The sequence below is a fragment of the Conger conger genome, chromosome 9 (genome assembly GCF_963514075.1).
Source record: "Conger conger chromosome 9, fConCon1.1, whole genome shotgun sequence".
Lineage (NCBI taxonomy): Eukaryota > Metazoa > Chordata > Actinopteri > Anguilliformes > Congridae > Conger > Conger conger.
In genome coordinates, this window is record NC_083768.1 from 4136598 (window position 1) to 4207808 (window position 71211).

The 71211-nt window shown below is 45.6% G+C and overlaps 5 protein-coding genes across 8 annotated transcripts in view; 2 read left to right on the forward strand and 3 right to left on the reverse strand.

Moving 5' to 3' along the window:
* Positions 1–685, reverse strand: part of LOC133136805 (uncharacterized) — a 15234-nt gene extending 14549 nt beyond the window's left edge. For all 4 annotated transcript variants that reach the window (XM_061254555.1, XM_061254553.1, XM_061254554.1 and 1 more), the window contains exon 1: positions 1–685. This exon is cut by the window's left edge. In XM_061254555.1, the coding sequence (XP_061110539.1) occupies positions 1–685 (685 nt within the window).
* Positions 686–763: 78 nt separating this feature from the next.
* LOC133136804 (uncharacterized) lies at positions 764–6219 on the reverse strand. The gene is made up of 2 exons (XM_061254550.1): positions 5058–6219; positions 764–3982 (listed from the first exon to the last, which is right to left on the reverse strand). The coding sequence occupies exons 1-2, from the start codon at positions 6217–6219 to the stop codon at positions 3963–3965; spliced, it is 1182 nt and encodes a 393-aa protein (XP_061110534.1). The 3' UTR covers positions 764–3962.
* A 2291-nt stretch (positions 6220–8510) lies between these two features.
* Positions 8511–11675, reverse strand: LOC133136806 (uncharacterized). Its single transcript, XM_061254556.1, has 2 exons — positions 10637–11675; positions 8511–9525 (listed from the first exon to the last, which is right to left on the reverse strand). Exons 1-2 carry the CDS (start codon positions 11598–11600, stop codon positions 9506–9508), a joined length of 984 nt encoding a protein of 327 aa, XP_061110540.1. The 5' UTR covers positions 11601–11675; the 3' UTR covers positions 8511–9505.
* Positions 11676–19980: 8305 nt separating this feature from the next.
* On the forward strand, positions 19981–21818 carry LOC133136808 (beta-galactoside-binding lectin-like). Its single transcript, XM_061254563.1, has 4 exons — positions 19981–20135; positions 20722–20795; positions 20907–21075; positions 21451–21818. Exons 1-4 carry the CDS (start codon positions 20130–20132, stop codon positions 21595–21597), a joined length of 396 nt encoding a protein of 131 aa, XP_061110547.1. The 5' UTR covers positions 19981–20129; the 3' UTR covers positions 21598–21818.
* Positions 21819–34065: 12247 nt separating this feature from the next.
* LOC133136712 (beta-galactoside-binding lectin-like) lies at positions 34066–43816 on the forward strand. The gene is made up of 4 exons (XM_061254373.1): positions 34066–34176; positions 42882–42961; positions 43080–43251; positions 43670–43816. Exons 1-4 carry the CDS (start codon positions 34066–34068, stop codon positions 43814–43816), a joined length of 510 nt encoding a protein of 169 aa, XP_061110357.1.
* Positions 43817–71211: the final 27395 nt, after the last annotated feature.

Sequence of the window (71211 nt, forward strand, 5' to 3'; positions counted from 1 at the left end):
CCGCCAGCAGTGGAACGAGTCTGCATGCCCACTCGCTCTCCGGCCATTTCCACATTTTGGCAATGCGCTCGAAACGTAATAAATAGTTTTCAATGTCCTCGCCCCTCTGATATTGTGGCATTTTTGGTTGGTTATAATGCCTCCACTCTGACCTTGGCTGGTCTGGGCTGTTGTCCAGGTCTGAAAAGTGGTGATCGGATGCCTCTGCTGGTGTCTCCTGGCGCCCACGCGGGGGTGCTGGTGTTGGCAGGTTAAGTCTGGGACTGCTTGCCGTCAGTGTGCTTGGGGTGGCTGCGATGTGCAGGTTCGGAGCAGGCTGTACTTGGTCACCATCTCGATGGGGCTGGGTGGCACGCCGAGGCAACTGGTCAGTCCGTGGTTTAGCAACCCTTAGGCCTCGGATCTCTGCCAACAGGTTCTCCTCTCTCCGCTGCTGTCCTGCCATGAAGTCCCTCATCAATGCCAGTAGCTCTCCATCTGGTCCACCTGTCGACCTTGCGGCTGTCGGAGCTGCTGGGTGCATCCAGCCCTTGGCCCCCTTCTCAGACTCCTCGGATGAGGAAGCCGCAGTCTCCCACTCCACGTCTGGCTTGGCGGTTGCCCCCCCCTCATAGTTCTCTTGCCCCTGAGAACGAAGTCCTGTGCGCTGTCCTGGACGGCGGGTTAGCTTCCTCCGAGTAGCCATCCCTCTTCTGACACCATCTGTGGCGGGGTTCTCTTGGGAACTCCCCAAAAATCGAAAAACTCAGGCGTACTCGGAAAATCTCGGTTTAGTGAGATTTAATTATGCCGGCCTCCAAGACAACACAGTGTGAATATTTACAAAGAAAAAGTTCAAAAAAATGGAAAAACACAGAAAACAAAACACTCTATATACAAAAGGGTTTCCAAAGGAAAAAGGGCATTTACCCACTTGAGTTCTTCAGTAACTCACACTTATATCCAACAATTTAAACGATGTTACCTTCTCAGTAACTGAGTCAAGACTGCCCTTATAGGGGAACAGCAGCCCCTTTTAAACATATAGCCCCTCCCACTAGGCTTAATTATTCCATAGAAAACAATTTCCTAATTTCCCCACAGAATAAAGCTTCTACCATTTATCAAATCAAGGATCAACTATATCCCCCTAAACAGTTCCCTTAAATCAAAATACATTATTTACTGTGCAAATTAACCTTACACAAAAATAAACATAAGTGTACAGATCATGTGATCATGAGAGCGTGCGTAAAGAGACTATTTAAACAATTAGAAAAGTTACGCCTCTGTTTCGCCAACCAAGCTCATGGAGAGGGAGCCGGTTGACGCATATGCCTTCAACAAACAGTAAGTCGCTTGTATTTGTGTGAATGTATGCGTAACTGAACATAGCACTGCCAAGTGTGCACCCTTGGTCGCGCTACTGAAACGGTGGAGAAAAGAGGGAATGATATTGAGGTTTAATTAACTACTTTGTGAGACCGGGAGGGAACGGGGAATGTGTGGTGTGTGTGTGTGTGCGCGTGCTGCCGGCATTCAGTAACAGCGCGGCTCCGTCACATTGCGGTTTAATTAAATATTTTGTGAGACCGGGAAGGAACGGGGAATGTGTGGTGTGTGTGTGTGTGTGTGTGCGCGTGCTCCCCGCATTCAGTGACACCGTGGCTCCGTCACATTATCCCCCTCCTCCTGGAGGTTGACGATGTGCGGCAACCTGGAAAGGTAATCTGCTACCACATTGGTTTTGCCTGATTGGTGTCGGATGGTGAACCTGAAAGGCTGGAGTGAGAGGTACCATCGTGTAAGGCGGCTGTTGTGGTCCTTCATGGAGTTGATCCAGGTGAGAGCTCGGTGGTCAGTTTCCAGATCAAACTCCTTTCCCAGTAAATAGTATCGCAGGCTCTCCAGCGCCCACTTAATGGCCAGGCCTTCCTTTTCCACCGTGGAATACCTGGTCTCACGTGGTTGCAGCTTGCGGCTCAGGTACAGGATGGGGTGTTCTTCTCCAGGGTCTCCTTGGGCCAGGACCGCTCCAAGGCCAACTGCCGATGCGTCCACCTGTACCAGGAATCTTCTTTTGAAGTCTGGACTCTTGAGGACAGGGGAAGAACATAAGTTGGCTTTCAAGGTGCTGAAGGCTGTTTCACAGTCGTCTGACCAGGTCACCGGGTTCCTCTGGTCCTTGCAGGTCAGTGCTGTGAGTGGAGCTGCTATCGTTGCGAATTGGGGTACGAACCGTCTGTACCAGCCGGCCAATCCCAAGAAGGACCGTACCTCCTTCTTGGTGCGAGGTCGAGGGCAGTTTTGGATAGCTTCCACCTTATCCACTTGTGGACGAACCTCTCCTCGTCCCAGTTGATAACCCAGGTATCGTGTCTCCTCCTGTGCCCACTCACACTTGGAGGGGTTGGGTGTCAACCCAGCCTTCTGGATCCTTCTCAGGACCAGTGATAGGTGTTGGACATGCTCCTCCCATGTGTTGCTGAAGATTACCACATCATCAAGGTATGCTGCGCTGCAGTTGTCACAACCCTGGAGGACCCCATCCATCAGTCTCTGGAAGGTGGCTGGCGCTCCATGCAGTCCAAATGGCATCACAGTAAACTGGAAAAGTCCAGCTGGTGTTCGAAATGCCGTGTATGGCCGGCAAGACTTCTCCAGTGGCACCTGCCAGTAGCCTTTACATAGATCAAGGGTGGTGATGTACTTGGCCGCTCCGATCTTCTCCAATAAGTCATCGATTCTTGGCATGGGGTAGGCATCAAACTCTGAGATGGCATTAAGCTTCCTGAAGTCAATGCATATCCGGAGAGAACCATCTTTCTTGAAGACGATGACCACTGGACTGCACCACTCTGAGTTGGAAGGCTCAATCACTCCGAGCTTCAACATCTCCTCCACCTCCTGCCGCAGCTTGTCCACCAGCTGTTGTGGGATACGGTAGGGACGTTGGCGGATTGGTCGTTCATCCTTTAGACGAACCACATGCTCAACAAGGGTGGTTTGTCCTGGGCTGGTAGCAAAGAGGGAACGAGCCTCCTGAGGAGCTGTGCAGCTTGCTCTGGTGCAAGATGTGCCAGCACAGGAGTAGCAGTCTTAGATAGGGTTTCCAGTTCGGTCTCCTCTTCCTCTTCCATGTCCACCTCCCTCACCATCAGTGCTTGGATCGGACGCTCCTTCCACTCTTTTAGTAGGTTCACATGGTAGGTCTGTACTGGTTTCTTCTTTTCAGGTTGATGGACCTCGTAAGTGACTGGGCCCATCTTGCGGGTCATGATGTAGGGTCCTTGCCATTTCGCCAAGAGCTTGCTGTTGGAAGAAGGGAGAAGTAGCAAGACTTTTTGGCCAGGCTGGAACTCACGGTGCCGAGCCTGTTTGTCATACCAGGTCTTCTGGCTTTTCTGGGCCTCACGCAGGTTGACCTCTGCCTCGTCCTGGTATCTTGCCAGCCGATCCCTCATCTCCAACACAAACTGTACTACGCCTCTGTCACTTGGAGTGGTGTCACTTGGAGCCCTTTTGGAGCAGATCCAATGGCCCCTGTACATCCCAGCCATATAGCAGCTCAAATGGGGAGAAACCTGTTGAGGCCTGGGGAAGTTCTCGGTAGGCGAAGAGTAGAAATGGCAACCAGCGGTCCCAGTCCTTGCCAGTGTCATCCACAAACTTTTGTAGCATCTTCTTCAGTGTCTGGTTGAATCTTTCAACCAGACCGTCAGTCTGTGGGTGGTATGGGGTGGTCTTGATTGCTGAGATGCCCAGTTGTTTATGGAAGAGCTGCATCAACCTGGAGGTGAAGTTGGTCCCTTGGTCCGTGAGGATTTCGTCTGGTATCCCCACTCTGGAGAACAGTTGAACCAAAGCACGCAGAACAGTGGGAGCGGTGATGGTGCGCAGGGGAAAGGCCTCTGGGAAACGGGTGGCATAGTCACACACGACCAGAATGTACTGATGACCACCGCTGCTCTTCACTAGAGGGCCTACAATGTCCATGGCAATCCTGCGGAATGGAGTAGAGATAACAGGCAGTGGATGCAGAAGAGCTCGGTCAGACTTGCGGGCAGTGCATGTTTTCTGACATGTGGGGCATGTGGTGCAATATTTCTGAATGTCTGTATACATGGAGGGCCAATATAGGCGTGAACTAATGCGAAGATAGGTTTTGTGGCGGCCAAGATGTCCGGCCCATGGAAGTGTGTGTGCCAGGTGCATGACAAGTGGTCTACAGCTAGCAGGGATTACAAGGCGTCTGTGGTCATCCTCCACTGTATACAATACATCATTATCAACAATAAACCTTGCCTTTCCTATCCTCTTCCCATTTGTCTTTTCTACCACCTTAGCAAACAAAGGTTTCAAAGTATCGTCTCCCCTCTGCAGTACAGACATATTCTCAGGTACTTCCCACATTTTATTGGACAGCAAACTCTTTCCTTCAGGTTCTGTTGGCCATAGCTGTTTCTCAAAGCGGCGTTGGCGGCGGGATTTTCTTGGCCCCTTAATGCCACCCTCACACAGACTACTGTCAAGGTCTGGGAGTGGTTGGACACCAGCTTTCGCCTGGGCTCGAGTAATTACAGGACAAGAAACATTCACATTTTCCTCCCCATCCTCCCCAGAGTCAGTTTCCACTGGCAGTTCTTTTTCCTGCAGTAAGTGCATGAGCACCGGTAAGTCCCATCCCAGGATGGCATCCACAGGCAGGTTTTCTACCACCCCAACAGTCAACAGGTAAGATTGTTCATCCACAGTAACCGTTAAGTCGGCTTTTGGATAAGGATGCTTATCCCCATGAACACACAAAATGTCCGCTTGTCTGCTATAATCAACACTGCTCACTGGCACCAGACTAGATTTAACCAAAGACATGAAGCTACCAGTGTCCAACAGAGCAGTAGCCTGCTGTCCATTAACCACCACAGTTTTATAGCGCTGAACTCGTACACCCTTATCCCCAGAGGGCCCCCCCTCTGGCCGGGGTGCATAGCAAGCACCTGTGACCTTAGCTTTACGTATGGGACACACCGAAGCTTTGTGGCCTGGCTGCTGACAGTAAAAACAGACAAAGTCCTTACCAGATGTTTGTTGGTTTGGGGCAGTACTGATGTTACCTGGACACTCCTCTCTCCTTGCAGGCCTGGGCTGGGGTGTTGGTCGGCGTGCTGCCCTGGTGAAATGTGTAGCTGGTCCTCCTCTCCGAGCGTTGAGGTACTGCAGAACCAGCTTGGCAGCTGTAAGTCCCTCTGCTGGCTCATGCTCCTTCACCCAGGTCCTCACCTCAAAAGGAAGTACCCGGAGTAACTGCTCCAAGATGATGGCCTCTCCAACCTCCTCCTTGGTGTGCTGCCCTGGCCGAATCCAGCGTCGGTAGAGGCCCTTCAGGCGGTGGTAGGTCTCGGTGGGGCTCTCGCCCGGTGGTACATTCGTTGATCTGAACTGCAGCCGGTAGGTCTCTGGAGAGATGTCAAATTTCGCCAACAGCGCTGCCTTCAGGTCAGTATAGTGGTGTGCTCTGTCCTCATCCATTGCAGTGTAGGCCTCCAATGCCTTCCCCGCCAGCAGTGGAACGAGTCTGCATGCCCACTCGCTCTCCGGCCATTTCCACATTTTGGCAATGCGCTCGAAACGTAATAAATAGTTTTCAATGTCCTCGCCCCTCTGATATTGTGGCATTTTTGGTTCGTTATAATGCCTCCACTCTGACCTTGGCTGGTCTGGGCTGTTGTCCAGGTCTGAAAAGTGGTGATCGGATGCCTCTGCTGGTGTCTCCTGGCGCCCATGCGGGGGTGCTGGTGTTGGCAGGTTAAGTCTGGGACTGCTTGCCGTCAGTGTGCTTGGGGTGGCTGCGATGTGCAGGTTCGGAGCAGGCTGTACTTGGTCACCATCTCGATGGGGCTGGGTGGCACGCCGAGGCAACTGGTCAGTCCGTGGTTTAGCAACCCTTAGGCCTCGGATCTCTGCCAACAGGTTCTCCTCTCTCCGCTGTTGTCCTGCCATGAAGTCCCTCATCAATGCCAGTAGCTCTCCATCTGGTCCACCTGTCGACCTTGCGGCTGTCGGAGCTGCTGGGTGCATCCAGCCCTTGGCCCCCTTCTCAGACTCCTCGGATGAGGAAGCCGCAGTCTCCCACTCCACGTCTGGCTTGGCGGTTGCCCCCCGCTCATAGTTCTCTTGCCCCTGAGAACGAAGTCCTGTGCGCTGTCCTGGACGGCGGGTTAGCTTCCTCCGAGTAGCCATCCCTCTTCTGACACCATCTGTGGCGGGGTTCTCTTGGGAACTCCCCAAAAATCGAAAAACTCAGGCGTACTCGGAAAATCTCGGTTTAGTGAGATTTAATTATGCCGGCCTCCAAGACAACACAGTGTGAATATTTACAAAGAAAAAGTTCAAAAAAATGGAAAAACACAGAAAACAAAACACTCTATATACAAAAGGGTTTCCAAAGGAAAAAGGGCATTTACCCACTTGAGTTCTTCAGTAACTCACACTTATATCCAACAATTTAAACGATGTTACCTTCTCAGTAACTGAGTCAAGACTGCCCTTATAGGGGAACAGCAGCCCCTTTTAAACATATAGCCCCTCCCACTAGGCTTAATTATTCCATAGAAAACAATTTCCTAATTTCCCCACAGAATAAAGCTTCTACCATTTATCAAATCAAGGATCAACTATATCCCCCTAAACAGTTCCCTTAAATCAAAATACATTATTTACTGTGCAAATTAACCTTACACAAAAATAAACATAAGTGTACAGATCATGTGATCATGAGAGCGCGCGTAAAGAGACTATTTAAACAATTAGAGAAGTTACGCCTCTGTTTCGCCAACCAAGCTCATGGAGAGGGAGCCGGTTGACGCATATGCCTTCAACAAACAGTAAGTCGCTTGTATTTGTGTGAATGTATGCGTAACTGAACATAGCACTGCCAAGTGTGCACCCTTGGTCGCGCTACTGAAACGGTGGAGAAAAGAGGGAATGATATTGAGGTTTAATTAACTACTTTGTGAGACCGGGAGGGAACGGGGAATGTGTGGTGTGTGTGTGTGTGTGCGCGTGCTGCCGGCATTCAGTAACAGCGCGGCTCCGTCACATTGCGGTTTAATTAAATATTTTGTGAGACCGGGAAGGAACGGGGAATGTGTGGTGTGTGTGTGTGTGTGTGCGCGCGTGCTCCCCGCATTCAGTGACACCGTGGCTCCGTCACATTATCCCCCTCCTCCTGGAGGTTGACGATGTGCGGCAACCTGGAAAGGTAGTCTGCTACCACATTGGTTTTGCCTGATTGGTGTCGGATGGTGAACCTGAAAGGCTGGAGTGAGAGGTACCATCGTGTAAGGCGGCTGTTGTGGTCCTTCATGGAGTTGATCCAGGTGAGAGCTCGGTGGTCAGTTTCCAGATCAAACTCCTTTCCCAGTAAATAGTATCGCAGGCTCTCCAGCGCCCACTTAATGGCCAGGCCTTCCTTTTCCACCGTGGAATACCTGGTCTCACGTGGTTGCAGCTTGCGGCTCAGGTACAGGATGGGGTGTTCTTCTCCAGGGTCTCCTTGGGCCAGGACCGCTCCAAGGCCAACTGCCGATGCGTCCACCTGTACCAGGAATCTTCTTTTGAAGTCTGGACTCTTGAGGACAGGGGAAGAACATAAGTTGGCTTTCAAGGTGCTGAAGGCTGTTTCACAGTTGTCAGACCAGGTCACCGGGTTCCTCTGGTCCTTGCAGGTCAGTGCTGTGAGTGGAGCTGCTATCGTTGCGAATTGGGGTACGAACCGTCTGTACCAGCCGGCCAATCCCAAGAAGGACCATACCTCCTTCTTGGTGCGAGATCGAGGGCAGTTTTGGATAGCTTCCACCTTATCCACTTGTGGACGAACCTCTCCTCGTCCCAGTTGATAACCCAGGTATCGTGTCTCCTCCTGTGCCCACTCACACATGGAGGGGTTGAGTGTCAACCCAGCCTTCTGGATCCTTCCCAGGACCAGTGATAGGTGTTGGACATGCTCCTCCCCTGTGTTGCTGAAGATTACCACATCATTAAGGTATGCTGCGCTGCAGTTGTCACAACCCTGGAGGACCCCATCCATCAGTCTCTGGAAGGTGGCTGGCGCTCCATGCAGTCCAAATGGCATCACAGTAAACTGGAAAAGTCCAGCTGGTGTTCGAAATGCCGTGTATGGCCGGCAAGACTTCTCCAGTGGCACCTGCCAGTAGCCTTTACATAGATCAAGGGTGGTGATGTACTTGGCCGCTCCGATCTTCTCCAATAAGTCATCGATTCTTGGCATGGGGTAGGCATCAAACTCTGAGATGGCATTAAGCTTCCTGAAGTCAATGCATATCCGGAGAGAACCATCTTTCTTAAAGACGATGACCACTGGACTGCACCACTCTGAGTTGGAAGGCTCAATCACTCTGAGCTTCAACATCTCCTCCACCTCCTGCCACAGCTTGTCCACCAGCTGTTGTGGGATACGGTAGGGACGTTGGCGGATTGGTCGTTAGACGAACCACATGCTCAACGAGGGTGGTTTGTCCTGGGCTGGTAGCAAAGAGGGAACGAGCCTCCTGAAAAACCTGGAGGAGCTGTGCAGCTTGCTCTGGTGCAAGATGTGCCAGCACAGGAGTAGCAGTCTTAGATAGGGTTTCCAGTTCGGTCTCCTCTTCCTCTTCCATGTCCACCTCCCTCACCATCAGTGCTTGGATCGGACGCTCCTTCCACTCTTTTAGTAGGTTCACATGGTAGGTCTGTACTGGTTTCTTCTTTTCAGGTTGATGGACCTCGTAAGTGACTGGGCCCATCTTGCGGGTGATGATGTAGGGTCCTTGCCATTTCGCCAAGAGCTTGCTGTTGGAAGAAGGGAGAAGTAGCAAGACTTTTTGGCCAGGCTGGAACTCACGGTGCCGAGCCTGTTTGTCATACCAGGTCTTCTGGCTTTTCTGGGCCTCACGCAGGTTGACCTCTGCCTCGTCCTGGTATCTTGCCAGCCGATCCCTCATCTCCAACACAAACTGCACCACGCCTCTGTCACTTGGAGTGGTGGAAGGACTCTCCCAGCCCTTTTGGACCAGATCCAATGGCCCCTGTACATCCCAGCCATATAGCAGCTCAAATGGGGAGAAACCTGTTGAGGCCTGGGGAACTTCTCAGTAGGCGAAGAGTAGAAATGGCAACCAGCGGTCCCAGTCCTTGCCAGTGTCATCCACAAACTTTTGTAGCATCTTCTTCAGTGTCTGGTTGAATCTTTCAACCAGACCGTCAGTCTGTGGGTGGTATGGGGTGGTCTTGATTGCTGAGATGCCCAGTTGTTTATGGAAGAGCTGCATCAACCTGGAGGTGAAGTTGGTCCCTTGGTCCGTGAGGATTTCGTCTGGTATCCCCACTCTGGAGAACAGTTGAACCAAAGCACGCAGAACAGTGGGAGCGGTGATGGTGCGCAGGGGAAAGGCCTCTGGGAAACGGGTGGCATAGTCACACACGACCAGAATGTACTGATGACCACCGCTGCTCTTCACTAGAGGGCCTACAACGTCCATGGCAATCCTGCGGAAAGGAGTAGAGATAACAGGCAGTGGATGCAGAAGAGCTCGGTCAGACTTGCGGGCAGTGCATGTTTTCTGACATGTGGGGCATGTGGTGCAATATTTCTGAATGTCTGTATACATGGAGGGCCAATATAGGCGTGAACTAATGCGAAGATAGGTTTTGTGGCGGCCAAGATGTCCGGCCCATGGAAGTGTGTGTGCCAGGTGCATGACAAGTGGTCTACAGCTAGCAGGGATTACAAGGCGTCTGTGGTCATCCTCCACTGTATACAATACATCATTATCAACAATAAACCTTGCCTTTCCTATCCTCTTCCCATTTGTCTTTTCTACCACCTTAGCAAACAAAGGTTTCAAAGTATCGTCTCCCCTCTGCAGTACAGACATATTCTCAGGTACTTCCCACATTTTATTGGACAGCAAACTCTTTCCTTCAGGTTCTGTTGGCCATAGCTGTTTCTCAAAGCGGCGTTGGCGGCGGGATTTTCTTGGCCCCTTAATGCCACCCTCACACAGACTACTGTCAAGGTCTGGGAGTGGTTGGACACCAGCTTTCGCCTGGGCTCGAGTAATTACAGGACAAGAAACATTCACATTTTCCTCCCCATCCTCCCCAGAGTCAGTTTCCACTGGCAGTTCTTTTTCCTGCAGTAAGTGCATGAGCACCGGTAAGTCCCATCCCAGGATGGCATCCACAGGCAGGTTTTCTACCACCCCAACAGTCAACAGGTAAGATTGTTCATCCACAGTAACCGTTAAGTCGGCTTTTGGATAAGGATGCTTATCCCCATGAACACACAAAATGTCCGCTTGTCTGCTATAATCAACACTGCTCACTGGCACCAGACTAGATTTAACCAAAGACATGAAGCTACCAGTGTCCAACAGAGCAGTAGCCTGCTGTCCATTAACCACCACAGTTTTATAGCGCTGAACTCGTACACCCTTATCCCCAGAGGGCCCCCCCTCTGGCCGGGGTGCATAGCAAGCACCTGTGACCTTAGCTTTACGTATGGGACACACCGAAGCTTTGTGGCCTGGCTGCTGACAGTAAAAACAGACAAAGTCCTTACCAGATGTTTGTTGGTTTGGGGCAGTACTGATGTTACCTGGACACTCCTCTCTCCTTGCAGGCCTGGGCTGGGGTGTTGGGCGGCGTGCTGCACTGGTGAAATGTGTAGCTGGTCCTCCTCTCCGAGCGTTGAGGTACTGCAGAACCAGCTTGGCAGCTGTAAGTCCCTCTGCTGGCTCATGCTCCTTCACCCAGGTCCTCACCTCAAAAGGAAGTACCCGGAGTAACTGCTCCAAGATGATGGCCTCTCCAACCTCCTCCTTGGTGTGCTGCCCTGGCCGAATCCAGCGTCGGTAGAGGCCCTTCAGGCGGTGGTAGGTCTCGGTGGGGCTCTCGCCCGGTGGTACATTCGTTGATCTGAACTGCAGCCGGTAGGTCTCTGGAGAGATGTCAAATTTCGCCAACAGCGCTGCCTTCAGGTCAGTATAGTGGTGTGCTCTGTCCTCATCCATTGCAGTGTAGGCCTCCAATGCCTTCCCCGCCAGCAGTGGAACGAGTCTGCATGCCCACTCGCTCTCCGGCCATTTCCACATTTTGGCAATGCGCTCGAAACGTAATAAATAGTTTTCAATGTCCTCGCCCCTCTGATATTGTGGCATTTTTGGTTCGTTATAATGCCTCCACTCTGACCTTGGCTGGTCTGGGCTGTTGTCCAGGTCTGAAAAGTGGTGATCGGATGCCTCTGCTGGTGTCTCCTGGCGCCCACGCGGGGGTGCTGGTGTTGGCAGGTTAAGTCTGGGACTGCTTGCCGTCAGTGTGCTTGGGGTGGCTGCGATGTGCAGGTTCGGAGCAGGCTGTACTTGGTCACCATCTCGATGGGGCTGGGTGGCACGCCGAGGCAACAGGTCAGTCCGTGGTTTAGCAACCCTTAGGCCTCGGATCTCTGCCAACAGGTTCTCCTCTCTCCGCTGCTGTCCTGCCATGAAGTCCCTCATCAATGCCAGTAGCTCTCCATCTGGTCCACCTGTCGACCTTGCGGCTGTCGGAGCTGCTGGGTGCATCCAGCCCTTGGCCCCCTTCTCAGACTCCTCGGATGAGGAAGCCGCAGTCTCCCACTCCACGTCTGGCTTGGCGGTTGCCCCCCCCCCTCATAGTTCTCTTGCCCCTGAGAATGAAGTCCTGTGCGCTGTCCTGGACGGCGGGTTAGCTTCCTCCGAGTAGCCATCCCTCTTCTGACACCAGTGTGTGTGTGTGTGTGTGGCGGGGTTCTCTTGGGAACTCCCCAAAAATCTCAGGCGTACTCGGAAAATCTTGGTTTAGTGAGATTTAATTATGCCGGCCTCCAAGACAACACAGTGTGAATATTTACAAAGAAAAAGTTCAAAAAAAATGGAAAAACACAGAAAACAAAACACTCTATATACAAAAGGGTTTCCAAAGGAAAAAGGGCATTTACCCACTTGAGTTCTTCAGTAACTCACACTTATATCCAACAATTTAAACGATGTTACCTTCTCAGTAACTGAGTCAAGACTGCCCTTATAGGGGAACAGCAGCCCCTTTTAAACATATAGCCCCTCCCACTAGGCTTAATTATTCCATAGAAAACAATTTCCTAATTTCCCCACAGAATAAAGCTTCTACCATTTATCAAATCAAGGATCAACTATATCCCCCTAAACAGTTCCCTTAAATCAAAATACATTATTTACTGTGCAAATTAACCTTACACAAAAATAAACATAAGTGTACAGATCATGTGATCATGAGAGCGCGCGTAAAGAGACTATTTAAACAATTAGAAAAGTTACGCCTCTGTTTCGCCAACCAAGCTCATGGAGAGGGAGCCGGTTGACGCATATGCCTTCAACAAACAGTAAGTCGCTTGTATTTGTGTGAATGTATGCGTAACTGAACATAGCACTGCCAAGTGTGCACCCTTGGTCGCGCTACTGAAACGGTGGAGAAAAGAGGGAATGATATTGAGGTTTAATTAACTACTTTGTGAGACTGGGAGGGAACGGGGAATGTGTGGTGTGTGTGTGTGTGTGTGCGCGTGCTGCCGGCATTCAGTAACAGCGCGGCTCCGTCACATTGCGGTTTAATTAAATATTTTGTGAGACCGGGAAGGAACGGGGAATGTGTGGTGTGTGTGTGTGTGTGTGTGCGCGTGCTCCCCGCATTCAGTGACACCGTGGCTCCGTCACATTATCCCCCTCCTCCTGGAGGTTGACGATGTGCGGCAACCTGGAAAGGTAATCTGCTACCACATTGGTTTTGCCTGATTGGTGTCGGATGGTGAACCTGAAAGGCTGGAGTGAGAGGTACCATCGTGTAAGGCGGCTGTTGTGGTCCTTCATGGAGTTGATCCAGGTGAGAGCTCGGTGGTCAGTTTCCAGATCAAACTCCTTTCCCAGTAAATAGTATCGCAGGCTCTCCAGCGCCCACTTAATGGCCAGGCCTTCCTTTTCCACCGTGGAATACCTGGTCTCACGTGGTTGCAGCTTGCGGCTCAGGTACAGGATGGGGTGTTCTTCTCCAGGGTCTCCTTGGGCCAGGACCGCTCCAAGGCCAACTGCCGATGCGTCCACCTGTACCAGGAATCTTCTTTTGAAGTCTGGACTCTTGAGGACAGGGGAAGAACATAAGTTGGCTTTCAAGGTGCTGAAGGCTGTTTCACAGTCGTCTGACCAGGTCACCGGGTTCCTCTGGTCCTTGCAGGTCAGTGCTGTGAGTGGAGCTGCTATCGTTGCGAATTGGGGTACGAACCGTCTGTACCAGCCGGCCAATCCCAAGAAGGACCGTACCTCCTTCTTGGTGCGAGGTCGAGGGCAGTTTTGGATAGCTTCCACCTTATCCACTTGTGGACGAACCTCTCCTCGTCCCAGTTGATAACCCAGGTATCGTGTCTCCTCCTGTGCCCACTCACACTTGGAGGGGTTGAGTGTCAACCCAGCCTTCTGGATCCTTCTCAGGACCAGTGATAGGTGTTGGACATGCTCCTCCCATGTGTTGCTGAAGATTACCACATCATCAAGGTATGCTGCGCTGCAGTTGTCACAACCCTGGAGGACCCCATCCATCAGTCTCTGGAAGGTGGCTGGCGCTCCATGCAGTCCAAATGGCATCACAGTAAACTGGAAAAGTCCAGCTGGTGTTCGAAATGCCGTGTATGGCCGGCAAGACTTCTCCAGTGGCACCTGCCAGTAGCCTTTACATAGATCAAGGGTGGTGATGTACTTGGCCGCTCCGATCTTCTCCAATAAGTCATCGATTCTTGGCATGGGGTAGGCATCAAACTCTGAGATGGCATTAAGCTTCCTGAAGTCAATGCATATCCGGAGAGAACCATCTTTCTTGAAGACGATGACCACTGGACTGCACCACTCTGAGTTGGAAGGCTCAATCACTCCGAGCTTCAACATCTCCTCCACCTCCTGCCGCAGCTTGTCCACCAGCTGTTGTGGGATACGGTAGGGACGTTGGCGGATTGGTCGTTCATCCTTTAGACGAACCACATGCTCAACGAGGGTGGTTTGTCCTGGGCTGGCAGCAAAGAGGGAACGAGCCTCCTGAAAAACCTGGAGGAGCTGTCCAGCTTGCTCTGGTGCAAGATGTGCCAGCACAGGAGTAGCAGTCTTAGATAGGGTTTCCAGTTCGGTCTCCTCTTCCTCTTCCATGTCCACCTCCCTCACCATCAGTGCTGGGATCGGACGCTCCTTCCACTCTTTTAGTAGGTTCACATGGTAGGTCTGTACTGGTTTCTTCTTTTCAGGTTGATGGACCTCATAAGTGACTGGGCCCATCTTGCGGGTGATGATGTAGGGTCCTTGCCATTTCGCCAAGAGCTTGCTGTTGGAAGAAGGGAGAAGTAGCAAGACTTTTTGGCCAGGCTGGAACTCACGGTGCCGAGCCTGTTTGTCATACCAGGTCTTCTGGCTTTTCTGGGCCTCACGCAGGTTGACCTCTGCCTCGTCCTGGTATCTTGCCAGCCGATCCCTCATCTCCAACACAAACTGCACCACGCCTCTGTCACTTGGAGTGGTGGAAGGACTCTCCCAGCCCTTTTGGACCAGATCCAATGGCCCCTGTACATCCCAGCCATATAGCAGCTCAAATGGGGAGAAACCTGTTGAGGCCTGGGGAACTTCTCAGTAGGCGAAGAGTAGAAATGGCAACCAGCGGTCCCAGTCCTCGCCAGTGTCATCCACAAACTTTTGTAGCATCTTCTTCAGTGTCTGGTTGAATCTTTCAACCAGACCGTCAGTCTATGGGTGGTATGGGGTGGTCTTGATTGCTGAGATGCCCAGTTGTTTATGGAAGAGCTGCATCAACCTGGAGGTGAGGATTTCGTCTGGTATCCCCACTCTGGAGAACAGTTGAACCAAAGCACGCAGAACAGTGGGAGCGGTGATGGTGCGCAGGGGAAAGGCCTCTGGGAAACGGGTGGCATAGTCACACACGACCAGAATGTACTGATGACCACCGCTGCTCTTCACTAGAGGGCCTACAACGTCCATGGCAATCCTGCGGAATGGAGTAGAGATAACAGGCAGTGGATGCAGAAGAGCTCGGTCAGACTTCGGCAGTGCATGTTTTCTGACATGTGGGGCATGTGGTGCAATATTTCTGAATGTCTGTATACATGGAGGGCCAATATAGGCGTGAACTAATGCGAAGATAGGTTTTGTGGCGGCCAAGATGTCCGGCCCATGGAAGTGTGTGTGCCAGGTGCATGACAAGTGGTCTACAGCTAGCAGGGATTACAAGGCGTCTGTGGTCATCCTCCACTGTATACAATACATCATTATCAACAATAAACCTTGCCTTTCCTATCCCCTTCCCATTTGTCTTTTCTACCACCTTAGCAAACAAAGGTTTCAAAGTATCGTCTCCCCTCTGCAGTACAGACATATTCTCAGGTACTTCCCACATTTTATTGGACAGCAAACTCTTTCCTTCAGATTCTGTTGGCCATAGCTGTTTCTCAAAGCGGCGTTGGCGGCGGGATTTTCTTGGCCCCTTAATGCCACCCTCACACAGACTACTGTCAAGGTCTGGGAGTGGTTGGACACCAGCTTTCGCCTGGGCTCGAGTAATTACAGGACAGGAAACATTCACATTTTCCTCCCCATCCTCCCCAGAGTCAGTTTCCACTGGCAGTTCTTTTTCCTGCAGTAAGTGCATGAGCACCGGTAAGTCCCATCCCAGGATGGCATCCACAGGCAGGTTTTCTACCACCCCAACAGTCAACAGGTAAGACTGTTCATCCACAGTAACCGTTAAGTCGGCTTTTGGATAAGGATGCTTATCCCCATGAACACACAAAATGTCCGCTTGTCTGCTATAATCAACACTGCTCACTGGCACCAGACTAGATTTAACCAAAGACATGAAGCTACCAGTGTCCAACAGAGCAGTAACCTGCTGTCCATTAACCACCACAGTTTTATAGCGCTGAACTCGTACACCCTTATCCCCAGAGGGCCCCCCCTCTGGCCGGGGTGCATAGCAAGCACCTGTGACCTTAGCTTTACGTATGGGACACACCGAAGCTTTGTGGCCTGGCTGCTGACAGTAAAAACAGACAAAGTCCTTACCAGATGTTTGTTGGTTTGGGGCAGTACTGATGTTACCTGGACACTCCTCTCTCCTTGCAGGCCTGGGCTGGGGTGTTGGTCGGCGTGCTGCACTGGTGAAATGTGTAGCTGGTCCTCCTCTCCGAGCGTTGAGGTACTGCAGAACCAGCTTGGCAGCTGTAAGTCCCTCTGCTGGCTCATGCTCCTTCACCCAGGTCCTCACCTCAAAAGGAAGTACCCGGAGTAACTGCTCCAAGATGATGGCCTCTCCAACCTCCTCCTTGGTGTGCTGCCCTGGCCGAATCCAGCGTCGGTAGAGGCCCTTCAGGCGGTGGTAGGTCTCGGTGGGGCTCTCGCCCGGTGGTACATTCGTTGATCTGAACTGCAGCCGGTAGGTCTCTGGAGAGATGTCAAATTTCGCCAATAGCGCTGCCTTCAGGTCAGTATAGTGGTGTGCTCTGTCCTCATCCATTGCAGTGTAGGCCTCCAATGCCTTCCCCGCCAGCAGTGGAACGAGTCTGCATGCCCACTCGCTCTCCGGCCATTTCCACATTTTGGCAATGCGCTCGAAACGTAATAAATAGTTTTCAATGTCCTCGCCCCTCTGATATTGTGGCATTTTTGGTTGGTTATAATGCCTCCACTCTGACCTTGGCTGGTCTGGGCTGTTGTCCAGGTCTGAAAAGTGGTGATCGGATGCCTCTGCTGGTGTCTCCTGGCGCCCACGCGGGGGTGCTGGTGTTGGCAGGTTAAGTCTGGGACTGCTTGCCGTCAGTGTGCTTGGGGTGGCTGCGATGTGCAGGTTCGGAGCAGGCTGTACTTGGTCACCATCTCGATGGGGCTGGGTGGCACGCCGAGGCAACTGGTCAGTCCGTGGTTTAGCAACCCTTAGGCCTCGGATCTCTGCCAACAGGTTCTCCTCTCTCCGCTGCTGTCCTGCCATGAAGTCCCTCATCAATGCCAGTAGCTCTCCATCTGGTCCACCTGTCGACCTTGCGGCTGTCGGAGCTGCTGGGTGCATCCAGCCCTTGGCCCCCTTCTCAGACTCCTCGGATGAGGAAGCCGCAGTCTCCCACTCCACGTCTGGCTTGGCGGTTGCCCCCCCCTCATAGTTCTCTTGCCCCTGAGAACGAAGTCCTGTGCGCTGTCCTGGACGGCGGGTTAGCTTCCTCCGAGTAGCCATCCCTCTTCTGACACCATCTGTGGCGGGGTTCTCTTGGGAACTCCCCAAAAATCGAAAAACTCAGGCGTACTCGGAAAATCTCGGTTTAGTGAGATTTAATTATGCCGGCCTCCAAGACAACACAGTGTGAATATTTACAAAGAAAAAGTTCAAAAAAAATGGAAAAACACAGAAAACAAAACACTCTATATACAAAAGGGTTTCCAAAGGAAAAAGGGCATTTACCCACTTGAGTTCTTCAGTAACTCACACTTATATCCAACAATTTAAACGATGTTACCTTCTCAGTAACTGAGTCAAGACTGCCCTTATAGGGGAACAGCAGCCCCTTTTAAACATATAGCCCCTCCCACTAGGCTTAATTATTCCATAGAAAACAATTTCCTAATTTCCCCACAGAATAAAGCTTCTACCATTTATCAAATCAAGGATCAACTATATCCCCCTAAACAGTTCCCTTAAATCAAAATACATTATTTACTGTGCAAATTAACCTTACACAAAAATAAACATAAGTGTACAGATCATGTGATCATGAGAGCGCGCGTAAAGAGACTATTTAAACAATTAGAAAAGTTACGCCTCTGTTTCGCCAACCAAGCTCATGGAGAGGGAGCCGGTTGACGCATATGCCTTCAACAAACAGTAAGTCGCTTGTATTTGTGTGAATGTATGCGTAACTGAACATAGCACTGCCAAGTGTGCACCCTTGGTCGCGCTACTGAAACGGTGGAGAAAAGAGGGAATGATATTGAGGTTTAATTAACTACTTTGTGAGACCGGGAGGGAACGGGGAATGTGTGGTGTGTGTGTGTGTGTGTGCGCGTGCTGCCGGCATTCAGTAACAGCGCGGCTCCGTCACATTGCGGTTTAATTAAATATTTTGTGAGACCGGGAAGGAACGGGGAATGTGTGGTGTGTGTGTGTGTGTGTGTGCGCGTGCTCCCCGCATTCAGTGACACCGTGGCTCTGTCACAGTGTGCATATGTGTGTGTGTTTGTGTGCATGTGAGTGTGAGTGTGTGTGTGTGTGTGTATGAGTGTGTGAGTGTGTGTGTATGTGTGTGTGTGTGTGAGTTTCAATTCTGTTCTGTAACTCTGCCTCCCTATTCTATCACTGATTACTTGCTTAGTTTCCGTGAAGTGTTCACACCTGTCTCTCGTTATCACTACATCTCCCGATTCTGTGCAATTATCTACTCCCTAGTCCGGAGCCGTGTGTCTTTGTGAATCCAGTCCGCGTTTTCATTTCTCCCTCGTTATTGTGCTCTTACCCTTTCATGTGTCTCACCTGATGTTTATTTGTTAGACCGCCCTCACTCCCATGCCCCGCCCAGTTCTTTCACAGCAAGGAGAGCTACAATAATACAAACTTTATTAATACTGCAGCAAAACAAAGCATGGAGAATGCATCACACCAATGTGAGAATACACTCTAGATCAGGGGTCGGCAACCCTGGTCCTGGAGAGCCGCAGGGTGTGCTGGCTTTCGTCTCCACCTTAAAATAAGCAACCGATTCAGACCCAAGAAACCAGGTGAGCTGAGTTAACTGTGTAATCAACGGCTTTCATTGATCAATTAATGCCAAGTAACAACGAAAGCCAGCACACCCTGCGGCTCTCCAGGACCAGGGTTGCCGACCCCTGCTCTAGATTTTAGCAGACAGGGTGTCTATTATTATACCATTACACATCCTCAGTTATCACATGAATACATTACGGTGAAAGCCAATCATCTTCATACAGTGTTTCAGTACTTTTCCATCACACGTTGTACTCTTTAAGTCATGTAACATTTGTTTTGCAATTAACACAGTGCTACAGTAACAACAAAGCTTACATTTATCATCCGTCTGTCCTCCTTAGGCTGGTTAAGGAGGAACCGACCTTGGGTGCGATTCCTCCTCATTATTTTTTATCATAATCAAGCACATGAGCGCACCCAAAAATGGGAGTGTTCTGCTTTATCTCCTGCACGTATGCCTATATGATGTAAGCTGTGGCAGAGCACTCACCCCTCCCTGGTTATCTGTCACAAGCACATTTTATTCTTTTAAGCAGTTTGCTAACTATATGCATTGTACATATCTGGATACATATATCCTAGGTTATATTATATTTTTCTCCCACCTCATTAATATGTGTTTTTATTATGCGTTTTTTCAATTACATTAACATTTAAGTTTGCTTTGATCACTGAACGAAATTATTTCTGGTTCTTGTCTTTTATTGGGTGCTTTTCCTGCGCTAGAAAGCAGAATGACTTACGGTGCACTTTATAAGTGACACAGCCAACTGTCACCATTTATCATGAACTGTAGTATTTACTGTCAGACAAGTTAGATATTGTGAATCTCATTCACTTCAAAATAAGTTTTAAAGGGCCAAATTGTTAATTAATTCTTCAACCTCATCCTCGGACAGTACGTACTGACCAGTACTGACCATGTAATAGTTTACAATATGTTTAAAAACATATGTTAAAAATTAATGTTGCATTATTTTTATCAAGCAAGCCACATTTGCATATATTATGCAGCCTCAATGCCTCATGGGTGCATGGCATGCATTCAGAATATGAATCAATAATATTAAAAATATTTACATTTCCAGTGAGAGTTCTTCTGAAGTGAAGAAATGATAGTTGAGAAGTTATGAAATCCCGAAACAGACAAGCCATAACTGGCCCCACCTCCAGAGAGAATATAAGGCCAGGAACCCAGAGAGAGGCACTCAGAACACCTCTGATCTTCAGCTCTCCAGCAACTTGTGACCTGTGTTGTGATCAGAGCTGCACAACTGTGAAGACTCAGAAACTGAACCGCCAAGATGGGTGTGAGTGAAGATTTTGGTTTTATTACTCAGAAAAATAGAAATGAGAGAATACTGCAAATGATACGCAGAGAAGGCCTCTAATTACTTTGATTTTAGTAAATTCAAGTTTGTTTTATCATTGAAATGATCTTTACATGACATTTAGTCAAAGGATTCTTCCCCATTCTGATGGCTGATGTGAACATTATCTGAAGCTCCTAGCCCGTATCTACATGATGTATACATTACACTACTGCCACACAATTGGCTGATTAGATAATTGTATGAATAATTGATACAGTTAAGAGAGAAGTTACTCAGTCAATTGTGTAATAGTTAAGAAAGCAAGGTCCCCGTGTCTCATTGTATTGCTCGCCCCAACTCTGAACATGCAGCAGACTCGTTTGACAGGTCAGCCTGCCTGCTGAGAAAATTGTCCTAGTTCTGAACAAATTGTGAGATTGCCGACTTTCTGATGTCTACTGCCTTAGAGAAGTGAAAGAGTCAGTGTACCGAATGCAGATAAATTTGCACAACTTCACAAAATCACAAAATGTTTTAGGTTTTGACCCTACATGTCCTATTTTTGGTTCTTTGTTTTAAACAGATAGTGGATTTGCTAAACCTTTTCTTCAAGCAAGGAATGGAACTGCGAGTCACCGGTGTCCCTGGATCCCATGGGTGAGTCACTGCTGCCTCTGACTCCACGAGACCTCTTAATGCTGCTGCTTAATCTCTTGATGTCTTCATCCATGGTCATCCATCCCTTGTGTGTCTCTCTTTCTCTCCCAGTTTCTCAATCAATGTGGGTGAATCTGATGCCATCATGGGGCTCCACATCAACGCTCGTTTTCAAGGCTCTGGCCCAGGTGTCATCGAGCTGAATAACAGGAAGGATGGGACCTGGGGTGTTAAAGTGACAGAAAAAAACTTTCCTTTCCGGCAGGGCGAGGAGTTTGAGGTGAGGCCTCAGACAGGGAGACTTCCAGTCCTCTGTACTTGTGTTCCATGGATCAGCCTGTAACTTGGCACCACTTGTGAGACAGTTCACCAAGGAATCTTTAGCCACCATTCCTTCATAGTCCTGTATGTAAGAGAAATCGACCCTTTGGCGGGGGGGGGGGCTGAGATGCTGTACGATCCCAGGAAAGCTTCATGGGAAATATTCCAGCCAATTCATTCAGTGTGAAGTACATTTCATCATTAGCTCATTTGGCTTGTTATTTCATTGTTTTCACTGCAGTCGTAATGTGTTAAATGTGAACCTGATGGTGTTGACCTTCTTCTTTTGTAATATAACTCTGCGCTCCTGACCTTCTCTCCTTCCCTCTTCCAGGTGTCCATCACCTTTGCCGATGAGCATTTTTACATTAGCCTGCACGACGGCCACATGCTGATGTTCCCCAACCGCCTGCAACTGCCCCAGTACAGTAAAATATGGTTTACAGGAGACGTCAAGATCACCGGCATATATCTCAAGTAAAGACCCACCAGGAGGTGCTAGATATACCCTTTCTGGCTCCTGATTTGCTGCTCTGCTTCTGCTTCCTGGTGCCTTCCTACAGCTGTGCTACGAGTGCTACAATCTCCCAGAGATCAGTACCTTTAATCTTGTGCTTCTCCGCGACATTTAGACCGTCTGGTGTCTGTCCAAACCCACTGCGTATGATCCAGGTTCAATAATAAATCTCTATCATGAGTAAATCTGTGTGTGGCTGTTCACTGGGGGGAGAGGGGTCCAGTTCTTTCTCTAGATCGTATGACTATAAAGGTCACAAATTCACTCTACAGTCACAACTTGATTAAAATTCACTGGATTTTCTAGGCTAGTGAGTGGTGTTTCTCACAAATGCTTAATACCAATTACATTTCAGATATTACGCATTACATCACACATTAATTTAAACTGACATTTCAAATATGATTTAAACCCTTCAATTAAACCACTTTTGGTTGTTCTCTCTATCTCTCTCAATTCAGTTTAATACAAAATGATGTGTGTGTTTGTGTGAATCCCTAACATGTTAGTTTGGGCAAAATGTGTGTGCTTCTGTCTGTGTGTTGTGCTTCTGCAGTCACAACTACAGTCATATTGCCAAAGCAACACATATAATACAATATACTATATTTACAAACAAAACTTTGTCCTTCCCAGAGATGGTAGCAATAATGAGGCACACATTAGTTTTCTGAGGAATTATGATTACAGCAGCCAACAAAGGGCCATTATTACCTCAACAAACAATGCTTTTATTTGCAAAGCTGGAGGTGAACAACAAGCAATGTGATACGAAACTTATAAATACTTAGAGTGACAGTTGCTCATGTGGGGCTTTGAACATGCTGCTTATCTTGAGCTGTAAACCAACTCCCCTTCTGCAGAATAAAGAAACTTACCATTTACACACAGTCCCTGCCTCTTACTTTGCCACTGGAATCTAACAGTAATACAACACAACAACCGGATAAAATAGTAACTTGAAATATTACATTACATTATAGGCATATGGCAGACGCTCTTATCCAGAGTGATGTACAAAGTGCATACCCATAACCTGGGACAAGTGGGCTGAAAGACCCTAGTGGGAAGTACAATTTCAAGTGCTATGAATTAGGACTTGGGCCTTGCAGATTAATCTGACAATGGAAAATATCTATAAAACCGTTTTTATACAAAACAACGCGAAAGAATGTTACACGTGTACAAACAAGAATAAACAGCTTACATAGCCAATAAAATAATCCTCGTGAACACAAGTGGAGTAATAATTAGACACACATTAGTTTTCTGAGAAATTATTATTTTGCAGTGGTTCTCTGTTCTCTAACCATGAAACTCCAAATGTTCCACAGACCTGACCAAGAAATGACGGATCAGTTCATGGCCACAAGCCCACCTAGGCCAGCAGCCAGCAAAGGCCCCACCCCATGGACTCCCAGGAGCTGGGATCCCTGGGAAAGCTAAACCCACCTCTGGGAAAGACCTCACTGTGCAGTTTGGAGCCAATCGTGCCTCATCACCATCTCACTGACCATCACTGCCTTCAAGACATGCAGAGTTCTACAAAAGGATCAACAAAAAACAACAGTTTTCCTCAGAAGTCATCCTGCTCCAGGGTGATCAGTTTAATCACTTTCCAAACCTCAGAAGGTATTATCAGAGCCACAAAAATAATGAAAGGGCCTCTTCTGTGTTGGTACTGACATGAGCACTTCCCCATGGGCACTTACCAAACATATATATCTCTTCAGTTAAAACATATGTACATGTGAGGTAATCAACATGAATCATTTGAATAATCAAAATGTGTAACCAATAGAGAAATCTGTGTGATTGAAGTGTTTCATTAATTCTCACTTTTCATTTAAAACTGATATATGTTGTTTCACAATAATGATGTAAATGGTTGGTATTTATATAGCGCCTTTATCCAAAGCGCTGTACAATTGATGCTTCTCATTCACCCATTCATACACACACGCACACACCGACGGCGATTGGCTGCCATGCAAGGCGCCGACCAGCTTGTCAGGAGCACTTGGGGGTTAAGTGTCTTGCTCAGGGACACTTCAACACAGCCCGGGCAGGGGATCGAACCGGCAACCCTCCGACTGCCAGACAACTGCTCTTACTGCCTGAGCCATGTCGCTGCCTGAGCCATGTTGATCCCCAGACCCAGGCATCACAGGGGAAGACGAGTGCAAAGACTTATGAATGTACACAGTTCACCAGACATGAATATGAAAATTAATAAATTACAAGAATAACGATAATAAACAAACAGACAGATAACAGGAGCATAACAAATGCATAAACTTGAATTTCAGCTCTTTGTAATCTTGCTAGCGAATCACCAGAACAACTGCAAGTTGTCTCTGTGTCTTTGAAGCACTAAGGATGGGAAACCCACGTCCCTCTCCACACCAGATCTTCCTTTAAAAGTTCAGTGAGGTCCAGAAACGGCATTTGTGGAGGCCATGGAATGTTCATCTTCCCTCTGTTCATGAAACCACCCTTAATGCCATTGGAAAATGGGGGCATCATTGTGAGATAACAGTGTTTGTGATATAGACTTCTCATGGCTACCCCCTAAAATGACATTATAATCCTTGGCTGATACATCACCATGCAGAACAATCCATGAGATTAACCATCCACACCAGGAAATTAGGAGGGAGGAACATCCCCATTTCCCTGCTTCCCTGCTGATCAGTCTGGATTAAATATTATTATTGTCCAAAAAGGAAGACTCTGTATGCTGATTGAAAATGCTTAAATCACAAATACCTTGGCAACCACAACCAGTTTCAACATTTCCTTGAATCAATTATGAAGAAAGAAAAGACAGAGGCATGTTTGATAATAATGCGGACAGATACGTTATTCTGCATTTAATGGTCTTTTCCCGCCTGGACAACACCCTGCTGCTTGGCCTTCCAGCATCTGCCATCAGACCCTCAGACACTCTCACATCACCCCCCTGCTCACTGACCTCCTCTGGCTGCCTGTTATGGCACGCATCAAATTAAAAACATTGGTGCTGACATAAGTTAAGGGATCAGCTTCAACCGTCGACAAGTCAAGAAAACATGAAATAGCTGTTGATGAAGTTGTCAGGTGACTAATGTTTCTGTTTGTTTAAAATAGGTCATATTGACAGTTAAAACATGCCCAAACAATTGTCTAGGAACATCAGTGCAGATTCCCATGAAGAGGGTGTGAAAGATTGGCAGACCACATCACTTCTCCGACACTCCAAATCAAGTGTTTATGGTGCACCAGTATGCAATAAACAGTTTAAAATGTGTGATATTGACTGTGGAAACATGCACAACCAATTCCTAGGAACATCAGTGCAGATTCCCATGCAGAGGAAATGCCAGATTGCCCAAGGCCATCTCTTGTCCAACCCTCAAAACAAAGCAAATTGTTTTTATGATGCCACCATAATGCAATAAACAGGCTGTGGCATACATTACATCACATTACAAGGCATTTAGCAGACGCTCTTATCCAGAGCAATGTACAATGAAGTGCAGATCAAACACAAGTACAAGCGCGAAGAGGACCTGAGAGGACAGTACAGTTCCGAGTCCTAGTGTAACCATACAGATACAATTGGAACCCTTGAAGAATGCATCAAAGGAGAGGTTAGAGCAGGGAAGAAGATTACCTCCGTCTTACCTGGGTTGAGCTTTAGATGGTGGTTGCCCATCCAGCTCTGGATGTCTCTCAGGCTGGCGGAGATACGGGTAGAGACCTGCGTGTCTGATGGGGGGAAGGAGAGAGTTGGGTGTCATCGGCATAACAATGATATGAGATGCCATGAGCAGAGATAACAGATCTTGTGTAAATGGAGAAGAGGAGGGGTCCGAGGACTGAGCCCTGGGGGACTCCTGTAACAAGGGGGCATACAATCCATTGCCAAACATCTCTCACACAAGCTGTAAACCCTACGCTAACCACAATTTGAGGATTTACGGTAGCAGGTTTGGCAATACCGTTTTTCACCATATATTCAATTTCCGAATCCAGATAATTTTTCATTGGAAGCGGGACCCGATAAAAACGTTGCTTGGTTGGTTTTTCCGCCATCACTTCAATGTCATGAGTAAGTACATTGGTACGCGTAGGAGCATTGGGAAACAAACAGGTATACGAGCCAATCAACTGGGCTAGGTCATCACGCTGTTCCTTAGTTAAATAGTTGAATTGACTTTTTAAAATTTTCAAGTAGGCTGAGTTTTCCAACCTGCCCCGTGATATACCTTCTCCCGCCGATTGGATTTCAGCCTCACTCAAGTCCTCCACAGCCACGGCCTCACTCATCACAGGAGAAAATGGAGATGTCACAACACTGCAGACTGGAGACACAGGAACAACTGTGGACTCAGACTTGGCACACAGGAATATCGGGGGGTACAGCAGGGTTCAGGAATTCGGGCACAGTACGGTTTTAAAAGATTGATATGAACTCTTTTTCGGCGATCCGGTGTACGGATGAAAGTTGTTTGTCGATAGCACATGGACCCATACATTTTGCTTGCAGCGGGCTACGGTCCAGCGGCAACAAAGCCAAAACTTGATCCCCTAGTTTAAAGCTTCTGTTTTTAGCTTTGCGGTTAAACAATTGTTTCATCTTCGACTGTGCCTTTTCAAGTGCCCGCTGGGCGGCAGCACAAGCCCCATACAACCGGACCCGGAAACCATCCACATAATCAATAACATTTTCTGGAGGTTCCATTCCTCGCCACTCTTCTGCAACCATGGCCACCGGACCCTATACACCAGTGGTCTCCAACCCTGGTCCTGGAGAGCTACTGGGTCTGCTGGTTTTCGTTCTTACCCTGCAATTAACTATAATCAACTGCTCTAATTTAATTAATTAACTCACCTCACCTGGTTACCTGGGTCTCAACATGTGCTGATTCAGCAGACCCAGTAGCTCTCCAGGACCAGGGTTGGAGACACCTGCTATACACCAACAAGACCCCTCCGTTCTGCCACTTCGTGCCGTCTGGCGCCTCCCCCTTGCCACACCTGCACTTCACACTCACAACTGCTGTCTGCCCTGGCCCCACGGTGGAATGACCGTGTCTCTGACCTCCCTCAAGAGCAGACTGAAGACTCATCACTTCAGGCTACACCTTTCCCTCCCTAACTCACCGCCATGATTAGCCTGAGACTGTAATGGCACTTATGTATAGATTGTACAGATATTGTTACTTGTATAGATATTGTTGTTTTTCATTGGCTGTTGTATTGTTGTATTCAGGATATTCTAGCTGCCAACTGTGGTATGCTAGTTTGGAAGTTGATTGTACTCTTCAAGGGTTCTGATTATCTGTGTGTTTACACTAGGACTCTGTACTGTCCTCTCAGGTCCTCTTAGCACTCATACTTGTGTTTGATTTGCACTTCATTGTACGTCGCTCTAAGAGCGTCTGCTAAATGCCATGTAATGTAATGTAATGGACCCCAAATTCATGTCCAAACACCAGTTTGTTTGGTGAAAAACCAGTACTTTCCTGAGCCACTTCACAAATGGCTAACAATAGCCACGGGAGACCCTCCTCCCAGTCACGACCCAACTCAACACAATAAGAGCGTAAAAGAGATTTCAGAGTTTGATGAAACCTTTCTAATACTCCCTGACTCTGTGAATGGTAGGCGCTAGAAACGCCGTGACGCACTTTGAGTTGCTTCATGACAGTCGCGAAGTGCCGTGACATGAAATTCAAACCTTGGTCCGACTGAATGACTTTGGGGATGCCAAACACAGACATAAAAGCAGTTAACGCTTTTAATATAGATTTGGTGGTAATGGAACGCAAGGGGTAAGCTTCCGGATAACGTGTGGATTACATTACATTATTGGCATTTGGCAGACGCTCTTATCCAGAGCGACGTACAACAAAGTGCATACCCATAACCAGGGATACGTTCGCTGAAAGACCCTAGAGCATGGGTCTCAAACTCGCGGCCTGCGGGCCAATTGCGGCCCGCGAGACGATATTTTGTGGCCCCCACCTTAATATGAAAGTTTAATGTTAGTACGGCAAGCGAGTTTTATATGAATGGCACTTTACAGTGTTGTGTGCGGAGCTGAACGAACCTACCAATCACGGTGGCGTATATGGCTCTCGGGGGCGGGACATCAAACGGGCTTGATGCAAGCAGAGAAACATTTCTCAGTGAGTGAAAGTTACAGCAGCGTTGCCATGGAGAGTTTTCTTCCGTGCCTGGCTGGCTGCCTCGTTTCTATTAGGCAAACGCGGACATTCGTCCCAGCGCGCTGCGTTCACAACACTTCCAAAAAAAAGTTTTTTAAGTTGCTGCCCAGTGGGACATTATACGTCTATATGTCTCTCTCTGACAAAATAAATCAAAGTGATGCGTACGCGGCGAGATAAAAGAAAAGTAAGGAACTCAATGTAGCCTAATGTGGTCTGCAGTCACATAGCGACACCTGTCTGTCGGTAATAACAGTCCCCAATAACCCGGACCAATTATAGAGTCGCACCGTTATTTGGGGGTCATTATTTTTTTATTTGCATTGCTTCACACGATGAACACTACATATATTTCTATATGATTAGGGAGGGCAAAGTGGAGCTTTAGAATGTAGACCGCTGTGTGTGCACGTGAGCTCGCCAATAGATTTCTCACAGAAAACGTCATTTGTCCACTTTTTTACTTTACAGTAGAGGTGATCAAACTTACAATAACTAAGTGCTAGTGTGTTCTAAGCCTTCACTGGCCCCTGTACGATGTTAGCATGATGTAGCTCAAAGCCATACAATTTGCTTTTTAACGGCACTTAGTCATTCGAACGATATAAATAAAAGCATTCGATTAAGTTCGACGGCACCGGAATTTTCTGTCGTACCGTCCAGAAATGGCAAAAGTCCCACCATAGGATTTATTTAAATCTTTAAATGTTATACATTTTCTGAATCGTCATTAATTCATCTTGTTTCTATCAGTGATTCGGCGTGATCGGGCAGTTCTGTAGCTATGTAAATGACGTCAGAAGGATACAGCACTGTTATTTGCTACCTAAACTTTGACGCACGCTCGAGAGCGTTAACATGATTGAAGTCTGATATGTCTATTGTCAAAATCCATTGAAACTATGAAAAAGTAACCAGGGACTTTGAACTTATAAGGCTGGACATACCGAGTACCCAGCAAAAATATTGACCTGGCTACAGTCACACTTTTGACAGTTCGAACTGCCACCAACTGTCATGTATGAGCGCGTGAAGTAAACCAGCAAAAGCTATTGTTGTGTCACCATTTTCGAGCTCCAAATACGTAAAGAATGGAATGGCAGTGAAATCTGCCTGTTTTTCGGTGCCGTCGGGGTCCAGCATTTAACATTGATGGAATGCTGGTAAAATGAGCGCTTAAAGCCACAAAAACAGATTAAAAAATCTAAATCTAAAAAATAAATAAAAATAAAGACATTTGAGAAGATTGGAATTTTTTTTACAAAGCTTTTCTTGTGGAATACCCGATGCGGCCCAGCCTCACCCAGACTCTGCCTCCAGTGGTCCCAGGTAAATTGAGTTTGAGACCCCTGCCCTAGAGGGAAGTACAATTTCAACTGCTACCTGTACAACAAAGATAAGGACGAGGGCCCAAAGAAACAAACAAACAGAGCAAAAGTGACCAAAGTTAACAATCCAAACACTGCTTACCTAGCCAACTAAAAATACCGATACACAAAGCAAGTCACAGAGACAACAATTAAGGTTCACAGGGAGGTAGGGAGGGATGGGGAGAGGTGCTGCTTGAAGAGGTGTGTCTTCAGCTTGCGCTTGAAGGTGCGGAGAGATTCTACAGTTCTGACCTCAACGGGGAGTTCGTTCCACCACCGTGGAGCCAGAACAGACAGTAGTCGTGAGCGTGATGTGGAGGTTCGGAGAGGGGGAGGTGCCAAGCGGCCTGTGGAGGCTGAACGAAGAGGTCTGGCAGGGGTGTAGGGTCTGATGATTTTTTGTAGATAAGCTGGGGTAGACCCTTTAACTGCTTGGAAGGCTAGCACCAATGTTTTGAATTTGATGCGAGCCATGACAGGCAGCCAGTGGAGGGAAGTAAGCAGGGGGGTGACGTGTGAGTATTTGGGAAGGTTGAAGACCAGTCGAGCTGCTGCATTCTGGATGAGTTGGAGGGGTCTGATGGCAGACGCTGGGAGGCCAGCCAAAAGGGAATTGCAGTAGTCCAGGCGGGACAGAACCATCGCTTGGACCAGGAGCTGGGTCGAGTAGGGGGTGAGAAAGGGGCGGATTCTCCGTATGTTGTATAGGAAGAACCTGCATGACCGGGTCACCGCCACAATGTTCTCGCAGAGGGACAGTCTGCTGTCCATCACCACGCCGAGGTTCCTTGCACTGGGTGACGGCGTGAGTGTGGTATCCCCGAGGGAAATGGAGAGATCCAGATGGGGAGAGGTTTTAGCAGGGATGAATATCATTTCCGTCTTGCCTGGGTTGAGCTTTAGATGGTGGTTGTCCATCCAGCTCTGGATGTCCCTCAGGCAAGCAGAGATACGGGCTGAAACCTGCGTATCAGACGGCGGGAACGAGACGAAGAGTTGGGTATCGTCCGCGTAGCAGTGGTAGGATAGCCCATGTGCAGTGATCACAGGGCCAAGGGAGCGAGTGTAAAGAGAAAAAAGAAGTGGGCCTAGGACTGAGCCCTGGGGAACTCCTATGGCGAGGGGCTGAGGTGTCGATACCGAACCAGCCCAGGCAACCTGGAAGGAGCGACCAGAGAGGTAGGACTCAATCCAGTCCAGGGCTGTGCCACAGATGCCCGTTGCTGACAGGGCAGACAGGAGGATGGAGTGATCCACAGTGTCGAAGGCAGCAGAGAGATCTAGAAGAATGAAGAGAGGGAGGCTGCTCGTGCGGCATGGAGCGACTCACTGATGGAGAGGAGCGCAGTCTCTGTCGAGTGGCCCGATCTGAAGCCCGACTGATGGGGGTCTAGCAGGTTGTTGTTAGAAAAGAAAGGAGAAAGTTGAGTAGAAGCGGCTCGTTCTATAGTTTTAGAAAGGAAAGGAAGAAGAGATACCGGGCGGTAGTTCTGGATGATGGAGGGATCCAGAGTAGGCTTTTTTTAGCAGCGGAGTGATGTGGGCCCTCTTGGAGGATGCCGGAAAACAGCCGGAAGACAGGGAGGAGTTGACAAGGGAGGTGACAAATGGGAGAATGTCAGGTGTGATAGTTTGGAGAAGAGAAGAGGGGATAGAGTCAAGGGCACAGGTTGTAGGGCGGTGGCAGAGCAGGAGTTGAGAAACATCAGAGTCTGTAAGGGGGGAGAAAGTGGAAAAGGAAGGGATGGGCCTAGAGGGGGGGACATAACCATAACACATAACCGTCAACAAATAACGCCCCCCAGACGAGTGTGGCAAAGGACCAACACAATCTACAACCAGGTACTCAAATGGTTTTGAAACAGCCGTTATGGGGTAGAGTGGGGCTATGGGAATAGTCTGATTAGGTTTACCAGCGGTTTGACAGGTGTGACACGTTTTAATATATTCTGCTACCTCTCTTTTTATTTTTGGCCAGAAAAAGTTTTGGAGTAGACGGTCGCAGGTTTCTCTAACCCCAGAGTGGCCAGCTGTGCCATCGTGAGAGAGCTGCAACAACGCCTCCCTATATACGGAAGGAACCACCACCTGGGTGACATGTTTTTCCCCAACAGACCCCACCTCCTACACAACACGCCGTCCCGCAGGAAATAACCTGATTGGGTCTCACACTTACCGTTTGGAACTGCCTGATCACGCAGGCATTGGAGGGAATCATCAGCCGTGCTTAAGAGCGCGGCCTTGGCGTCCCTCCAAATCTTGGCACATCGTTTCATGTGGGTTTCAGAAAGCTTTCCACACTTGTGAAATGAATTGTGGACCCCGGTCAGATACAATGTCTGAGGGAATTCCATGGATGCGGAACACTTCCTTTATCAGTACGTCCGCAGTCTCTTGGGAGGTGGGTAATCCAGGTAGGGGGATGAAGTGGGCTGCCTTACTAAATCGATCCACCACGGTGAGGATGGTGGTGTTACCTTCGGAAGGGGGAAGTCCGGTAACGAAGTCCACCCCAATGTGGCTCCAGGGTTGGCTGGACACGGGCAGAGGTTGGAGAAGACCAGCAGGGGCTTGGTGGGAGGCCTTGCTTCTGGCGCAGGTGGTGCATGCCTTGATGAAGTGTTTGGTGCTCCACCAGAACTTTCGCTTAAGCACCGCCAATGTGCGGGTAAAGCCAGGATGGCAGGACAGGGGAGACGAATGGGCCCATTGAAGCACCTGTGTCCGAGCAGCTGAGGGGACGTAGAGGCGTGTTCCGGGATTGGACCTGGGATCGGACTCCTCCCGTAGAGCCCTCTGGATCACCGCCTCAATCTTCCAAGTGACTGACGCGACGGTGCAGGAACCTGGGAGGATGTTCTCAGGTGCCTCATGCTCGGGACTGGTGTTAAATTGTCGGGACAGGGCATCTGGCTTAACGTTCTTGGAACCTGAGTGGTAGGTGAGTGCAAAGTTGAATCCGCCTGGACTCTTTTTGCTGTTTGGAGGTACGCCAAGTTCTTGTGGTCTGTCCAGACGACAAAAGGTTTCTTGGATCCCTCCAGCCAATGCCTCCACTCCTCTAGTGCCAGTTTGACAGCGAGGAGTTCTCGGTTCCCCACGTCATAGTTTCTCTCCGCTGGTAAAAGCTTTTTGGAGAAGAAAGCGCATGGGTGTAACCGGTTGTCAGAGGCAGAGACTTGTGACAGCACGGCTCCCACCTCAGTGTCGGACGCATCCGTCTCCACAACAAACTGGCGGGTGGGGTCGGGGTGCTCGACAGTGTCAGTATGGAAAACACATTTCTTTGCCTTGACGAACAGTTTGTTCTCCAACAGTCTCTGGAGAACTTGCCTGACGTGCTTTACATGTTCCTTGGCATTGGTGGAGTAGATCAGGATATCGTCGAGGTAAACAAATACGTGTCGGCCCAGTAAGTCCCGAAGAACATCGTTAACTAACGCCTGGAACACAGCGGGTGTGTTAATGAGGCCAAATGGCAGGACTAGGTACTCAAAGTGTCCGAGAGAGGTACTGAAGCCGGTCTTCCACTCGTCACCCTCTCGAATACGGACCAGGTGGTAGGCGTTGCGTAGGTCTAATTTGAAGATAGTGGCATCGTGTAGAGGATGAAAAGCGGAGTCCATCAATGGCAGAGGGTATTTGTTCTTGACAGTGATGTTGTTAAGCTCCCTGAAGTCGATGCAGGGACGCAATGAACCGTCCTTCTTCTGTACAAAGAAGAATCCAGCGCCCACGGGTGAGGAGGATGGGTGAATCAGTCCATTGGCTAGGCAGTCCCGGATGTATTTCTCCATGGCCTCCCTTTCAGGTCTGGAGACGTTGTAGAGACGGCTTGAGGGGAGTGTGGATCCGGGTAGCAGCTCGATGGCGCAGTCGTAAGGTCGATGAGGAGGAAGTGTCTGTGCTTGTGTCTTGGAGAAGACTGTGCCTAGGTCGTGGTAAGGGGTGGGCACCTTCTCCAGAGAGGGCTTGGGGACTTGTGGTAGATTGGGTACACCCTCAGCTGGTGCAGGAGCGGATCGCAGGCAGAATTGGTGACACTCACGACTCCAGGCTTGAATCTGGCATGAACTCCAGTCAATGGTGGGGTTGTGTCTCTGGAGCCAGAGTAATCCCAAAATGAGCTGGTCGTTAGGGGACCGGATGACACGGAACTGAATCATCTCATGGTGGTTCCCAGAAATGATCAGCTGAATGGGTTTGGTGATGTGGGTCATGCGGCAGAACGTCTTTCCGTCCAACAACCGAGCATTCTCAGGGTGGGGTAGTGGGAGGGTGGGAATGTTCAGTTCCGTGACCATTACTTTGTCTATGAGATTCACGTCAGCTCCAGAATCCACCAACGCGTTAACCTGGATTGCTCTGTCGGGAAGCATGAACATGGCAGTAAGCGTGGGGCGATGGTCGTTCCTGGCAGACCCTTCATATCTGTTGAGCACTCTTACCTCAACAGATGAGGCAGATCTCTTGGACCAGAGGGTGCACCAAACCTGGGTGTGTCCCAGCCTCCCACAATAGAAGCAGGAACCAGTTGCTCTCCGACGTGTCCGTTCTTCATACCGGCACGGGAAAGGTCCATGGGTTCAAGTCAATCAGCTTGCTTCTCCTCTGGTCGGGGACTTGACCCTCGCCTGGGGTATGGCTGGCCGGGTGGGACCTGTCTCTTAGTCCCGTGTTGTCTGGCACGGTTGTCCAAACGGATGGTGGCATGGACGAGTGGGTCGAACTGAGTGATGGGTTCAAGACACGCCAACTCGTCCTGGAGTGTCTCACTCAGGCTGGCCAGGAACAGGTTTTGCCAGAGCCGCATCATTCCAGTTGGTGGCTGCCGCGAAGTCAATGGAATGGTCCGCCGCAGTTTTCCTGCCTTGGCGAAGGGCGATCAGGCGCTGGGACGGCTCTTGGTCGCTGGATGCGTGCTGGAAGACCTTGTGGATCTCTTCAGCGAAGGTCGGGTACCGGGGACGGAATGAACCCCCGGACCACACAGCCCAGTCCAAGGCTCTCCCCTTGAGTAGCCCCATCACGTAGCCGATCCGGCGGTCACCGCTGTTGTAGGTCTGTGGGTGCTGGTGGAACACGAAGTCACACTGGAGCAGGAACGCCTTGCATCTCTCCGGTTCTCCACCGAACCTCTCCGGGGGGGGTTGTTGTGGCTCCCGGAATTGCCAGGTTCCCATAGGGTTGGAAGGTGGAGATGCAGGCGGGTTGGCAGGTTCCTCCAGTGGGTGTGGCTGGACCGCGACGGCGAGTCTCCTCATCTCCGTACACAGCTCCCGAATCTCCAGATGAAGTTCGGAGATTCCTAGAGAGTGTTGCTGGACGATGGCGCCTTGTTCCTGGAGGGCGTAGAACATGGCGGTTGAGTCAGCAGGGTCCATCTTGGCGAAATTGTTCTGAGACGGGTGCGTGGGGGGTTTGGACCCAAAATGCACGACTCAGAAACAATGATGTAATAAAGTCCCGTCAGGGCTTTATTTCGGGAATATCCAGAGAGCGTGGTCAAAAAACAAGCAATGTTCATACACAAAAATATCCAGCCAGAAAACCAAAGCGCAGTACCGAGGGAGAAGGCAGTCTCGTAGTCGGTACACCATGCGGGAAGTCCGGTAGCCAGGAAAGCTGTCAGCGGGGCAGAAGTACAGGTGGACGGTAGGCAGGCTCAGGGTCAATGACGGTGCAAGAGTCAAGACCGAAGTCTGCTCCGCGGGGCAAATGTACAAAAAACAGCAGGCAAAGACGTGGTACAGGCAGGCAATGGTCAACAAAACAGAAGTCAATAATCTTTGGTTGGTAAACAGGCTTGGATCGTAACGAGTAGACAATGGCTTGGTATAAACGCTCAAAAGAATGCACTGACGAACAGGAGACAAACAATTTCACACTGACATGACTTGAAACTGAGCTTATATGCAGGTGTAGACAGGTGTAGACAATTAGTTTGAGAGCAGCAAGAGAATGGAAATCAGGTGTGGAGGATTGACAAGTTAACAAGGTAATTAGTAATCGTTAGTAATAAACCTATCCTGCCCTAGCATTAGTAAATTAGTAAATGACATGCACAAGAAACGTAAGGTAACATGAACACATGATTAGAATGTGAGTATTACCCAATCCTGATCTATCATTAGTAAGTTAGTAAATAGACAAGGGAAATTGAAACAATTAGGGTGTGAGTGACAGAAAGGGAGAGAGAAAAAGCAGGAATGCAAGGTTTGCAGAAAGACACGAAAAAGTGTATGTTAAATCAATGAACAGTATAACATAACATGGAACATAAATTGTGACATAACCCATTTGCAAAACAATGACAATAAACAATATAACATGACATGGCAAGACTAACAATTAAATCGTAACAACTAAACCTGAAACATAACATGACATGAAACATAAAAACGTGGTGAAACTAGACTAACATAATACGTGACAATAACATAACCAAGACAATAACTAAACATAAAACATGACCTGACAAACATGAAACGTGACACATGAGCTCACAAGATTTCCATTTTCATTTAAAAATGTAACTTTTGAATGCAATTCACTCATGATTATCTGCTTATAAAAGTACACATATCATAAAATGAAATATTAATCCAGTTTAAAGCATTGCTGGTTTAAGCAGTTGGTTTTAATGTTATGGCTAGTTGTTTTACATACAGTTTCCTCTAATGGTATTGGAACAGCAGGGTCAATTCCTTTATTTTTGCGATACACTGAAGACAATTGAGTTTGACGTCAAGATATAAACATGAGATCAAAATATCAGCTTTTATTTCATGGTATTTTTATCTACATTGGTTAAACAACTAAGTGCGTATCACCTTTTTTTTTCTGACTATTTTTAGGTGAGCAAAAGATTGGAACATTTGACTGACAGGTGTTTCTTGTTGTCCAGATGTGTCGTGTTAGTTTGTTTGGTTAAACAATAAATAGTTCTGAATGTCTACCCTTGGTTTTAGCCTTGGGTTTAGCAATGTGTGGGTACTGAAACAAATCTCGTCTTGCTAAATTTAACAATGCCGTCATGTGAATTCACCACATTGCAGTTTTCAGTATGACAACAGCAATTCACTCAGCCACAAACTTACCTTAGAAACACACCCACTTTACTCAAACACCCACACATTAATGTCATGACAACTTTGATTCTATAAGTAAGTACATGCACAACTGCTTTATTTCTGCCCAGTTTGATTGGCTAGAGCTTGCCAAATCCTGCCTTGCTACTTGTCTCACAAACACATAAATATGCGCATGACACCTTACAGTTTACATTGTGTCGTAATCAGAGCTGCACAACTGTGAAGACTCAGCAACTGAGCCTGCCGTGCCAGGTCGGTGAAAGGCTCCTTTGAGCAAGGAGGATTGTCCCCTGCTTAGTCTAATCAATTGTATAAATGTAAATGTAATATATCCTGCGAACAGGACAAAAACAGTGCAACTGGGTTAGAGTCAAGCATGACGAGATTGTAAGTTGAATCTGGAGTGCAAATTATTAGAAACATCCTCTTTACCAAAGCCAGTTACTCACAAGTCCATAATAAAGTGGCTTTTGCGGTCATTTGTAAATCTTACACCCAATGTTAAACTCATTTGCTCCCAGTCTATTGACGGTGCAGTCCTACATGTCAGTTGTATTTACCTCCATCAGTAGAACATGCTCCATCACTAGAGTTTCTCACAGGGCTGGTATTCATTGGTAGTCATGGGGATGGGCTGGTAACAGGATTCACAGCTTTGTAATGGCTTCCTTGATTTGGGTTATCTTTTTGACCATATCAGACTCCAAAGGCAATCAGAAGCCTAGAATCAAGACAAGATACTGAAAGTTTTACTGAAAGCTACAAGATACTGAAACGGCAAGATCAGTTCATGGCCACAAGCCCACCCAAGCCAGCAGCCAGCAAAGGCCCCCACCTCATGGACTACCAGGAGCTAGGATCCCTGGGAAAACTAAACCCACCTCTGGGAAAGACCTCACTGGGCAGTTAGGGGCCAATTGTGCCTTATTACCATCTCAGTTTCCCTCAGAAATCATCCTTCTCCACGCAGATTGATGAAATGGTAAATGCATGGATTTATACAGCTCCTTCATTCAAAGCACTGTACGGTTGATTCTTCTCATTCACCCATTCTACACACACCAACAACGATTAACTGCCATGCAGGGCACCAACTAGCTCATCGTTAGGTGTCTTGTGTGTCTTCGACACACCCAGGGTGGGATCGAACCGGCAAATCTGGCAGACGACTTCTCTTACCGCCTGAGCCAATGAGACGACTGCTCTTACCACCTGAGCCAATGAGACGACTGCTCTTACCGCCTGAGCCAGTGAGATGACTGCTCTTACTGCCTAAGCCAATGAGACGACCATCCTTACCGCCTGAGCCAAAGAAACGACCGTCCTTACCGCCTGAGCCAATGAGACGACTGTTCTTACCGCCTGAGCCAATGTCGCCCTGATCAATGTGTCATCTCAGGCCAAAGAGAGGACTCTTGTGGCTTGTGTCTGGGAGCTGTTTGGCAATGGAGTGTATTGCACTGTTTTATTGTGTCATGGTGATGCTATGAAAACTATTTGCAAAACAAATCCTCTGCATGTGAATCTGCACTAATGTTCCAAGGAATTAATTATGCATGTTTTAAGAGTCAAAGCACACATTTTATCACAACAGAAATGTTGTTCACCTGCCAACTTCATCACCAGCCATTTCATGCTGTTTTGAATTGTCCTTGTTAACTTGTATATATGCAGTCTCAACTGAGCATTTAAATATGCTTAAATAAGTTGCCATCCTTTAGGTTTGTCTCATTGGTAGTAGCCCAACATTGTTGATTAAAACATATATAATATTTAGGCAAAATAAATATTGTTCATTATCTTAAATCTTCAGTTTCAAATTAATATTTCTACTTTACATACCTTAGATATGGTTCACTGTGACTTGCACTTTCAAACAGGAAGTTACTACAGTGTAACTGGTTTTCTGCAACATGATAGAATTCACCAAACCTTTCTGAAGAATGACATTCTGTGCCATTTGTTGAGTTGGTTTGAATAGGCCTATTGCTTATTTTAAGGTGGAGACGAAAGCTTTAGCAGAGTGGTCGGCAACCCTGTTCCTGGAGAGCCGCAGGGTGTGCTGGCTTTCGCCTCCACCTTAAAATAAGCAACCGATTCAGACCCAAGAAACCAGGTGAGGTGAGTTAACTGTGTTATCAACCGCTTTCATTGATCAATTAATGCCAAGTAACAATGAAAGCCAGCACACCCTGCGGCTCTCCAGGACCAGGGTTGCCGACCCCTGGTCTAGTAGGATATGAGATTATACTAACTGTTTTAAGTTTGTAGTGTGTTCTGTGTGTTTCTAAATATAATATATTGTATTATATGTGTTACTTTGGCAATATGACTGTAGTTGTGATTACAGAAACACAACACAGACAAAAGCACACACATTTTGCCCAAACTAACATGTTAGGGATTGAATCTGGAATTGAATTAGTTAACAAGTTAACAAGGACAATTGAATTGAATTGAATCTGGAGTGCAAATTATTAGAAACATCCTCTTTACCAAAGTCAGGACTCACAAGTCCATAATAAAGTGGCTTTTGCGGTCATTTGTAAATCTTACACCCAATGTTAAACTCATTTGCTCCCAGTCTATTGACGGTGCAGTCCTACATGTCAGTTGTATTTACCTCCATCAGTAGAACATGCTCCATCAGTAGAGTTTCTCACAGGGCTGGTATTCATTGGTAGTCATGGGGATGGGCTGGTAACAGGATTCACAGCTTTGTAATGGCTTCCTTGATTTGGGTTATCTTTTTGACAAACGCCCATATCAGACTCCAAAGGCAATCAGAAGCCTAGAATCAAGACAAGATACTGAAATGGCAAGATCAGTTCATGGCCACAAACCCACCCAGGCCAGCAGCCAGCAAAGGACCCCACCCCATAGACTCCCAGGAGCTGGGATCCTTGGGAAAACTAAACCCACCTCTGGGAAAGACCTCACTGGGCAGTTAGGAGCCAATTGTGCCTCATTACCATCTCAGTTTCCCTCAGAAATCATCCTTCTCCACACAGGTTGATGAAATGGTAAATGTATGGATTTATACAGTTCCTTTATTCAAAGCACTGTACAGTTGATTCTTCTCATTCACCCATTCTACACACACCAACAACGATTAGCTGCCATGCAGGGCACCAACCAGCTCATCGTTAGGTGTCTTGTGTGTCTTCGACACACCCAGGGTGGGATCGAACTGGCAAATCTGGCAGACGACTTCTCTTACCACCTGAGCCAATGAGACGACTGTCCTTACCGCCTGAGCCAATGAGACGACCGTCCTTACCGCCTGAGCCAATGAGACGACCGTCCTTACCGCCTGAGCCAAAGAGACGACCGTCCTTACCGCCTGAGCCAATGAGACGACTGCTCTTACCGCCTGAGCCAATGTCGCCCTGATCAATGTGTTATCTCAGGCCAAAGAGAGGACTCTTGTGGCTTGTGTCTGGGAGCTGTTTGGCAATGGAGTGTATCACACTGTTTTATTGTGTCATGGTGATGCTATGAAAACTATTTGCAAAACAAATCCTCTGCATGTGAATCTGCACTGATGTTCCAAGGAATTAATTATGCATGCACACATTTTATCACAACAGAAATGTTGTTCACCTGCCAATTCATGCTGTTTTGAATTGTCCTTGTTAACTTGTATATATGCAGTCTCAACTGAGCATTTAAATATGCTTAAATAAGTTGCCATCCTTTAGGTTTGTCTCATTGGTAGTAGCCCAACATTGTTGATTAAAACATACATAATATTTAGCCAAAATAAATATTGTTTATTATCTTAAATCTTCAGTTTCAAATTAATATTTCTACTTTACATACCTTAGATATGGTTCACTGTGACTTGCACTTTCAAACAGGAAGTTACTGCAGTGTAACTGGTTTTCTGCAACGTGATAGAATTCACCAAACCTTTCTGAAGAATGACATTCTGTGCCACTTGTTGAGTTGGTTTGAATAGGCCTATCCACCCTCAATGAGACCCACAACTACAGAATATAAGACCATTGTTTTTTTTTAGTGAAACAAATCCCTGTCATTTGGACAGATATAAAACCTGAACCTAGTCAGGCTCATTGTCGAGTACAGGGGTCGGCAACCCTGGTCCTGGAGAGCCGCAGGGTGTGCTGGCTTTCATTGTTGCTTGGCATTAATTGATCAATGAAAGTCGTTGATAACACAGTTAACTCACCTCACCTCACCTGGTTTCTTGGGTCTGAATCGGTTGCTTATTTTAAGGTGGAGACGAAAGCCAGCACACCCTGCGGCTCTCCAGGACCAGGGTTGCCGACCCCTGGTCTAGTAGGATATGAGATTATACTAACTGTTTTAAGTTTGTAGTGTGTTCTGTGTGTTTCTAAATATAATATATTGTATTATATGTGTTACTTTGGCAATATGACTGTAGTTGTGATTGCAGAAACACAACACAGACAAAAGCAAACACATTTTGCCCAAACTAACATGTTAGGGATTCACACAAACACACACATCATTTTGTATTAAACTGAATTGAGAGAGATAGAGAGAACAACCAAAAGTGGTTTAATTGAAGGGTTTAAATCATATTTGAAATGTCAGTTTAAATTAATGTGTGATGTAATGTAATGTCTGAAATGTAATTGATATTAAGCATTCATGAGAAACACCACTCACTAGCCTAGGAAATCCTGTGAATTTTAATCAAGTAGTAAATGGTAAATGGTTGGCATTTATATAGCGCCTTTATCCATTCCCTGAAGAGGGCCAGAGTCACTCTGCTCCCAACTGTCCACTTATCTTCTCCAGAACAATCTCCATGACCCCAACCAGTCTGGCTTCAAGAGTGGCCACTCCACTGAGACCGCCCTGCTCGCGGTCACTGAGGCACTCCACTCTGCTAAAGCAAAATCCCTCTCCTCTGTCCTTATCTTCCTCGACCTGTCGGCCGCCTTCGAGACAGTCAACCATGAGATTCTGCTCTCATCGCTGTCTGGGATGGGTGTCACAGGGTCTGCACTCGCTTGGTTTTCCTCCTACCTCTCTGGTCGCTCCTACCAGGTGACTTGGAGGGGCTCAGTCTCCGACCCTCACCCCCTACGAACTGGAGTCCCGCAGGGCTCGGTTCTTGGGCCTCTCCTCTTCTCGCTATACACCATGTCTCTTGGTTCTGTTATCTCTTCCCATGGCTTTTCTTATCATTCTTACGCTGATGACACCCAACTCTTTATTTCCTTCCCCCCCGACACCCAAGTCACCACACGGATCTCTGCCTGCTTGGCTGATATCTCTGCGTGGATGACTTCCCACCACCTGAAGCTCAACCTTGCCAAAACTGAGCTTCTCTACATCCCTGCTAAGTCCTCTCCGTCAATGGACCTCTCATTGACTGTTGAGGACTTTGTAGTTTCCTCCTCCCGTACGGCAAAGAATATTGGGGTGACTCTTGATAACTGCCTCACCCTGGCTCCACAAGTATCCTCCACTGCCAGAACCTGCAGGTTCTTTCTGTATAATATACGCCGTATCCGTCATCTCCTGACTGAGAAAGCCACCCAGCTCCTAGTCTAGGCGCTCGTCATTTCCCGCCTGGATTACTGCAACTCCCTCCTAGCCGGTCTCCCAGCTCCAAGCCCATCCAGCTGGTCCAGAATGCTGCAGCCCGCCTGATCACCAGTCAGCCCAGGTCGGCTCATGTCACCCCGCTTCTCATTGGCCTCCACTGGCTTCCTATTGCCGCACGCATCCGTTTCAAGGCCCTAGTGTTGGCATTTCAGGCTGCTAAGGGGACTGCCCCATTTTACATACAATCCCTGATCACTCCCTACTCCCCAGCTAGACCACTCCGGTCTGCCAGCTCTGGTCGCCTTATGGTTCCCTCTCTACGTGCACCTGGCGGTCGAGCTGCACGTTCACGCCTGTTTTCCGTTCTGGTTCCTCAGTGGTGGAATGACTTGCCTACCACTGTCAGAACAGCAGAATCCCTCCCCCTATTTCGACCCAGACTCAAAACCCACCTTTTCAAACTCTACCTTAGTCCTCCTCCTGATTTCCCCTGCCCCTCCTTTCTGATATCCCTATCCTTGTCTAAACCCCCCCCCACCAAAAAATAAATAAATAAATAAAATAAAATGCACTTATGATGACAACTATGTTTAGAACAGCATTTTTGTGCATTTTGCTAGTTTCTGGATGTGATGCTTTGACTTATGGTAGAACCTATGCACTTGTAAGTCGCTTTGGATTAAAAGCGTCTGCCAAATGACTAAAATGTAAAATGTAAATGTAAAGGGTATATCTAGCACCTCCTGGTGGGTCTCTATTTGACATATATGCCGGTGATTCTGACGTCTGCTGTAAACCAGATTTTACTGTACTGGGGCTGTTCCAGGCGGTTGGGGAACTCCAGCATGTGGCCGTCGTGCAGGCTAATGTAAAACTTGTCATTGGCAAAGGTGATGTCTACTGCCTTAGAGAAGTGAAAGAGTCAGTGTACCGAATGCAGATAAATTTCACTTCACAAAATCACAAAAGGAATGTTTTAGGTTTTGACCATACATGTCCTATTTTTGGTTCTTTGTTTTAAACAGAGAGTGGAGTTGCAAAACCTTTCCTTCAATCAAGGAAAGGAACTGCGAGTCACCGGTGTCCCTGAACCCAATCCGGTTGGGTGAGTCACTGCTGCCTCTGACTCTACGAGACCTCTTGATGCTGCTGCTCAATCTCTTGATGTCTTCATCCATGGTCATCCATCATCCATCCCGTGTGTGTCTCTCTTTCCCTCCCAGTTTCGCCATCAATGTGGGTGAATCTGAGTGCAACATTGCGCTCCACATCAACCCTCGCTTTCAAGGCTGTGGCCCAGGTGTCATCGTCCTGAATGCCATGAAGGATGGGTCCTGGGGTGCTGAAGTGAGAGATGAAAGAAACTTTCCTTTCCGGCAGGGCGAGAAGTTTGAGGTGAGGCCTCAGACAGGGAGACTTCCAGTCCTCTGTACTTGTGTTCCATGGATCAGCCTGTAACTTGGCACCACTTGTGAGACAGTTTACCAAGGAATCTTTAGCCACCATTCCTTCATAGTCCTGTATGTAAGAGAAATTGACCCTTTCGGTGGCGATCAGAAATGCTGTATGTAAGAGAAATTTACCCTTTAGCGGGGCGGGGCTGAGATTCTGTACCCTCCCAGGAAAGCTTAATGGGAAATATTCCAGCCAATTCATTCAGTGTGAAGTACATTTCATCATTATATCATTTGGCTTGTTATTTCATTGTTTTTCACTGCAGTCGTAGGGTGTTAAACGTGAACCTGACGGTGTTGACCTTCTTCTTTGGTAAGATAACTCTGCGCTCCTGACCTTCTCTCCTTCCCTCTTCCAGGTGTCCATCACCTTTGGCAATGAGCAGTTTTGCATTAGCCTGGACAACGGCAACATGCTGGAGTTCCCCAACCGCCTGGAACAGCCCCAGTACAGTAAAATCTGGTTTACAGGAGACGTCAGGATCACCGGCATGTATGTCAAATAGAGACCCACCAGGAGGTGCTCGACATCCCCTTTCTTTGCACTTTGTCCCTCCCAGAGATCAGTGCCTTTAATCTTGTGCTTCTCTGCGACATTTAGACCCGCTGGTGTCTGTCCAAACCCACTGCGTATGATAATCAATCCAGCTTCAATAATAAATCTCTATCATGAGTAAATCTCTGTGTGGCTGTTCATTGGGGGGAGAGGGGTCCAGTTCTTTCTCCAGATCGTATGACTATAAAGGTCACAAATTCACTCTACAATCACAACTTGATTAAAATTCACAGGATTTTCTAGGCTAGTGAGTGGTGTTTCTCATGAATGCTTAATACCAATTTCATTTCAGATATTACGCATTACATCACACATTAATTTAAACTGACATTTCAAATTTGATTTAAACCCTTCAATTAAACCACTTTCTCTCAATTCAGTTTAATACAAAATGATGTGTGAGTTTGTGTGAATCCCTAACATGTTAGTTTGGGCAAAATGTGTGTGCTTTTGTCTGTGTGTTGTGCTTCTGCAGTCACAACTACAGTCATATTGCCAAAGCAACACATATAATACAATATATTATATTTACAAACAGACTTTGTCCCTCCCAGAGATGGTAGCAATAATGAGGCACACATTAGTTTTCTGAGGAATTATGATTACAGCAGCCAACAAAGGTCCATTATTACCTCAACAAACAATGCTTTTATTTGCAAAGCTGGAGGTGAACAACAAGCAATGTATAAATACTCAGAGTGTCAGTTGCTCATGTGGGGCTTTGAACATGCTGCTTATCTTGAACTGTAAACCAACTCCTCTTCTGCAGAATAAAGAACCTGACCATTTACACACAGTCCCTGCCTCTTACTTTGCCACTGGAATCTAATAGTATTATAACACAACAACCCGATCAAATAGTAACTTGAAATATTACATTACATTATAGGCATATGGCAGACGCTCTTATCCAGAGTGATGTACAAAGTGCATACCCATAACCTGGGACAAGTGGGCTGAAAGACCCTAGTGGGAAGTACAATTTCAAGTGCTATGAATTAGGACTTGGGCCTTGCAGATTAATCTGACAATGGAAAATATCTATAAAACCGTTTTTATACAAAACAACGTGAAAGAATGTTACACGTGTACAAACAAGAATAAACAGCTTACATAGCCAATAAAACAATCCTCGTGAACACAAGTGGAGTAATAATTAGACACACATTAGTTTTCTGAGAAATTATTACTTTGCAGTGGTTCTCTGTTCTCTAACCATGAAACTCCAAATGTTCCTCAGACCTGACCAAGAAATGACAGATCAGTTCATGGCCACAAGCCCACCCAGGCCAGCAGCCAGCAAAGGCCCCACCCCATGGACTTCCAAGAGCTGGGATCCCTGGGAAAGCTAAACCCACCTCTGGGAAAGACCTCACTGTGCAGTTTGGAGCCAATCATGCCTCATCACCATCTCACTGACCATCACTGCCTTCAAGACATGCAGAGTTCTACAAAAGGATCAACAAAAAACAACAGTTTTCCTCAGAAGTCATCCTTCTCCACTCAGGGTGATCAGATTAATCACTTTCCAAACCTCAGAAGGTATTATCAGAGCCACAAAAATAATGAAAGGGCCTCTTCTGTGTTGATACTGACATGGGGACTTCCCCATGGGCACTTACCAAACATATATATCTCTTCAGTTAAAACATATGTACATGTGAGGTAATCAACATGAATCATTTGAATAATCAAAATGTGTAACCAATAGAGAAATCTGTGTGATTGAAGTGTTTCATTAATTCTCACGTATTACTTTTCATTTAAGACTGATAGGTGTTGTTTCACAATAATGATGTAAATGGTTGGCATTTATATAGCGCCTTTATCCAAAGCACTGTACAATTGATGCTTCTCATTTACCCATTCATACACACACTCACACACCGACGGCGATTGGCTGCCATGCAAGGTGCCGACCAGCTCGTCAGGAGCATTTGTGGGTTAGGCGTCTTGCTCAGGGACACTTCGACACAGCCCGGGCGGGGGATCGAACCGGCAACCCTCCGACTGCCAGACGACTGCTCTTACTGCCTGAGCCATGTCACCCCCATACCCATGTACCCAGACAGACCGTGCACGAGCAGCATGCATGCTTTGGTCATTACATTACATTAATGGCATTTGGCAGACACTCTTATCCAGAGTGACGTACAACAAAGTGCATACCCATAACCAGGGATTAGTGCGATGAAAGACCCTAGAGCAGGGGTCTCAAACTCAATTTACCTGGGGGCCGCTGGAGGCAGAGTCTGGGTGAGGCTGGGCCGCATCGGGTATTCCACAAGAAAAGCTTTGTAAAAAAAATTCCAATCTTCTCAAATGTCTTTATTTTTTAGATTTAGATTTTTTTTATCTGTTTTGTGGCTTTAAGCGCTCATTTTACCAGCATTCCATCAATGTTAAATGCTGGACTCCGACGGCACCGAAAAACAGGTAGATTTCACTGCCATTCCATTCTTTACGTATATGGAGCTCGAAAATGGTGACACAACAATAGCTTTTGCTGGTTTACTTCACGCGCTCATACATGGCAGTTGGTGGCAGTTCGAACTGTCAAAAGTGTGACTGTAGCCAGGTCAATATTTTTGCTGGGTACTCGGTATGTCCAGCCTTATAAGTCCAAAGTCCCTGGTTACTTTTTCATAGTTTCAATCGATTTTGACAATAGACATGTCAGACTTCAATCATGTTAACGCTCTCGAGAGTTTAGGTAGCAAATAACAGTGCTGTATCCTTCTGACGTCATTTACATAGCTACAGAACTGTCCGATCACGCCGAATCACTGATAGAAACAAGATGAATTAATGACGATTCAGAAAATGTATAACTTTAAAGATTTAAATAAATCCTATGGTGGGACTTTTGCCATTTCTGGACGGTACGACAGAAAATTCCGGTGCCGTCGAACTTAATCGAATGCTTTTATTTATATCGTTCGAATGACTAAGTGCCGTTAAAAAGCAAATTGTATGGCTTTGTGCTATTCGCGTATGCTATCTACATCATGCTAACATCGTACAGGGACCAGTGAAGGCTTAGAACACACTAGCACTTAGTTATTGTAAGTTTGATCACCTCTATTGTAAAGTAAAAAAGTGGACAAATGACGTTTTCTGTGAGAAATCTATTGGCGAGCTCACGTGCACACACAGCGGTCTACATTCTAAAGCTCCACTTTGCCCTCCCTAATCATATAGAAATATATGTAGTGTTCATCGTGTGAGGCAATGCAAATAAAAAAATAATGACCCCCAAATAACGGTGCGATCCTATAATTGGTCCGGGTTATTGGGGACTGTTATTACCGACAGACAGGTGTCGCTATGTGACTGCAGACCACATTAGGCTACATTGAGTTCCTTACTTTTCTTTTATCTCGCCGCGTACGCATCACTTTGATTTATTTTGTCAGAGAGAGACATATAAACGTATAATGTCCCACTGGGCAGCAACTTAAAAAACTTTTTTTTGGAAGTGTTGTGAACGCAGCGCGCTGGGACGAATGTCCGCGTTTGCCTAATAGGAACGAGGCAGCCAGCCAGGCACGGAAGAAAACTCTCCATGGCAACGCTGCTGTAACTTTCACTCACTGAGAAATGTTTCTCTGCTTGCATCAAGCCCGGTCGATGTCCCGCCCCCGAGAGCCATATACGCCACCGTGATTGGTAGGTTCGTTCAGCTCCGCACACAACACTGTAAAGTGCCATTCATATAAAACTCGCTTGCCGTACTAACCGCAATTGGCCCGCGGGCCGCGAGTTTGAGACCCATGCCCTAGAGGGAAGGACAATTTCAACTGCTACCTGCACAACAAAGATAAGGACCAGGGCCTATTTGATCATCATTTTTTTAATTTTTCTAATTATTATTTTTTTTACCGCAACATGCAAATGTATGAACAAACCCCTTAACTAGCCAAACACTGCTTAGCTAGCCAAACTAAAACTTCCTGATACACAGAAAGTAAATCACAGTAAGACAACAATTAAGGTTCACAGGGAGGTAGGAAGGGACAGGGAAAGGTGCTGCTTGAAGAGGTGCGTCTTCAGTTTGCGCTTGAAGATTGGAAGAGATTCTACAGTTCTGACCTCAACGGGGAGTTCGTTCCACCACCGTGGAGCCAGAACAGACAGTAGTCGTGAGCGTGAGGTGGAAGTTCGGAGAGCGGGAGGTGCCAAGCGGCCTGTGGAGGCTGAACGAAGAGGTCTGGCAGGGGTGTAGGGTCTGATGATTTTTTGGAGGTAAGCTGGGGAAGACCCCTTAACTGCTTGGAAGGCTAGCACCAATGTTTTGAATTTGATGCGAGCCATGACAGGCAGCCAGTGGAGGGTAGTAAGCAGGGGGGTGACGTGTGAGTATTTGGGAAGGTTGAAGACCAGACAAGCTGCTGCATTCTGGATAAGTTGGAGGGGTCTGATGGCGGACGCTGGGAGGCCAGCCAAGAGGGAATTGCAGTAGTCCAGGCGGCAGAGAGATCTAGAAGAATGAGGACAGAGGAGAGGGAGGCGGCTCGTGTGGCATGGAGTGACTCACTGACGGAGAGGAGCGCAGTCTCTGTCAAGTGGCCCGATCTGAAGCCAGACTGATGGGGGTCTAGCAGGTTGTTGTTAGAAAAGAAAGAAGAAAGTTGACTAGAAGCGGCTCGTTCTATGGTTTTAGATAGAAAAGGAAGAAAAGAAATTGGGCGGTAGTTCTGGATGATCGAGGAATCCAGAGTAGGCTTTTTTAGCAGCGGGGTGATGTGGGCCCTCTTGGAGAATGATGAAAAACCAGCCAGAAAACAGGGAGCAGTTGACAAGAATGTCAGGGTCAAACTGGATAATATCCTGACCTTATCCTGACCTCTCTCGAAATACTGAGCTAATGCAGACCAAAAGGGGGAAGTTGGTCAAGGCTGTTGTTCAGAAATATCTTAAAATAGAGACAGACCTCTGTTTGAACTTCTGCCTCTGTGAATCAGCAGTAAGCCTAGGGGAATGGGTGGTGTCATGGATAACGGCAATACTACCTCACTTAGGATGGATCTTGGGGATTGGAGCCCTCCTCATATTCTCTCTCATCAAACTGGGTCTAAGAAGGGCCATATTAACCAAACCTGTCTCTGCTTTGAAAGTGACCCCATACCAAAAGCGTGTGCTGCAGCTGAAGGCTCAGCTACACCAGGCCGTGCTCTGAGCGGAGCGGGGGGAAACCTTGTGGTCTAAACCACAACAGACAGGGGAAGTGAAATTCATGAGCAAGGCCCTTAACCCTGCATTGCCCCAGGGGAAGATTGTCTCCTGCTTAGTCTAATCAACTGTACGTTGCTCTGGATAAGAGCCTCTGCCAAAGTGAGTCCAGTGTGTCCTAGAGGTCCAGTGAGTGACAGAGTGTTCCAGAGTGACAGTGTGTTCCAGAGTGTTCCAGTGTGTTCCTGAATGACAGTGTGTTCCAGAGTGTTCCAGTGTGTTCCTGAATGACAGTGTGTTCCAGAGTGTTCTAGTGTGTTCCAGTGTGTTCCTGAATGACAGTGTGTTCCAGAGTGTTCCAGTGTGTTCCTGAATGACAGTGTGTTCCAGAGTGTTCCAGTGTGTTCCAGTGTGTTCCTGAATGACAGTGTGTTGCAAAGTGTTCCAGTGTGCTCCTGAATGACAGTGTGTTGCAGAGTGTTCCAGTGTGTTCCAGTGTGTTCCTGAATGACAGTGTGTTCCAGAGTGTTCCAGTGTGTTCCAGAGTGTTCCTGAATGACAGTGTGTTCCAGAGTGTTCCAGTGTGTTCCAGAGTGACAGTGTGTTCCAGAGTGACAGTGTGTTCCAGAGTGTTCCAGAGTGACAGTGTGTTCCAGAATGTTCCAGAGTGACAGTGTTTTCCAGAGTGTTCCAGAGTGACAGTAACTGCAGACGCCTCCTGGAGAGGGGTGTAGGTGAACCTGCTGGAGTTGGACGTCCCTCGTGAAGCCTGTCTCATGCAGAAAGAGAGTCTCTAGTGAAGCCTGTCTCATAAAGAAAGACAGTCTCTAGTGAAGCCTATCTCATGAAGAAAGACAGTCTCTAGTGAAGCCTGTCTCCTGCAGAAAGACAGTCTCCAGTGAAGCCTGTCTCATGCAGAAAGACAGTCTCTAGTGAAGCCTGTCTCATGCAGAAAGACAGTCTCTAGTGAAGCCTGTCTCATCCAGGAAAGACAGTCTGTAGTGAAGCCTATCTCATGCAGAAAGACAGTCTCTAGTGAAGCCTGTCTCATGAAGAAAGACAGTCCCTAGTGAAGCCTGTCTCATGAAGAAAGACAGTCCCTAGTGAAGCCTGTCTCATGAAGAAAGACAGTCTCTAGTGAAGCCTATCTCATGAAGAAAGACAGTCTCTAGTGAAGCCTGTCTCATCCAGAAAGATAGTCTCTAGTGAAGCCTGTCTCATCCAGAAAGATAGTCCCACGGTGGTTTTGTACATAATCCACCAAGGCTCATGTACAAATGTACTCACACTGAATGAATCAGCTGGAATATTTTCAAGAACCTCTGTACCTCTGTTCCATGGATTGGTAAGATTTGGTCATTTAAATTGAGATTCAATGGAGGTGCTTCTATGTTATACAGTTGAAGTAATGTTAGTCAATCATAACCGATAAAGGAGGCATCAAACACTGTTCTAAGTATTGTGATAGAGTTATCAAGTCCCCCTACTTTGTGCTTGTTTGCGTACATGTTTTGTTTGGTTTGGCTTTGTTTCCCTGCAAGTTAGTCTCGATTACGATTTGATTTGTTAGAACTTGCAAAATCCTGCCTAAATCAGTTACTCACGAACACATAAATACACACATCATGCCTTATTTTTGTATCATAATCAAGCACATGAGCGCACCCAACAATGGGAGAGTGTTCTGCTCTATCTCCGCACGTATGCCTATATGATGTAAGCTGTGGCAGAGCACTCAGCCCTGTGTGTGTGTATGGTGTGTGTGTGTGTGTGTGTGTGTGTGTGTGCACTCACCCCTCCCTGGTTATCTGTCACAAGCACATTTTATTATTTTAAGCAGTTTTCTAACTATATGCATTGTACATATCTGGATACATATATCCTAGGTTACATTATATTTTTCTCCCACATCATGAATATGTGTTTTTAGAATGTGTTTTTTTTTTCAATTGCATTAACATTTAATTTTGCTTTGATCACTGAACGAAATTATTTCTGGTTCTTGTCTTTTTTGGGTGCTTTTCCTGCGCTAGAAAGCAGAATGACTTACAGTGCACTTTATAAGTGACACAGCCAACTGTCACCATTCATCATGAACTGTAGTACTTAGTGTCAGACAAGTTAGATATTGTGAATCTCATTCACTCATTCAATAAGTTTTAAAGGGCCAAATTGTTAATGAATTCTTCAACCTCATCCTCGGACAGTACTACGAATGTTATCTCTTGCTATACACCGAGGAAAACATCTTTTTGCGTGCCTTATCCAGCCCTGGATGTGTTCCACTGTTATGTCATACACCCAGCAGCCATTGCATCTAGAAGTGACATCTGTTCATGTGGGTGGTGGTCCTAAACCTTCACATATACCTTCATAAACTTCATATTGGTACCTGAGTTTCTTGACACCCTCAGAGTTCCTGTCAAAGGAGACAGTGTACAACTGTTTCATCCTGATCTGATGTTTCTGTAGCACTCTTGAAATGGTTGTAGTGCTTACACTGTCAATGTTTGGAAATATGTTCTTGTCTGCGATTATGTTGTTGCGTATTTCTCTTAGCCTGATGCTGTTGTTGACAATGACCATCCCAACTATTGTATCCTCCTGTTGAAGTGTAAACATTCTTCCCCTTCCCCCTGTGTGACTGTGTGAGGTAACCGCTGGGTCCTGTAGTGAGTCAAAGACAAATGTGCACTGATACATCTGCTTTTTCTGGAGACTTCTCAAATCACAGTACTGCTGTAATATACACATCAATTGAACTCCTTCAGTCAGAATGCTGTAAATACTGTATAGTACTTGTTGGTTTGCCTGAAAATCCTCACTATTGAAGCGACTGTGGATCTAGGCAAGTTTGGTTGAACCCTCAACCTGATTCCCTCAGGGACAGACCATGATTTACCACATGATCAATGACTGTGGCTCTGCTTTCAAGAATTCAAGAATTGCCTGGATTACCCATTTTATGACTACATATGGGTTGATGGAAATGTGTCAGTTAAACCACTTTTGGTTGTTCTCTCTATCTCTCTCAATTCAGTTTAATACAAAATGATGTGTGTGTTTGTGTGAATCCCTAACATGTTAGTTTGGGCAAAATGTGTGTGTTTTTGTCTGTGTTGTGTTTCTGTAGTCACAACTACAGCCATATTGTCAAAGCAACACATACAATATACTATATATAGAAACACACAGAAAAATGGAACACACTGTAGGTTGTGTTTTTTTATATTATATGAATGATTATAAAATGATTATATAAGATGAAATATGAATAAATGTAACAATAAAAGCACAAAACACGCTTCACGGTTCCACTTGCATTTCCGCACACAAAGTGAACAACTGAGACCACTCCTAGTAAAAAACTGACATCCGAAAACTTTGATGAATCCCACATTATTTGCGTAAATGCATTTCTGAAGGATTTGGGGTCAATTTCGCTCAGCTCACGTTTGATAAATGAGGCCCATTTTGTGTGTAGTGTATACTCTTATAGTGTCATTATATTTTCTATATTGTGTATATTGTACCTATACTGTACCCACAAGTTTGGTGGTTTGATCTCCAGTGCAGCCACAATAAGATCCGCACAACTATTGGGCCCTTACCCCTGCATTGCTCCAGGGGAGGAATAATCAACTGTAAGTCACTTTGGATAAAAGCGTCAGCCAAATGACATGCAATTTCTTTGTTCAATTACTGGACTGGGTTTCTGCTGTAAACTCAGCGTTCCACTAATGTTAAGTCAGGGGGCTGTTTTTAAAAACCTTATGATATAGAAAGAATAAATTGTATCCCTTAAAAAAGAGGAAGCGACCAAATAGGTCCGTTTACTTTTATCAACTGGAGGAGGAGTTATGTCCATAATAAGAATAAGTACCTGCAATAAATAAAAATATACTGTTATTTTTCTACAATAATAATGACAAGTTGAAGGCTGAAACAAAATCTAAGAAAGTAACTGATTTTCATACATTAATTCATATTTTATTGTAAAAAATGCATCCGGTGAATTAGGCATAAGAACACAGTGAACAATACATACAGTGAATTTATTGTGTTGTGCTTTTCCTCTGATACTGACACATGAGTAGCATCGGCCTAAGCTTTAGTTATGTAAACATCCCAACTATCATTAGTTGATTTGTTGACTAGTTGATTTGATTCTATGACTGTCCATGTTGGTCCATGGTTCTGACTTGATTAATACAAATGTTCTAAAATATCGCAAACGATGTAGCCTGTGTCCCACTAACCAAAGTAACTCATGAGCCAAATAAAATCCAAAGTATTTTCTTTAAAATATCAGTCAAATAGTGTGTTTGTGTATGAGGTTTTATATCTGTCCAAATGACAAGGATGTGCTTTACTAAAAAAAACCAATGGTCTTTTATTTCAGCAGATGAATAATTATATTCTGTAGTTGGGGGTCTGATTGAGGGTGGATAGGCCTATTCAATCCAACTCAACAAGTGGCACAGAATGTCATTCTATGTCATTCTACATAAAAGTTTGGTGAATTCTATCAGTTGCATTGCTGTAACTTCCTATTTGATACACTTGAAGAGCATGAGGTTTCAAACCAGCTGCTCTCAAACACAGGCATTCCCCTCCTGTCTCAGTAGGGGGCGCCACATCTCTACCAGAGGACGAGGGCATTAGGATAATCAACAATGTGTGCAATGCTTTTTGATGTACATCATGTCAAATTATTATTATGACTATAACACAGCTGATGCATACGCTTTTGACTGGTACTCACTTGTGCGATTGAAAAAGTACCTCTCCTGGAACGTTAACGCATTTTTGCTTGCAATGTAGTATGCTACTCTTTCTATTCCCTTTTGGCGTCTGGGCACTAGTGCTGGGCTCGAACTAACGAACGAATCTTTTTCAACGAATCTTTCAAAGTAACGAACTGACTCCGTCAAAGAGCCGTTCGTTTGGCTCTCTGAGCGCCGTTTTAAGTCTCTACTGTAAATCCATGACATTGTTGCGAGCAAAGATGGAATTGTGAGCAGCCACCGAGGACGTGCTCGTATCCATCAGTGCACGAGCCGTTTCAGTTGTATGTCTGTCAAGCAATGATGTATTTCAATTGTGATTTTCATTCTTAGAATCAGTGAGCAATACTTTTCTTTTTAAAAGCAGTCATTGTGCGTTCCATTAAGAGACCAGGGTTACGACTAATTACAAGGCTAGTGCGTGGTTACAAGCGGTAATTGACGGATATTTCATTTTCATCTCCGTTTTTAAGATCGGAAAAGTCAGCATATAGGCTAGCTACATAAGTGCCACGAACACTTAGTTCTTGAGGACACACGTTTGACCAGTAAAGGAATAGCATCCAGATGAATGCAAGTCTGGGTTTACTCACTCGTCTGTTAATATTACTGTATCCCCGCTGTATCCTAATAGCACTACGCGACGGGGCAACTTCAGATTTCTTGATGGGTGATCTACCTCAACATGCCTACCCATTATTTGAAAAAAATGTTGCTTGCTCCTAAGTGGCACAAATTCAGCCCATGTGACACATACTATGGCAAGTTAGTTTAGTTACTGTGTTTGACTAAATGCAGAAGTTCACACATCTGCAGTGAAGCTCAAATGCATTGAAATATAAAAATGGTAGAAAATCGTGGCAAAATCATGTTTGACTTGATGTTATCCATGCTGTTTCTGTAAGGACAGCACAGTACATATATTCAAACCCAGGACCTCCTTGCTGTGAGGCGGCAGTCCCCCGCCCCCCTTTCTGATATCCCTATCCCTCTTGTCTAGATATGTTTAGAACAGCACTTCATGTGTATTTTCCTAGTTATGGATGTGATGCTTTGACTTGTGGAAGAACCTATGCACTTGTAAATCGCTTTGGATTAAAAGCGTCTGCCAAATGACAAAAATGTAAATGTAATGCTACCCACTGCACCATCCGTGCCGCCTGACACAGAAACAGTGGGGTTTAAATACACAGGGAACAAGAGGGGAATACAATCAGGTGTGCAATACAATCAGGAAGTGGGACACTTCACAGCAAATGTTTGTACAAATACAGCAAATTTTGCAGACATATAGATACTCTGTTCAAAACAGTTAACTTTCAGTTCAAAACCCAATACAATTCTGATCATTGTGGAAGGAAATATGCTGCATTTTGGCAGAAAAATGAAACTATATGCTTGAAATATGTAAGATCATTCTGATTTGAGCAGAAAGTTTATTCAGTTTATTCATTTTTTTTGTTTGCAGCCTTGTTACCATCTATACAAAAGTGATCATACTTGCATTGAAATGTGCATGTATATAGGGTAAATATAGATGTAGTTGTCACTGAAGAGATTTTTCCACTATTACTGCTGTATATGTACTGTTGAAACACCTGGCTGTCATTTCAGTGAACAACCTACCCAGGTGTTTGTTGTTTGTGCCCCGTTACCAAATATACAAAAGGGGCCACCTTTGGATTGGCATTTGCATTCTTTAGCCTTGGTGGGGAAAATGGATGCAGCCAGAGGTAGAGGAAGAAGACATCGTGGAAGAGCAAGAACAGTTGTGTCTGGTGAAAGCAGAGCCACAGTCATTGATCATGTGGTAAATCATGGTCTGTCCCTGAGGGAATCAGGTTGAGGGTTCAACCAAACTTGCCTAGATCCACAGTCGCTTCAATAGTGAGGATTTTCAGGCAAACCAACAAGTACTATACAGTATTTACAGCATTCTGACTGAAGGAGTTCAATTGATGTGTATATTACAGCAGTACTGTGATTTGAGAAGTCTCCAGAAAAAGCAGATGTATCAGTGCACATTTGTCTTTTACTCACTACAGGACCCAGTGGTTACGTCACACAGGGGGGAGGGGAAGAATGTTTACACCTCAACAGGAGGATACAATAGTTGGGTTGGTCATTGTCAACAACAGCATTAGGCTAAGAGAAATACGCAACAACATAATCGCAGACAAGAACATATTTCCAAACATTGACAGTGTAAGCACTACAACCATTTCAAGAGTGTTACAGAAACATCAGATCAGGATGAAACAGTTCACTGTCCCCTTTGACAGGAACTCTGGGGGTGTCAAAAAACTCAGGTACCAATATGAAGTTTATGAAGGTATATGTGAAGGTTTAGGACCACCACCCACATGAACAGATGTCACTTCTAGATGCAATGGCTGCTGGGTGTATGACATAACAGTGGAACACATCCAGGGCTGGATAAGGCACGCAAAAAGATGTTTTCCTCGGTGTATAGCAAGAGATAACATTCGGAGTGATGTTGATGAAAATCTATAGCCAAATGCAGAGGACAGGATGGATGGGCCAGGCCAACAGTAGACTTCTGATACTGATAGGCAGACAATATATGTGCGAATTACTGTATATAGTGGAAATATTGCTATTTGGTATGTATTTGTTATTGATTGTAATGTATTTTGAGTAATTGATTGTATTGTATTTTTCTTTTCTGAATTACAGTATATTGCACTGTGAGAACAAACGTCAAAATACTGTAAACCCTCTGAAGAATACTGTTGCTTTTGTGATTTGTTTCTTTATCATATATTGTTTTACATTACACAGTAAAAATTGTTATTCTGGGTTTCCAGTATAGTAAAACATTAATTCATTTATAGTTTACTGTAAATTTCCCACACTCAGTCATGACATCTATTATGAGAGGCAAACCAACAGATCAAAAGTTTCTTTAGCTGCTTGGCTTGAAATATTTGTGGATGCAAAAATAGAGGAAAGGGAAACACATAATATATGTATTTAGCAATGCTCCATGTTGTTTGTGTTTTGCAGTTCATTGAACATTGAGTGACAAAGTAGTCTTATGGGAGAAAGCATATGCTATAGTTATGGCAGCATGAGTCACTTTTGGGTGAAATATGAAGTGTTTTGGTGGTTGAAGTGCATTTTGCACCAAAGGTTAACTGATGTGCTCAAGTGCGTGTTTCAAAAGCACACTGTGTGAAGAGTTTTGAAAAAGTGGACATGGTATTGAGACAAGTGTGAAAACGATTGTAAAAAACTGTAATGAACTGACAGACAGAGTAAGCACAGAGGATAACAAGAAACTAAAATGACAAAACGGATAACAGAAAATATAGCTTATGACACCACTTTTGGTTGTTCTCTCTATCTTGCTCAATTCAGTTCAATTCAAAATGCTGTGTGTGTGTGCGTGTGTGTGAAGCCCTAACATGTTTGTTTGGGTAAGATGTTTGTTTGTCTTTGTCCGTGTGTTGTGTGTGCATCTGTGTGTTTGCATGACTGGGTCAATCATTGTCCTTCAGAGTATGGTAAGAGAACACAAATGGTACTGCTAGGATGCAGAAATCTTTATTTTCCCCTTATCCACATCAGGTGTTATTGAAAATAGCATTTTTGGCTAAATTTGAGGTAGAATTAAATTTGGGACATTTTATCACAAAGTTTCATTTGTGCTTTCTTTACATTGTTGAACTGCTTTCTTTACATTGTTGTACATTGTTCTGTCTTCTGGCAGCCATGATTCTTTGTGCCTGCTGGTCTCGTCAAGGTGGTTCTGGGCTTTTGGTTGGACTGTGGTCAGTTCGCTACAGTGTACTGTCTTTAGGGCTGTTGGGGCCATATCCACCAGAGGGTAGCAGAACCCACTTTATTATGCACTTGTGAGCCAAGGTTTTTTCTGAGAATTTGCTAATTAAAGTCTCCCCATGCTCTACTCTGTGTGTGTGTGTGTGTGTGTGTGTGTGTGTGTGTGTGTGTGTGTGTCACACACAGCCCTGACCTGTAGAATATCACACACAGCACTGACCTGTAGAATATCACACACAGCCCTGACCTGTAGCATATCACACACAGCCCTGACCTGTAGAATATCTTCCTCTTCCTTTTCCTCTTCCTCTTCCTCTCACTGCCTCCATGTTTGCAAAGTTCTCACAAAAGAGGTGACCTTACCTGAGGTCTATTTGTAGGGCTTAGGAGGTGCGATTATTGGATTTCTTTTACTGGGGTGGCCAAGGGGGGTCCAAGGGTTGTCTGGGGGTGGCCACCATATTTCCTGGCTTCGTGCGTATGAAACATTTTTTACAGTCATTAATGTTAATGGAGGCAGTAAGAGCGAGGCAGAGGAAGAGGAAGAGGAAGAGGTAGAGGAAGAGATAGAGAGGAGAAGGAGGAGGACGAAGACAAGAACAGAAAAGGGAACCAGCCAATAGACGGAGACATATTTCCGATGATATTAGGGCCACTATTGGCACTGAACAGATACATTCAGAGAAAGCATTATGTGCTTGAGGCAGGTGCCATTTTGGGCGGCCATATTTTCCCCTAGCCTGGGATGACACTGCTTGTGATGTGGCCAGAACCTAGCAGAAAGCAGGATCTGTAAACCATCCACCCCATCCCTAACAATCCCTTACAGTCCCTTACAGTCCCTTACAGTCACTTACAATCCCTTACAATATTATGTCATTATTTTGTTTCTGTGAGTTTACAGTAACATATTGTAATGATTACTGTACTGTACTTCTACTTTTCTTTCGGTGTTTTTTTGTTGCCGCCGCTGCTGTTATCTGTGCTGTTACCTCCCCCCATCTCAGCTGCTGTTGGAGAGAGAGAAATCGAGGGGAGAGAGACGAAGCAAGACATATTGTAAAAGCACAACCAAACAGAAAGGGAATGATGTCTGGGTATGTGCATGTGAAGCTTATATGTGCATATGTGTGTGTGCATGTGTTTCTTGTGTGTGCATGTGTGCTTGTGTGCGTTTTATCTGCTCAGACAAACAGCAATCTAACAAATAATTCACTGTTTTACAGTTTGGAGGATATGGCGGTGCTGTTGTCACTCCCAAGAAAGCGAGGAAGGTCAGAAGAGCCAAAATCACCTCTGCTCAGTCTGCTCAGCAAACTTCATCAAGGTTCTTGGTGAGAGGGATTTTTTATTTTATAAATTCACTCTCTTTTTGTGCAGAAACGTAAAAAAAAAAAAAAATTGTGTAGCCCTGTAGCTAAAAGAAGACATCACATGCGCTTTGCTAAACTAACCAGGTCACATTTTAGCTGATGTAGCAACACAAACAAGCCAGACATTTCCTTCCTTTTAACTGTGGCAGTTATGGAAAGCCTTCAAAGACTTCAAAGACCCTTTGTAAATACAATTTTTGTGAAATATCAACCGTTTATAACTCATTGCAAAAAAGGAATATCATAACAAAGTAATATTTTTCTACCAGTTGATGAATACTTTTTATGTCCTAGGACTCACCTCCAACTCAGTGTCTCCCTGTCCTAGGACTCACCTCCAACTCAGTGTCTCCCTGTCCTAGGACTCACCTCAAACTCAGTGTCTCCCTGTCCTAGGACTCACCTCCAACTCAGTGTCTCCCTGTCCTAGGACTCACCTCCAACTCAGTGTCTCCCTGTCCTAGGACTCACCTCCAACTCAGTGTCTCCCTGTCCTAGGCTCACCTCCAACTCAGTGTCTCCCTGTCCTAGGCTCACCTCCAACTCAGTGTCTCCCTGTCCTAGGACTCACCTCCAACTCAGTGTCTCCCTGTCCTAGGACTCACCTCAAACTCAGTGTCTCCCTGTCCTAGGACTCACCTCCAACTCAGTGTCTCCCTGTCCTAGGACTCACCTCCAACTCAGTGTCTCCCTGTCCGAGGATGCACCTCACGTTGATGACAGATTGGTCAGTGCCCTGGCTGAAGTGCACGTTATATTGCAGTGCAATGATGTCGCTGGATTTGCCCACATTGATGGTGAAACTGGGAGAGAAAGAGAGACACACAAGTGATGGATGATGGATGACCATGGATGAAGACATCAAGAGATTTAGCAGCAGCATAAAGAGGTCTCATAGAGTCAGAGGCAGCTGTGACTCACCTATCTTCACGGTCACCCTTGATAACCTGTTTAATTGTTGAATAAAGGGGTATGTTTATCACCTCATCATCCTGTTTAAAACAGAGGTGGACAAAAAACAGAAAAATATATGGTCAAAACATAAAGAGATAGATAAATTATGCATTCAGTCAGTGGCAGCAGCATTTTTTTTCTTGTCCCTTCCCCTAACAAAAAATGGCAACCAAGATGCAGGAATGTGCACATAAATGCATGTAACCTACGCACGCGTGCACACACACACACACACACTATTTGGTTATTGGGACACAGGCTACATCGTTTGCGATACTTTAGAACATTTGTATTAATCAAGTCAGAACCATGGACCAACATGGACGGTCATAGAATCAAATCAACTAGTCAACAAATCAACTAATGATAGTTGGGATGTTTACATAACTAAAGCTTAGGCCTATGCTACTCGTGTGTCAGTATCAGAGAAAAAGCACAACACAATAAATTCACTGAATATATTTTTCACTGTGTTCTTATGCCTGATTCACTGAATGCATTTTTTACAATAAAATATGAATTAATGTATGAAAATCAGTTACTTTCTTAGCTTTTGTTTTAACCTTCAACTTGTCATTATTATTGTAAAAAAAATAACAGTATATTTCTATGTATTGCATTGTATGTATTTCTTAATTATGGACGTCCTCCAGTTGATAAAACTAAACGGACCTATTTGATCGCTTCCTCTTTGTTAAGGGATACAATTTATACTTTCTATATCATTAGGTTTTTTTAAAACAGCCACCTGACTTAACGCTAGGTTCACAGCAGAAAATCAGTCCAACAATTGAAAAAACAAATCTAATTCACGGTAACTTCAGGAGAATTAGCAGCTTCCAAGGCTAATTTGAATGCAATGCGAGTGAAGTACATTTACGGACTCATGACGAATGTTAATTAATGATTACAAGATTGAGCAGTTCTCACATTAACGTCCTTAACGTTCTCACAGTGATTGCGCTGGGAAACTGCCACTGAAAACAGGGTAGCATTTGAGCGATTATTTTTCCAAAAAGCCGGCCAGTTTACGTAGTTTTGCTACCTTTTCCTCCTGGTCCCTTTTATCCTTTCTTTTCTGCGACCCACTTTTGTGCTTCAAGGGCATTTTCACACCAGGCAGCTAAATGGCGCTCAATATTTTACACATTAGAGTAGTTAATATCAACACAGGATTAAGAAAGCAGCACTCTTGGCATATCAGAAAATAACACCAACACCAAATGAATTAGCCTGCCTCCCGCCATTTCATTGAATAGTTGATACATTATAGCCCTTTTTCTGTAAATCAGACGCACGGTATGAATTTTGCATGATCACATGTTATAGATGGAAAGCGTAATACCCATGACTGAGACGAGTTTGCTTATTTAAGGATATGTAACCACACACCAGTCTTAAAGCAAACAGTATCGTATTATTTTCCGGTGAGAGGGTAAGATGTCATTAAAAATCGGACGTACTGAGTAGATACGTAGGCGCTCCGCGCGTAAGCCACTGTTCATTCTTATCAGTGGAGAAAGGAGGGGGGGCCGCGCCCTGTGCTTGGCAAGCGCAAGCTCGCTGATTCGAATCCGACCCCGGCCCTGGCCCTGAAATTGCCGAGTTATGTGTATGTAGAATTCAAGAGCCAAATAGTATAGGAACTATTTCTGTACTGGCAGAAACTATATGTACATGTATAGGCATGACATCAGTAATAGCTGCTTTATGTACATGTCTAGGCATTATATCATTAACTGCATTGGAACTGTATAGGCACTATATCAGTAACTGGCTCTATCTGTACACGTATAGGCATTATATCATTAACTGCATTGGTACTATGAATATGCAGAATGTCAGAAATTCTAATTGTAAATGTGCATAATTTGAATGTCAGGAATTTGTAATGAATATGCAGATTGTCAGAAATGTTAATTGTAAATGCACATAATTTGAATGTCAGAAATTGTAATGTGTAGAATTTTTAATGAACGGTCACTTCAAATGCAGAATGTCAGAAAATGTAACTTGTCAGAATAATGCAGAGAGACAGAAATTAATTACACAGAGATGTAGTAATTGTGAACATCAATGCAATGTATTAACTAACTGAAATAAAAAAGACAAAATTAAAAAAGACAAAGAGTTTGCCTTTCACTGACTCTATTGATGACTTTTTTAGTTACTTTTGTTAGATAAAACAGCGATTGCAGTACACAATCCAAAACACATTTGGCAGGGATAATTGGCTTGGGACAGTGACTACCTGCCTCCCTGCGTGTGTCGTGAGCCACGGACCCCTTGCCGAGCTCAGACCTCACGTTCCCACGAGCAGTACCCCACGAGGAGGTGTCTCGGGGACGAACTCAAGTACTCCGAACGTCCTGGAGCCCTGGTAAGTTCTACTGAACTTCCAGCCCAGTCTCGAAGTGAAGGGTGTGATGCAAATCTGGTAATCGATGTCCTGTATTCAATGTATTCCTCTAAAGACTCTTTATCACATATGATTATAGTAAGATATACTTTATTATAATCAATCAAAAGAATAGAGTTGTACAGATTACAGTGTACATATCATCTTTTGCAGTTTGCTAATCACATGGAAGTTACATATACCCCTCTTAGCTCTTTCTAAATTACCTTTCCACCACGATGTTTAAAAATCAAGGTACACCCTTCCTATATCCATCCTCTTTGGCCTTAGCCTTATCCTATAGCTCCCCCTTCTTGACGTTTAAAAAGAAACTATTCCTATAATATTATATTTATCTAAATATGATAATTTCTCTACATTTTTCTACTTTATATAGTATCCTAATAAGAAATAAAAGATATATAAAAGTAAACTTATAATATGTTACTTTTCCTACTTCTACAAGTAATATAGATTATAATTACCACTCCAGCTTTGTTATAATTGTTCTGCGTGGCTCTTTCTTCACCTGAGTCCGCACCGCGTACGTCACTCCTCTCTCCATATCCATATCCTGGAGTGGCGCGCAGAGGGAGCGCGCCACTCCAGCTTGACTGTCTTGCGTTGCTCTCTCTTCAACAGCTCGTAGATATCTTCTGAAGCCAAATTCTGGGATCCTGCTCTAAGGTCTAAAAACTTATCCCTTATATATCTTTTTTGCATACAAAAGTGTACCTTTTTTGATAAGAAATGCCCCCATTATGTCAAGCGGGAAGACATTTATCTTTTATATAACCTGTTTTTTAATGATCATATTAATTATTTCTGTTTTTCCAATTGCCATTTTCTCATACCTCAAAAGAACTGTCCCCAATATTTTATGTCATGGGCCCCTCTGGTTTGGGAATTTCCCCCATCTTAATATATGAGTGGAAAAACACTAGCCCTTATGTTGTTTTTAATGAACCTATTCATCACTGGTGTCTGTGTCAGTTTCATAATCTCTCCTTGACTTCCTCCAAACTTTGATTTCATGCAAGCCAGACGTTAAAGCCTGCCACCATCTCAACACCCTCTTCAGGTGCCCCTCTCCGCGGCGCCTTAAGGGATTTACAAAGGACATCCAGCCAATAGCTGAGTGTAAATCATCCGCCATTAATCATTAATTTTCTTTCGGTATTGACATCCCTTCCGTTTTCCTTATTTTTGTTTTTCTTTAGCCAGGCATTGTGCCCCTCCCCTGTAGGGTTGGGGTATTCTCAGTCAGAACTTTAACCTTGCTCCTTAAAACCCTAAATCTAAGTCCCCCGACTTCAGACTCCTCTACTGACAAGCATGGCTGCTCATTCTCTGAACCACATATTTTTCTTCTTACGGGCGTTCTTACTACCACCTCGATGGCGTGTGCGAGGGGTTAACAATGCATTCCTTTCTAACCCATCCCCCGTCAATCTCTCATCAGGGGGGCCTAGGGCCGGGTCCTCGACACCTGCCTGCCTGTCTAGACAGTCAGTGATGCAGGAGAAGGAAGGACATTAAAAGCTTTGAAGCTTTGACTTGTACGCATGAGAAGGAAGGAAATCATTCTCACTTTCAAAGACTCAAATCAAGTATTGTTAAAATCAGAAACAAAAGACAAGCATTTCCTTTCAGAAGCATTTCCTTTCCAATTACTAGTTTACTTTGTTGGATAAAACAACGATTGCAATACGCAATGATCCAAACATTGATGCACAGGCTGCTTCACTGTAATACAATTGTGTTTTAAAAACGTACTTAATTATGCTACTTTAGACAAGCAGAGTCATAGAGTAACAGCACTATACAAACTGGGAAACATTGATGCACACCACTGGGAGCTTTACTGTGTCCATATAAAAAAAGTGTCCATTACAAATGCAGCCGAGGGCACACTTTTGACATTTCAGTGTTCCCATTGCAGGACCGGCTTTTGTCTGGTGCTTCACCTCAGTCCAAGGACTGCAGGCAATGTAGCTCTGAGGGTCTTCAGCACACGCAAACATCTACACCTCGCCATGGTACCGGTCCAAGTAGAGGGCAGATCACAGAACTATATACAATAAAAGCGTCCTCCACCCAGCCAGTGGATCAGCGTCCATGAGTGTCCTTCATGCCAACCACTCCTGCACCGACTTGCTGGCAGCAGTGGAGCAGAACGCGATGTTGCCCAAACGGCTATGGCCAAATTGCCGCTGTTTCGGCTGTCCGCACTTTAGGCAGATGTACTCCTCCGCCACGCTGTCGTCCGTGGGACTACCGGCGGTATTGTAGCAGCGGGCACAGTGGTGGCAGGCCAGGGCTGGGCTGGGCTGGGCTGGGCTGGGCTGGGCTGGGCTGGGACGGAGGCCGACAGGATGGGCGCGTGGGGCGTTCCTTCCTCGCTGGGTGGCCTGGCGCGATCGGTCTTCTGGGGTGACAAAGACGAAGGCCGCTTGTCCGGTCGCCTCTTCACCCTGAAGGAGCCGCCGTGGTGGAGGCAGCTGCTGGTAAGCAATGGCAGGGACGCGGGTACCCACCACGTCCTGCTGAAGCACAGCTCTCTCCCACGCCTTCGGCCTCCGGGAGAACCTGAGAGCGATAAACACCACATGTTAGCCTGTCAGTCAGCAGAAAGTTACACATCGCAGGATTACGGCATACAAGTTCTGCATCGTGCCACCACTTACCACTGGGAGAGAGTGCGCTGGTTCAGCTCAATGAGGCTGTGGCTTGGGCCTGTCCCTCCTCTTCTCCGCCGGCGGTGGCTGGAGGTGGGGGCGGGGGGAGGCGGTGGTGGGAGGTGGAGGCGGGGGGAGTGGGTGGTGGGAGGTGGAGGCGGTGGTGGGAGGTGGGAGGTGGGAGGTGGGGGCGGGGGGAGTGGGTGTGGGACCTCTACGACAGCAGGATCGCCTTTGCAGAGACGTACCAAAAAAATAAAAATAACTATGATTACAAGCAGCTCAGCCCAAATAAGTGCCATAGTTATTATGATTGTCGGTGATGTACATTAGAAAGTGCATCGACAGTAATGCCATAAATTTGCCCAGTGCCAGTATACCAAGGGGTGCAGGAAAAGATGGGTGTGATCAAAAATAAAGATGAGCCTCTAAGACAGGAAATGAAAAAGTTGCAGTTACGCGCGGGGTGAAAGCCACAGCTAGGCAGCGATGGATGGATGACATACATAATGTGTTTATACGCCCGGAAAGTTCATTCATCCATTCATTCTGTGTATTAACGTTAACGAGTTCGGTGCCGTTTAAGTCATACAAACGTATTAAACAGCCCGAAAAACGGCTCGAAAGCCAACCGGCTAGCCCGCTCTGACCATCGCGAACACGAAAATATAAATCATTCTTCCGATTTTAATATAAATTTCATTAGAAAACGCATTGAAAGCTTACCTTTCACTGATGCGAGAGCAATGGCCGACGCGCTGATTTGAGTCAAAACGGAGGAAGAGCTACAATTGGCCGGCTAAACACGTGATGAATTTGGAAGCCCCCGCGCGGGAGCCGCGGGAATGACGTCCTTACTGTGCGGATTCCTTAACTTTTCCCATTCATTTTCAACGGAAGTTCTTATCACTTCGGATGCGATATATTCTTGGCCGCACGTTGATATCGCGGCGCTGTTCCGAGATAAACGAATGACGTCCTTACAGCCCGGATTCCTTAACTATTCGAAATCGCCTGGCGCGAATCATTTCCATGGGCTCCTTTTGGTAAGTCTATCTAGATAATTATTTCACTATTAACGGGTCCTCGAATGATATTTATGTTGTTGAGGTATTCCCGATGTATTATTGTATTTTGAATGTTCCAATTGTTCGTTTTTTTATGTGGGAAAATTACAGGTAAACGGGATAATGTCTCTGCATGTCTGTTTCTCAACGTCGTAGCCAGCTACATTAACATGCTATCACATTACGGTTTTAAAATGTGACCGTCATTAATAGTATTGACAATTCGTATACACGTTTGATTCGTGAAGGTTTAGACATAAAATGTATTATTGTTGCTCTTATTTCATTGCCAATTGTTTATTGACATAGGCCTAACTTACTGCCATTCAGACATCTTGGTATATGTTCCTTTATTTTCCATTAATATATTGTTATTATTGTTGTTGTTGTTGTTGTTAACTTGCCCATATTATGTAGTTGGCCAGCTAAGTACTTAAATAATAGAGCAGTTTCCACAATTATTATATTATACAATATTTACACCCATGTTACCTTAAATTATATGAATGTACAGTAAATACATATACTTATTGTTCTGTTTTTTCTTTGTTTAGTACAATAATGACTGTAATGCCAGGCATTAATTAGGCACACAGTATAATTAGTACAGGTCTCTTGGTTACTTTCATACATTTCATAACTAATGTTACTTTTATATCTCCAGGTGATCAGCATGTGGAGGCGTGTATATTTTCTCCCCGGTAGGCTGCAGATGTACTTCCGAAGAGGTCTGTGAAGTCCTTGGCAAAATCGGAACAATACCAGTACTTCAGGAGACCCAGCCTTCACCTTCCCTCCTGCCCTGGCTATTCCAACTGCCCCAGTCCCAAGCCCAGTCTCCTTTAATACCTATGCATATCCACCATGCTAATATTGTTACAAACAACAATATATAGTTATTCATTGATATTTTTGTTGCTGTTGTTGTGTTTATATGTTCATAAGAATTGTAATATGCAATGCCCTCCGTAATGCTTGGGACAAAAACATTAATTTAGCTCAGTACACCACAATTTTATATTCATAAACAAACGATTCAAAGTGCAAGTTCTCATATTTTATTAAAGGGTATTTTTATGCATTCTGGTTTCACCATGTAGACATGACAGCACTTTTTATACATAATCCCCCATTTCAGGGCACCATAATGTTTGGGACATATTTATGTGATGTAAATTACAGTCATGTTTACTGCATATTTTCTGTATGCATGACTGGTTGAAGTCTGTGACCCACTGAGACATGACTGTGGGATTCTGTGGACAGTAGTCTCTGACACATCCACGCCTGCCTCCTGAAGGGTGTTTCTGATCGGTTGGACACATGTTTGGGGATTTTTCTTCATTATGATGAGAATTCTTCAGCTGTAGAGGTCTTACTTGGCCTGCCATGCCCTATGTCCCATTACATGTTCTCTCTCCTTAATGCTGTTCCAAACAGTTGATTTTGTTACACCTAAGGTTTGGCATAACAAAACAGACGTCTCATAATGGCTTCCTTGACATTCATTGGAACAACTCTGGCCCTCATGTTTAATGACAATAATACAACCAAAGGCAAGAAAAAGCCTAGAAAAATATTATGTTTATTGTTACTATATATAAAACACACTGTAATTTCAATATGGTGAAACCAAAGTCTGTAAACATGCCCTTCGTGCATTTTTGATTACAAATCTAAAATTGTGGAGAACAGAGCCAAATAAAAAAATGTCTTTGTCCTAAACATTACAGATAGCACTGTATATAACATTGTAATCTTTTTTTGTGTATGTAATAAATTGCAATAATTGATCTAATGTCAGTAGTGATGTAATGTCAGTTCTACATCTAAGTAGGCGTACAGGTGTTCCTAATAAAGTTCTCAGTGAGTGGATATTTTGGCAATTGTCTGTATCTGTGTGCATGGACAGTAGACAAGTTGTAAATATTGTTCTCCTTCAGTTGCCATAAAAACTTTAACCCAACATCCAACCAGCTGCCTGCCTTTCATTTTATTTCCTGCTTGAGATTATTAATTTGAATGTAAAGTTTGTCAGGATTAGAAGATATTAAATTATGTACTTCATTATCTGTCACGACCTGGCTCATTGGCCGTGACAAAGACGGAGACGCACACTGTTTAAAAAACAAGGTCAAATTTATTTGAAATAACCAGTTAACAAAAATATGTAGTGTGAAAGTCAGTTGCATCAGTAGTGTGAGTGAGTGGATGTGTGAAAAGTATGCTGAAGCAATGTTGTCTGATGCAAACCCAAAAAGAACCAACAGGTACGTGGGAAGAGAGTTCCCTCCTTCAGGCAAGAGTCAGGTACATTTTAACATCTGGTCACAGGTGCTCCCAATTGCGCAAACGACCTGGTGCTCCGCCAACAAGGCACCTGTGAAGTAACGCCAGAATAAGTAGCACAGAGCAGGGGGCCGTAACATATCCCTAATTTTAACAATTTGAAACAATAAAATTAAAAAAACATTTACAGAGTTACAATAACAGCCATTAAAAACAATGTACTTAAAACAAATTGCATGTCCCATATTGTTCAGAGTGAACAGTGGGGGACAGAGCCAAATACCTCAATTGTATTTGAGATAACTATTAAGTAGAATGATGGCAGAAAGGATTTCCTATCCATAGTGAAATGGAGCTGGAGATATAATGACACAACAAACATGATTATGGGACAATTCTACAAGTAAATAGTTTCCATTATTTATGTCATGGTTTGGCAAAGGGCGGATTCGAGCCGTAGTGACCATCGTAGGGCTCTACACCTACACACGGCTGGCCGGCGCGCGCAAAGCACCCGTCGTGTTCGTTGAGATCCCCATTTAAAACTAGCTTTCATAATAGTGTGTGTCTTTATATCCTTAAATAAGCAAATTCGTCTCAGTCATGGTTATTACACTTTCTATGTACAATATATGATCAAGCTAAATTCATACGTCCATGCGTCTATTTTACAGAAAATTGGCTATAATGTATAAACTATTCAATGAAATGACGGGAGGCAGGCTAATTCTTTTGGTGTTGGTATTATTTTCTGATATGCCAAGAGTGCTGCTGGGAAAATATGTTCGCTGTTTTCCAATGTGAACTGTCTTGATCCTGTGTTGATATTAGCTAGGCTTGTGTGTAAAATATTGAGCGCCATTTAGCTGCCTGGTGTGAAAATGCCCTAAAAAGCACAAAAGTGGGTCGCAGAAAAGAAAGGATAAAAAGGAGCAGGAGGAAAAGGTAGCAAAACTACGTAAACTGGACGGCTTTTTGGAAAAATTGTCGCTCAAATGCTACCCTGTTTTCAGTGGCAGTTGCCCATCGCAATCACTGTGAGAACGTTAAGGACGTTAATGTGAGAACTGCTCAATCTTGTAATCATTAATTAACATTAGTCATGAGTCCGTAAATGTACTTCACTCGCATTGCATTCAAATTAGCCTTGGAAGCTGCTAATTCTCCCAGCAGTTACCGTGAATTAGATTTTTTATTTTTGGACTGGTTTTCTTCTGTAAACCTAGCGTTCCACCAATGTTAAGCCAGGGGGCTGTTATGATATAGAAAGTATAAATTATATCCCTTAACAAAGAGGAAGCGACCAAATAGGTCCGTTTAGTTTTATCAACTGGAGGAGGAGTTACGTCCATAATGAGTTCAATAATAATGACAGTTGAAAGATAAAACAAAGCTAAGAAAACAACTGTTTTTCATACATTAATTCATATTTTATTGTAAAAACTGCACTATGTGAATTAGACAAAACTGAGTGAAAGCATTGTGTTGTGCTTTTCCTCTGATACTGACACGAGTAGCATAGGCCTAAGCTTTAGTTATGTAAACATCCCAAATATCGTTTACGTGCGCATTCCTGCATCTTGTTTGGCATTTTTTGTCAGAGGAAGGGACAATTAAAAATAATCTTACACCAGGGCCCATCCTAAATTTCTGCTGCCACTGACTGAATGCATAATTGATCTCTTCATGTTTTGACCATATATGTTTCTGTTTTTTTTCTACCTCTGTTTTAAACAGGATGATAAACATACCCCTTTATTCAACAATGAAACTGGTTATCAAGGGTGTCCCCGAAGATAGGTGAGTCACAGCTGCCTCTGACTCTATGAGACCTCTTTATGCTGCTGCTAAATCTTTTGACGTCACCATCAATGTGGGCAAATCCAAAGACATCATTGCACTGCAATATAACGTGCACTTCAGCCAGGGCCTTGACCAATCTGTCATCCTGAGGTGTATAAAGGATGGCATAGTCATCGATACGCACATGGATACTAATCTCCCTTTTCACGTAAAGAAGCCGTTTGTGGCGAGTCCTAGGACAGGGAGACACTGAGTTGGAGGTGCTAAAAGGACACTTGGTCCAGTCCTCTGTACCTGTCTTCCATGTATCAGCCTGTAACTTGGTATCTTTGTCATAGGGGGGCATGGGGAGTAATGCTTCCACAAATGCCCTACAAGCATAGATTGCAATCATAATTTCTCCCAATTTCTATCTTGATTATTTTAAATGTGTACAGAATTGTTGTCATTCATGCGATGTTCATAACATTTGTGAAGTCAAGTGAATCGCTGTCTGGGATGGGTGTCACAGGGTCTGCACTTGCTTGGTTTTCCTCCTACCTCTCTGGTCGTTCCTACCAGATGACTTGGAGGGGCTCAGTCTCTGACCCCCACCCCCTACAAACTGGAGTCCCGCAGGGCTCAGTTCTTGGTCCTCTCCTCTTCTCGCTATACACCATGTCTCTTGGTTCTGTTATATCTTCCCATGACTTTTCTTACATGGGTTTGGAAGAATCCATGCACTTGTGAGTTGGTTTGGATTAAAAGCGTCTGCCAAATGACTAAAATGTAAATGCAAGTGCCTTCTGTGTGGGAGAGAGCAGACTGGAATGGGTGCTGACACAGAGTACACTGGGAGGGAGCGTCGCTCCAAGCCAACTTTCACACACCCTGATACTATTTGTTTGATAACTAAGGCATTTCAAAGTTGTTAAATAAAAACTCCTACAGGAAACAATGAACAGGACTGGCAAATGAAAACTGTTAATTATCATTGTGTGGATATGGAGAAGGCTGATGATTGTTTTCTCTGTAGTATCT

Bases quoted from the DNA above. Each gene is read 5' to 3' on its own strand.
- LOC133136804 (XM_061254550.1), bottom strand. From the start codon at position 6,219: ATGGCTACTCGGAGGAAGCTAACCCGCCGTCCAGGACAGCGCACAGGA. The intron at 3,983-5,057 runs GTAAGGACTTTG...TCCATTCCGCAG, and splicing joins CCCAAACCAACAAACATCTG to GATTGCCATGGACATTGTAG.
- LOC133136806 (XM_061254556.1), bottom strand. From the start codon at position 11,600: ATGCACCCAGCAGCTCCGACAGCCGCAAGGTCGACAGGTGGACCAGAT. The intron at 9,526-10,636 runs GTAACATCAGTA...TCCTTTCCGCAG, and splicing joins AAGGAGAGAGGAGTGTCCAG to GATTGCCATGGACGTTGTAG.
- LOC133136808 (XM_061254563.1), top strand. The intron at 20,796-20,906 runs GTGAGTCACTGC...TTTCTCTCCCAG, and splicing joins GGTGTCCCTGGATCCCATGG to TTTCTCAATCAATGTGGGTG. The intron at 21,076-21,450 runs GTGAGGCCTCAG...TCCCTCTTCCAG, and splicing joins GGCAGGGCGAGGAGTTTGAG to GTGTCCATCACCTTTGCCGA.
- LOC133136712 (XM_061254373.1), top strand. From the start codon at position 34,066: ATGGTCCGCCGCAGTTTTCCTGCCTTGGCGAAGGGCGATCAGGCGCTG. The intron at 34,177-42,881 runs GTACCGGGGACG...TGTTTTAAACAG, and splicing joins ATCTCTTCAGCGAAGGTCGG to AGAGTGGAGTTGCAAAACCT. The intron at 43,252-43,669 runs GTGAGGCCTCAG...TCCCTCTTCCAG, and splicing joins GGCAGGGCGAGAAGTTTGAG to GTGTCCATCACCTTTGGCAA.